The 72,089-nt window shown below is 35.4% G+C and overlaps 1 protein-coding gene across 2 annotated transcripts; it reads right to left on the bottom strand.

Moving 5' to 3' along the window:
• Positions 1-12,839: 12,839 nt before the first annotated feature.
• LOC145682998 (uncharacterized) lies at positions 12,840-71,384 on the bottom strand. Of its 2 annotated transcripts, none has more exons than XM_081754355.1 (8): positions 71,208-71,384; positions 63,150-63,275; positions 55,506-55,695; positions 46,558-46,962; positions 42,528-42,655; positions 32,436-32,544; positions 24,852-24,971; positions 12,840-21,324 (listed from the first exon to the last, which is right to left on the bottom strand). In XM_081754355.1, exons 1-8 carry the CDS (start codon positions 71,298-71,300, stop codon positions 20,120-20,122), a joined length of 2,376 nt encoding a protein of 791 aa, XP_081610481.1. In that variant the 5' UTR covers positions 71,301-71,384; the 3' UTR covers positions 12,840-20,119. The 2 variants fall into 2 exon arrangements, with proteins under 2 accessions (XP_081610481.1, XP_081610482.1); XM_081754356.1 differs by having other exon boundaries at positions 46,558-46,905.
• Between the last annotated feature and the right edge of the window lie 705 nt (positions 71,385-72,089).

The following is a 72,089-nucleotide window of genomic DNA, read 5'->3' as shown; positions in this document are numbered from 1 at the left end:
AGATTAAAAACATGAAATGGGTATACGCCATCCTGCCCATATCCCGCATCCGGTAAAATGTAGAAAATGAGTACTGTCGGTTTTCAGTTCTCAGTACTGTCGGTAGAGGGCAGAACTATTCTGATTTCCTTTTACGGGAGTTCTCCTCTGCTGCCATCTAGAGACAAAAGATTGAACTGGCTTCTGATCAAGACCTCTTTCTCATCAGCAAACTCAAGTAAATGGAAGTTACGAGTAATTATAGCTGCTATTTTGGGGGATATGTGCGAATTGTTTCGGACATCTTGATTGGTTAATAGTCTGTTTCAATTCTTCATTAGCCATTCTATTCTCGATTGGAGAATAAGTTGTCATTACTCGTACAAGTTTCATTTACTCTGCCCGGTACTCGTAAGAGATTAATGTCAATGCTTTCAAAATATTGGAAATAAAATAGTCACAATTCGTGAGCTGTGTTTCACCAGGAAAAATAAATAAATAATAATAGAAGCTTGCGTAAGTATATTTTCAAAATGATTATTTCAAAATAGCAGATACATGGCCGTCTAGTAATAATAATATCGATTTTAATGAAACATATATAGTTTCAAAATTATAAATGTTACAATATAGAGTTCCCAGTTATCATGCTAAAACTTCAAGAAAATCCACCCTGAAGAAAATCTTTAATCTCAGGCGGTTATGAATTTTAGAGTAAAAAAGATGAATTTTAGAGTAAAAAAGATGAATTTTAGAGTAAAAAAGATGAATTTTAGAGTAAAAAAGAAAGATGGAAGATTAATAAAAGTGTCATCATCATCTCATGTCGGTAATCTCGTGATTGGTTTCATGTAGCTTTCCACCCTTCCCTATCCTAGGCCAGACTTTTCATTTCTATGTAGTGTTTCTTCCCTCTATCCAAGAGCGCCCATGTTGTGGTTTCCAAGGGGAGGGGGGCAAGTATAAGCGACGTTTCAAATATAGTTTCAAATTTTGCTGTAACTAATGTAAAAATTCTATTGAGTTTTCGATATTCCCAAGTACAATTTCCTCTTAGGGGGGAGCGAGCGCCCCACCTTGCCCCCCCCTGATGGGCGCCCTTGCCTCTATCTCGTGTTATTTGTTCCGTATATTTCACATGCCTTACATCCATGCAGTGCTACACTCTACACATACCGAAAGACGGGGTTACTTTGCATAAGATTTAAGTCACTTTAAAGAAAATCGCATGTAACTTACAAACGTAATGATTTAGAACACTGTATTTTAAACATATAATAGTTAGATATATAAGGAAAACATTCGTGCTAAGATCATTAGTAAACATTCACTAGGACCATAGTTATTGAAATATAAACCTTGATGCAAAGTAATCCCTTACCTGGGGCTACTTTGCACAGCATACAAAAAAGTATGTTCAAGATACGAACATAACGTTTCTGTGCAATGTTTTCCCTTCAGTATTTATACATTTTACTTTCTACACAAAACTGCATGCAGTCTACAAATATTGATATCGGCACAGGAACCACATTCTAATAGTTTAGCATATGTTCCACAAAAATGCCAACTCAGGAACAGAAAAAAAAAAAAAAACCGTGAACTGATTTGCCTTGGTTATTCCTTATATCCAAGAATATCATCCCAACTGTAATTAGTGGAAGATTTACGGGATTTGGGACTTTCAGGTTGAAGCCCACCCAAATTGCATGATTTCTCTTTTTTAAATCTAATGTTAGTCATTCCTATGCATATAAGCTGCAAGTCCCCCCCCCACAAAAAAGTCTAGTGATTTCCAAAAAAGAAAAAAAAAACGGTTTGTAAGTGAAGCCTCTCTCAAAGTACTTTTCTGGATCCGCCACTGTTCATAATTTATTTTTGAACAAGAAATTCATTCCGACATCTACCTAAATAGGAAATTTACCTAAATTTAGAATGCAGGAGGTTCCAGTAGTAATAATTTCCTATCTAAGCAGTATTTTGGACCGTTCCAAAGTAACCCCGAGTAGAGGCTGAAACCGCTTTCTCTCACAAGTAAAGGTTCTTTCCCAAGAATAGGGGATCTGGAAACTGCGCATATATTTAGATAGAGGAGTGTCACGAAGGAATACTGGTGAAATATGCCGGGCCGACAGCAAAGGATAAATCCAATATATCCGCCCGAAGGTCATGCCAATCGACTTTTGTAAGCAACCTCTCACCCACTTTCCATGGGCAGACTGATATATGTATGAACACTACACATCTATTAGTTTGAAATTTCGCGGACGTTGACGTATTGAACCCAATATGGCCGATTGCCTTTAAGGCGTATTCGTTTTCTTCGGTCACACAACATTCCTGCCTCTTCTCTCCAGTTCGCGCAGCCACTGCTTAACCTGCTACGTATTTACGTCTTCCTTTATTTCGAATTTTTACTAATCTCGGTTACAACTTTTCGAATATCTAGATATCTATTTCTCTCCCCTTGTCTCTCTTTATACATATATCTTATTCTTGTCAACTGTTGTTGATTCACTACTGGATACAGGTCTCTCCAACACCTTTTAGCAACTATCTAGCTTGGGCATTCTGTTTCCACGTTATTCCACAATGCTCTTCATTTTGTCGCATGACCTCGTATTTGGATGTCTTCTAGCTCTCTTCTTGTCTATTCGTATCTAGTCATGGGTGGCTTTCGCCCACCTGCCATCATTTCTTCTTACAAACTGTCCCGCTCACTGTAATTTCAATCCTTCTCTTTTTGTCATTCTATCGGTCACTGCAATCATCTTCCGGATCCATGCATTTTCTTCCTATCCTTTGAGGGTTGCTACGACCATATCTAGTATGTATGCCTGATTTTTGGGTGAGTGGGTTCAAGTAAACCTTATACCTCATACTTCCGTAGTGCACATTAGACAGACGACCATCCGTAAATAATTTTTGCCTAAATCTAAATTATTTGTTGTTTTTATCTTATTTTCAATGCATATTTGGCGACAATTGGCTTCAAGGTGGAGACATTGTGAATATTTTGTCATGTGTTCATAACTTGCACCTTTACACCAAATTTCGTCTTTGCAGTACGAGCTGTTTGGTTCTGGATTTTGTTCGGCCATATTCGTTTTCAGATGGTGATATTTTGAACCGTTTGGATTTATCCTTTGCTGTCGGCCCGGCATATTTCACCACTATTCCTTCGTGGCCATCCTCTGTATAAATATATGCGCAGTTTCCGGATCCCCGATTCTAGGGAGAGAACCTTTACTTGTCAGTTTTACTTTTTTATGACTTGTAAACGTTTCACATTTCAATTTCAACTATTGCATCAAAGTCCCATTATACACAGTAGTATTCTACGAAACTGACTTAACTTTGACGGAAAATCTTGTACGCGATATCTTTCAAATTTTGCCGGCCTTGACAGTGACTGTTTTCCATACCTCTACAATAATGAACCTTCCCGGTAATTAGAACTGATGTTAACCGCCAACATTATAGCCAAAATACAGTTAGATATTCTATCTTACGGTGGCAGTTGAAACTTCCTCTTTTCTGCTCATGGTTGTGCCGACAGAGGACTGTGAAACTATTTTCATATTTTGTGCAAAGTAACCCCTGATGTGCAAAGCAACCAGTCTTACTGTACATTTACCACTCCTTCAGAGGTTGAGTCACTCTTATTGTCTCTCCCACACAAGAAAGCCTCAGGCGCTGACAATATAAGCTCGATCTTTCTGTGTTCCACAGCCTCTATTACTTCTTTTCCGCTCTCGCTCATTTTAACAGGTGTTTCATAGAAGGATATTTTCCCTCTTCTGCTGGAAAACGGCCCATATCTACCCCATTCTATAAATCCGGACCGAAAGATCACGTGTCATCCTATTGGCCTATTTCGCTTCTTTCAAACATATCCATCGTCTGCGAGAAAATGATCAGACTTCTCAAATTTACCTCTCCCTATATTAACACAGCCCAACATAGTTTCGTGTCCAATAGCTCGTGTCTTACTAACCTAACATGCTTAATCATGGCATAAATAGTATCTCCAACAATGCACAACTTGACACCGTCTATTTCGATTTATCTAAAGCCTTCGATTCCATTAACCATCCTTATCTAATTTACAAAATTTCCAATAGATTCGGTATTCATGGGCCACTCTTATCCTTTTTGACAGCCCTTATCTTTGTAGCTACCTACAAGGTCGCACTCAGAGAGTCGTCTTGACGGAATCGATTTCTAATCCGCTGCTTGTAACATCCGAAGTAGCATCCGGTAGTGTACTTGGTCCACTGTTATTCATATTATAGATGGATGACCTGGCTAATTACTTCAACTTAACCTCAAACAGAATCTTGTTATTTGCAGACGACTGTAAGATCTTCAGAGAAGCCAACAGTATGGAAGATTCCAACCTACTTCAAAACGACATAGATATTTTTTTCTTCTTGGTGTAAAACACGGCTCTTAAAAGTAAATTCCGATAAGAGTAGATTCATAACATTTTCCCTAAAGAAAAATATTGTACACACCTTATACAAAATAGATGGTTCACCCATAAGGAACCTCTTTCCTTAGCAACTTTCTACAAGACAATAATTTTTCCTAAATTGGAATATTGTTCACCTGTCTGGACAATGGTAGCTACTACAAATCTATCCCGGCTAAACTCAGTTCTAAACTTCTTCCTGGCAATAGTACATTTCAGAGTACCTCGAACACGTGCGATGACAAAACACCAACTGTTACGAACACTTAAACATTCAACTACCTCACACTCGTCATAAAATCAGTGATCTCAAATATCTTTACAAACTCACATATGGCCAATTCAGATCCGAAACGTTACTCTCAGAATTGTATTTCCGAATTCCATTCAAACTCGTAACACAGATCTTTTTCATTTAGTACGACCTAGACTGTAATTAGTTCAATATTCTCTGTTCTACCTGCAGGCTTCCTAAGTTATACAATGATAGGTCACAAACATCCGTAGATTTATTCAATTCTGAAGCTGCATATAACTCTGCACTACGACGTCATTTTAATGGATAAATTCCAGTCACCTATTGTCAACCTTTCCTGTTAATACTTAGATGTTATTTTATTATTATTATTATTATTATTATTATTATTATTATTATTATTATTATTATTATTATTATTATTATTATAAATATTATTATTAACTTACGTTATCATCTCTTACACGTGTTAGATTTGTTAGATATTCCAGTGTAAATTGGCGTTCAGTTGTATCTGAAATTATGTTCAGAGTTGTAGTCGAGAGTGCACTGTGGTACACGCCGTATACCTTCTGCTTAATCTTGGTCATTAGAGTGTACCTTCTGCTTCAAAACGTATAAACCCTTGAACACGTGGCTTCAAATCACAGTGCTGCAAATAACAGTAAATCAAGAGTTTGTGCAAAACACACTAGTGACAATTGTTGTGAAGATTCAAAAGATGCGCTTTCAAGTGTTTTTAAGTAAACCAATGGAAATAGCTCTAGAAGAAAACTGTAGTGTTGAAGATAAATAATATCTTTAAGGTACGGTAACGTTATTTTGTTCAAGCTTTTTAAAAATCTTTTACCAGTGTTATTTAATTATTAAAAGTTTTCGTGTGATACGTGTGGGGTAGGTTCGAGTTAAGAGAAGTGAATAGCAGAACGGGAGGAATTTATTATTCCCGAGGAAGTTAATGTGACTGTTCAAACTACTTTGTCAAGTTTTCTGTTTCGTGTAGTTATTAGTGATATTTAAAAAAAAAGTGTTCTAGTGACAAATGTTAGGACAATTAAAAGTTTTATTGAGCAAACAGACCCAACTAGCTTCCGGAGTAGATTTTATCAACGTTAATGTCACGTCTTATATTTTATCAAAAGTTTTCATTGTTACTGTTGTTACTAGCGACTAGTATTTGAATGTTATTATACAGGAAGGAATCAAAACATAGTAAGTGTTGGGATGAGGTGATAGATTGATGCAAAATAGCGCATTTTTGTTTTGAGAGGATATCCTAGTGTTTTGAAGATTGACGGCTGTGATACTCCAATTGCTTAAAACCTTGTTCTTTGCTGAAGAGAACCAAACTTGTTAGAATTAAACTAAAGTATGAATATTTTCAATATCACGCCAATGTTAATACGTAACTTTCAGCATTACAGAACGTATTAATTGCAGAAGAAATGTTTAAATGATTTTATCTAGCTAAATTAAGCTCTTTTTTCTTTTACTTCTGGCACACCGGGCGTGATATTTTCTGCTCCTCTTTGGAGTGAGTTAGTTTCTTCTTCATACCTATACCCGTTTTGTTATTAATGGTGTGATTTAAGTAGAGGTCATCAAGAAAATAGCATGAAATGCCTTCAGATTATAAAAGAGTAATGTATCCTTTACATTTTAATTAAATTAATTCATTCATGCGTTTTACATTATTCATTAAAAATGTCCTCTCTGTCTTTTATGACATTCATAGATGATCACAAACAGCGTATATCCTCTGAATACGACACTTAATTCCAAGTTTGGGTACGAACAAGCATGTCAGATGTATTAGGAATATAGCCTACAGATGCAACGCCAAAGGCATTACTCGCACGTCTATATATATTTGGATGTATGTCAGTCTTGGGAAGTAACGTAACGCAAGTAACGCGTTACTTTTTAAGTAACTTTTCCTAATAACGCGTTACGTTTTTTCCAAAGTAACTGTAACGGTAACGAGTTACAAAATTTTTAAGTAACGTACCTAGTTTGCGTTACTTTTTTCGCGTTACATTTCGGATGAGTAACTACAATATATGTGTCTTTTTTTCGGAAACAAATGTTTCTTTCCTGTAAGTGAATTTCTCAAAATGAAACAATGAATCATAAACTACGTATGTCGGTGAACGACAATCAGTCACTGAAACACAAAGAAACAAATAAGATTATAGTACCACTTGCTGTTTTTGGAAAATGAGGACAGCCTCAGGGAAATCACGTGTACTGATTGCAATCACCTGGAAGATTTTGTTGTAGACTTTGACAGCTCCAAATCAATACATTCAGTGAGTGAACTACGAGTGCAATGGCACAGGTAGTCTATTTTACTTGAATTGGTGTTGTTTTTGTAAAGATGGAGAAGAAAATATTTTATCGTTAGAACATTTGAAAACATACTTTTTCTTAAAATCTGAAGATGATGATGGACAGAATTTAAAAGTAAAGTGGTATCCCGGCTGGAAATATTTATCAACAACTAGGGTGCCATAATTAACGATATACAGTAAGGGGTTAATATGAATAAACTGTGTTCTGATGAGCAGGCCTACTTTATTGATGTAATGATGATGGTATGTAATATTAGAGTTCTTTTAGATCAGTTTGCGTATCCTAAAGTTCCGTTGATTATAGAGTTTGGAACAACTAGCTTTAAAAAGAATGTGTCGACATTAGAGTTACTGACAAAGTTTGATTCACCCTCAGTTCATGTGTTCTCATTTTTTAGTTGTAGTGTAATGCTTCTCTATACTTTGTATTTTAAATTTTACATAACAACATTGTTATTATTATATAATTAGTTTAGCAGAATAATAATAAGCAGACATTTTTTCTAACGGATAAGGACAAGTCGAGTTTCGAGTCGAGTCAAAGATAATATTCTCGAGTCGAGTTCTGAGCCGATTCACTGTTTTTGGCGTCGAGTTTCGAGTCAACTCGAATTTGATAAATGGCTCGCTCGTTCAGTTTGTTTTAACTCGTTTTGAAATCATGGCCTGATTACATTGGAAAGCGAAAACCATGAAAAATGTAAGCTAAGCAGTAATATGGAATACTTTTAGTGTTGCTTTTTCCTCATCATCGTCTCCTTTAGCATAACCGGCATAATCGTGGGCCGTAAAACTAAAGATATCATTTTTTTTTTTTAGTGTTGCTTACGAGAGGGGACACTGTTCGTATCTTGTCCCGTCTCGATAGCGAGAACACAAGAGATTTTTTATGACAAGCTTAGCTCGGCTCGGCTTAACTGAGCCGATGGCTCGAGCCGGCTCGCTTGGGGTGAACCATCGGCTCGAGCTCGCTTGGTTGGGATGAGCCATCTGCTCGGTTCGGCTCAACTGAGCCGAGGGCTCTAGCCGACTCGTTTGGGTGAGCTATTGGCTCGGCTCACTTCCCGGTTCGGGTCGATAGTGAATGAGCTGTGAGCCGAGCTGATCGAGTCGTTGACAATTCTAAACCCGGGCCGACCAGTTTTATTGGCCTATAACTTTTAACAATGTTTGGTTCGTGCCCGAATACTCAACCTAAACCCTCAACCCAAATTCAGAAGCTCGTGAACAATGTCCTTGACTCCTAGACTTCACGACTACCGAGGTTGACAATCAACTAGTTTTTTAGTATTCAAATACAAACCGCCTATCTTTCATGTTTATGCACAGTGTTGTTATAATTATTATTTTTTTAATAATAATATAAGTTGTAGTAGTAGTACTATCATTGATAATAATTATACTGTCTATGTAAGGTACTTGAAGAGAGTACTCGAAACTACACACCGGATTTGACTGGACTCGACTCGAAACTCGATCCGAATTCGAGTCGAGTTGGATAAAATTTTCGAGCCGAGTTTTCGGGTCGAGCTCAAAGATGTCTGCTTCTAGTTGAATAGAATTAAAAAAAAAAAAAAAAAAACTCGCTAGAACTTGCTCGTGCCCATCCCTACGAGTAACGCAGTATGACATTTTAGTCAATGTTGCATTATACGAAAATATTCATATACTGTAGCTGTCAAGTAAAAATTTGTCCTTGCATTTACATAATAATAATAATAATAATAATAATAATAATAATAATAATAATAATAATAATAATAGCGGTAGTAATAGTAGTACGGAAAATTGAAGTAATAAGACTTTTTTTTTTTACATATTCAAAGTTTCGAACCTAAAAGTAACGCGTTACTTTCGAAGTAAAGTAACAGTTACTTTTTTGGGGCAAGTAACGCGTTACATTTTAAGAGAAAGTAAAGTAACTTGTAACGCGTTACATTTTTACAAGTAACTTACCCAACACTGATGTATGTGTATGAATGAATGTATATTCCAGCATAACTCCGAAACTCTGGAGCAATTTTAAGCAAACATGGGAGACAAATGATCAATTTGGAAATAATACTGTGGAAATGAGACATTCCCACGGGAGGGAGTTGGAAGGAGTGACATGTAAAAATAATGCAGAATAACTGATATGTGTGGAATCCATAGTTTTCAGGGTTTTCTGAAATAAACAATGACGCTCTCAATGTCGTTTAAGTCCAAGTTCATCCCCATCGGCAGAGGCGGAGGAGTAAAGAAGTAAAGTAATGTCAAAAATGACTGATATTTGTCTAATTGATACTTTTCGGTATGGAAAAATGTCTGATCCGTTTAAAATGACTGTTAGAAGATAGATAGTACCCATTTCAAGCTTTCTTTTATTCATATCAATTTAATTTAAGGTGTATTCTGTGAAGGTAGAGTGTTTCAATATTTATTCCAAAAATAGAGCATCTTCTGTATTTTTATCATTACACTTTTAATGAAATAAATGTTTTAAAGTGGTGATACAAATATTTCCCATGAATCTATTATCCCCGTACGAAGAACGGGCATTTCAGATAGTTAATTTATACAATTTGTCCCGATCTTCCTGTTCCGCACTTCGTAAGCATTCTTGAAGTATCTCATCTACACTTGGAACTTTTCCATGCTTTAGGTCTCGTAATGCTTTGTTGTACTCGAATCTGGATTTGTATTCTTGCTGCCTCTTCTACTTCCTCCATGTTTTTTTAATTATTCTAATTGCTTGTCGCTTCCATACAGCCATTCTAAACATTTCTTCCATGTTTGAACTTTATCTCCAGCTTTAACCATGGATCTTGCTTCTTTATATTTTAGTGCATTGGTCTTTGGTCTCCATAGTTTGAAGCAGGGTACGAATTACCGGGGAGGATGAGGGGGATTTTCCCCCTCAATCACATTTTGTCCCCACCCCAAAGAAATCAACTGAAGTATCTCCACCGGGGATGCTCGCTTTTCCCTTCAAACCATGCTTAGTATAACGCCAAAGTTCACTGATTTTTGACATTTCTTGGAAGTTTAATCTGCTAGCCGTATTTCGAAATGAGCGATGTAAACTATTCAATTTTGATCATTTCTAATTTCCCCACTATTTTCACCGTTGCTTAGTTGAACTATATTATTATTATATATGAACTGATTATAGTTACTTGCAACGGTATTCTCAAACCCTTCAGTTCGTCGTCGTTGGTGAATTTGAATGTACTAATTGCGCATAACAAAGTAGCATATGGATTTATAAATGCTCTTATCGGCTGGCCAAGAAGTAAACAAATGGCTTCTTCCATCATACTCGGGCATGTCATATCTATCATCTACATTTGTATCGATTATCATCTTGTTTTAATTTTTGTTGTATTTCATTTTAGTTTGCAAGTTTGCATAATATTTGTAATATCCAATAAATAGAACAAGTGGACTTAATATAACATAAGTGGACTATTATTGCTTGAGCATCACTGCCTTTTACAGTTTACGGAAATGAACTTTTGAAACTGTACTCAAAATCTGAGTTATATATTCTCTCGTCGCTACATGTTAGCGTACATGCTGACGATACGTTACTAGTGAGCAGACACGTTAGTGAGTTTCAGTATTTGCTAATACGACTGATTTTCCATGTCATTCATTGCCGGTGTCTGTATAAGGCTTTTTAAAGTTAACCATTCACTTTCCATCTTTCTTTTCGCTGTACATTTTCCTGTCCACGCCAATAATGTCGCCTGGAAAACTTCAATGTAATGTTTTTACTTCATTTGATAACGTAGCACATAGTGAATGTGCATGCCAAATATACATAGTTATTGTCGGTATATTTATTGAATTAATAAACCCCTTATTTATTACAAATGTCATATCATATTTGTCATATTTATGTGTGTGTGTGGGGAGGGGGTAAGGCATTGTTGTTTTATTCTGAATTACTGTACCTTCAGATACTACAAGTTTGCCTAATTTTATCCCCCCCAATATAAATTGTCTAATTCGCACACTGGTTTGAAGTTTATCTTAACCTACTTATAAGCTGCATCTACTCTTCCAGTGTTCATATCTTTTTCTATTTCTTGGCATTATTATCTTATCCAGTCCTCCTTGACAAGTTGCATTTACGAATGATCTGATTTCTTATTCTTTTATACTGCGTCTTAGCTTCATTGTATTGATATTTTCCTATTTCCTTCTCTCATCCATTAAGTCCAGAATTTCCTTCGAGATCCCTTGGTATCTTTTCTTTTTTCCTCCCATGATTCATTACTTCCTTTGCAGTCCACTTTTATGAATTATAGATCATGGCCAGGGTGGTATAACTCCTTCCCTAGGGGGATTTTCATCATTATATTATTTATGTTCCTTAGGGTCTTTATAATATAAAAAATAGTTGTTAGTCAATATATAAGTGCAACACTTCGAGTTCTGGGGTCCTCAACCTTTTCGCACCCGTGTATTTTTACATACATTGATGGGTTCTCTTTAAATGCACGTAGATCAAATTCTCAGTGCAATACTGGAACAAGCTACCCCTCGATCAATTTGTACTAGTGCAGTTTTTCAGTTTACGTAATAAACGTGATATTTCTATGTACAAAGAATAATAATAGAGAGATATTTAAGAAAATGTCCGTTCTCGCGATTCTTTTCGTTATTACGTGGCAACAGTGGAAAATAGGTAAATAATAAAATCTATTTACGTGTCGTATTTTATTTTCAGCTTAAACTGAAAATTTTATCTTGATCCATCAAAAGCAGCAGGAAAAAAAAAAAAAAACATTTTATAGTTTTCACAGTGTTCACAATAATCGATTTTCACGGAAATAAGAGATCACTTTGTGTCATTATTCCATTTTATTTTTCTATAGAAAAGAATGATATAAATTACTCTAGTTGCTTTTTCTCGTTGGTGTATTACGACAGATTCCCAATCTCGAAATCCCCCAGAAAGGTTTTACGGTTTGTTGGTTCACGGTGTAATAGAACATATTTCGAAACAAAAATTTTAGTATTGTCCGGATACATTATATCCTTTCCAAAATACTTAGTGTTCTAGTGTTCTATAGAGTACTGACATCTGTTAATTCGTTACGTCATGAGAGTACGACATCTGTTGAGGTGTTAGTCATGAGAGTACCGATATGTTGAGGCGTTAAGTCACGAGAGTACCGACATCTGTTGAGGTATTAAATCATGAGAGTACGACATGTGTTGAGGTGTTACAGTCACGAGAGTGCCAACATATGTTGAGGCGTTACGTCATGAGTACAACACCTGTTGTGTCAGTAATGAGAGTACCGATATATGTTAAGGCGTTAAGTCATGAGTACCATCTGTTGAGATGTTAAATCATGAGAGTACGACGTGTGTTGAGGTGTTAGGCATGAGAGTACCGACATCTATTGAGGCGTTGAGTCACGAGAGTACCGACATCTGTTGACATGTTAAATCATGAAAGTACAGACATTTGCTGAGATGTTAATCATGAGAGTACAGACATCTGTTGAGCTGTTAAGTCAAAAAGAGTACCGACATCTGTTGAGGTGTTAAATCATGAGAGTACGACATGTGTTGAGGTATTACAGTCAGGAGAGTACCAACATCTGTTGAGGAAACACCACACTATACACTGTTATGACATGCATGCACTACGTATTGTAATTCATTCAACTTCTGAAACTATACGCAGGTAACATATATTGAATTAAATACACATTTTTCTGACGGACTTTGTACCATAAAAAGAAAGAATATGATTATTTTATAAATAACAAGAGTTACATCAAAAACACTATATTTTATTGATTAATGCTTGAACCATACATGAACATTGTTTCCTTCCAATCAACTAAGAAGATATTTCTTGTTTCAATATTCTACACAAATGTTTTAAATACAAAGGACCGTTTATTCAGAAACAAATTTAGGTCTTCCATTCAGTCGTTTTCCTAAGTAAATAGACAATGAACAACATTAACAGAACGGCCATCACCTCTGTCTGAAAAAGGCATCTCTTGGGAACATATTGACTTTGAAGCTCCTGCGAGGATCTTCTCCGATCCGCTGGGATTTGAACACAGGAACACCCAAATTTAAAAGTTATGGGTTGCTTACTTAACATTACTTGTACACGTATTTTTATTTGTCTGCAAGTAAAAAACAAATGGAAAACAATCTACACGTGCCTTTTTATCTTTAAAAACTTTCTTTAAAAATATTTCTAACTAATTATCACTGCTCTTGCTTTTAATTAAAAAACAACCTAAGACATGAAAGTACAAAAAAAGAAGATTGTCTTTTTTGATCACCGATTAATTATCAGACCCCTGAATGCTATTGTCAATTATAATGAACTCCACTTAATTACGGAAGGAAGGAAGGAATGGTACACAACCCACAAAGCTCTACATAGAACTAAAGGGGTCAAAACTAGATATATATATATATTTTAAAAAAAAAAGGACCTTTTGACGAGAAACAATGCTACAGAATTGCTATTCCGTTTCGATATGTGTATTTACATAAATGACAAGCATATATTCATTTGTATAATTATTTATACATATATATTTATGTATACAGGGTGCAACAAACTGATTCTATGAGCTTGGCAACACTTTATTCCTTGGTCGAATTTACGTTAAACGTACACAAAGCCTTCGACGAACGCTTGAGAGAAAATAAGAATTGTGGACGACAATACAATTGTAATGATTCAAGATACGGAAATTAAGAATATTTCATCGTCAACAAATCCGAATTTGATATGCCAATTCAGTAGAGATGCAATATTTTTTTAAAAGGTTGTGAGAGGGATGAGTCATGAATATTCTTAAGAAATATTACAGTTTTGTCTTACAATTTGAAAATAACTGAAAACTTACTACTATATCAAGTTCTGTAAGAAAGAAAGAAAGGAAAAAAAGCATCACGACCTAACTACGAACTACTATGAATTAACTGATCAATATTTCTGTCATATTATTTATTGCCACGCAATTTAATAACATGTTTTCTGATGCTTATTCGGCTGTTAGCAAACTGACACGGAGGCTACGAGGGAGGAAGGGGGGACTGTGTGACTTGTTTGATTTTTTGGTATTTGCTTTTAATTATTCATCCACCGAACTAAGTAAACGAGCACTAAGAATGTAAAGGCTTAAAACGTAAATATCCATATCTATATGCTATACAAAATTCTCCATTTTGTTTATGTGTGATCAAGAAGTTATGCAACCCGAAATAAAATAATAAATAACTGGTTGCATAAATGTCTCAAGCATATGTTTAATTATTCATATTTATGTTTCCTTTTTCAATTAAAAACTTGAATATTTAAAAACACATAGACAATTCCATGTCTGAACTCAAACCAAACAAACCCGTGCAAAACTTACAATTTCGGATAGTGCTACAAAATGAGGGTAAGGTTTTCAACGATAATATAGCTCCTCAAAAATACGCCAGTTTTTATTGTAAACACCATTGCAAATTAATGACTCATATTTTTCTACTATAAACAGTCTCTTTCTCATTTTGTAGTTGTCTTGCTATCTTCTCGCAAAAGCTTAAAAAGCCTTAGTGAGTGATATAGAAAATTGACCTATTAGCTTTCTCCTCCCACTACATGGTAATGAAACAGATATTTTCTCCGAAATCCGGTATTGCCAAGAAATTCGAATTGTTTGATAGTTCTCGGCCAAAATAGGGGTACCGGTAAGTAAAAGTTGATTTTCTCTGTCATTTGAGAAAGGAATGCAATGTTTTAAATGTTTTGGCGAAGAAAAAAAAAATAGCCTGGAAACTCGAATGGTTTGTGTTGTTTTGCTATTTGATAGCAGAAAATCTTTCTTCTTCCGTTGAGAAGGAATATACTATATGCAAGCAGTTAGTTGGTAAGTGTGTTCATTTTCGGAGCATCTACCTTTTGTCGGCAAGGGAGAAAAAGAGAGGAAAAAACAAAGTGGCCTCCCAAACTCACACGTGTAAGTCATTAATCACTGGTAAGAGGATACAACTGTTCGGCTTACCCACTGAGAGCCATCTTGTTGCGAGAACTGCATTTGTTTCATCCTCATTTAAAAACATAGTCATACAATAAATAACAAAATACAGGAATTATCATTACTATTGCAAAGCTTAAAATAAATAAATAAAATGGTTTAAATTTTCTTCCTTAGCTTTCCAATTTTCTTTATAACAGCTTACAAACTTTTGCTCGTTATCCTTTTCCCGTTCGAGATCTAAAGCTTTCTGTAGCCGGCCGTTACAAATAGAAATGGAAACTGCCTTTGGAATTCTAGACTAAATTACCAAAAATGTAGCTTTGGTTCAAGAACATTTTTTTTTTAAGAGATACTTTCGATCATGGAATGAGATGTTGACAAGCTTATGAAATCGTTGGCTAACGCTCTGTATATATAACTATATATATTCGCAACCATACAGAACAATGCACACATACACACGCGCGCACAAATTGTTGGTAGAAACCCACATACACATGGTAAAACCTTTTTAAGAGGCTCCTTCCCGATGATGCTACCTGGTAGCCTGTTCCTCACACATCACACACACACACTCTCTCTCCCTGTTATTCATACAATTGGCAGGAAATAGAATAACCAGTCACAGTGGATATCTGTACAATTACACATACAATCTCTACAAAAAAAATCTTCAAAGATTTTTTATTATTATTATTATGCTGTACATTTTTTTTTCTATTTTACGTCTTCTAAAAGAATGAGATTTTAAAGATGAAATGCTACCTGTCTTAGAATGTGAACACCTTCCGAAGTTGACAAGAACAACTACAAAAAGAAATATTTTCAACTATTGACTTATTTTTTTACATATTTCTGGGGAAACTCTTTACTACAAATTCGGACATTTTCGAAAAATAAATTTTGATTTTCTTTGCGGAAAAAAAAGTGTACATACATCTGAATTTATCTATGTCTTAAATATGTACGACTTTAATATTATACGCTTTCACCAAATCATGGTTTCCGAACACTTGTTTCTGTGTTTACTGGAACTACAGACCATGTTTTGTTGACAGATTCTTTACTATTTTTATTTCCTTAATGTTTAAGAGCCAGAAAAATTATTTTTCCTCACAGATTTATTCTTGTAAGCATATAAATAACTTTCAAGTCTTAAATTTCTGAAAAAGTATTCTTCTAATAAACCAATCAAACTATCGTCAGCATATTTCTTAAAACATTATTACTAAATGGACGTTCCTACTCCTCATACTATTTTTTTTTTTTTTTTTTTAATACCAAAACAAAATTTCTCAAAGCACACACGGAGTGTTACATTGCTTAAATGATTCTCAAGAATACATTTTAACTTTCAAAGTTGTACACTCTTTCCGTAGCCAAAATCAGAGCGTTATGGACTATTCTCAAAAACCATACAATACTTTCTTTCTTTACAGACCCATAACAAGAACAAAAGCTTTGAAAACAAGTAAAATCTTACACACAGTTTATTAATCACTTACTTTTCATTCATTTTTTTTAATATTATATTGCGTTGTTTTTCATCAAATATATGAAACTATTAACATGCCTCTGCAAATTGTTAAGATTAATATTACAGATGTGTAGTGCTGATCTTGGTGGAAACAAAACATAGAATTTGAGATTACAAAGTACAAAACAAAAATGAGATTTTCTCTTTTAATATGCTGAAGTAATTCAGACCCTGTTTTGCTCACACATATACATTCTATTCTGCAACCTCTGCGACGCATCAGAAATATTTCTTTTACAAGGACTAGATATGTTAAATCAGGTGAAACCATACTTTTATTTTATTTTATTTATTTTTTTTTTTTTAAGTTAGTTTCTAAGGTCACTTGGAACTGTGATGAGAATTCCACTGTCTATGATAACTTTTGAACATGACTATATATATACACACATTATTAATTTACTTTCGACAATTTTCGAACGAATTTACTAATAGCAGTAGTTGTTTTCTTATACATACATAAATGAGGGAATGGGTTATTCATCTTTTATGATAGCCAGTACAATCTGCCGTGCCCGTATCTTGGTATGAATTGACGAGCCGTGATCTTAACCATCAATTTATTCACAACGGTTGACCAATACTCAACTACGTGGTTGGTGCATCGGATTTCAGGTCCAATATTACCAGTTTTCTACACTGGACTTCGGTATATGTTAATTCATGTGTCGCCTTCAATTTATTAACGATCATTGGTTATCTCAATAATTCTGACTTGGCACGATGCAAAGCTAACAAGGGAAGTTCGGGAGAAAGCACTCGCCTGCAGAGAAACTAAGCATGCCTTTGAAGGACCAATTCATACTGATTACAAGCTAATAAAATTCCTGTACGGTTGAGAACTGTAGTTGAATCTTTCGAACAGTTCTCAACCGTACAGGAATTTTATTGGCTTGTAATCAGTATGAATTGGTCCTTCAAATGAAGTGCTTAGTTTCTCTGCAGGTGAGGGCTTTCTCCGAAACTTTGCTTGTAAGTGAATCGAAGGCATGAAATAATAAGAGTCACTGAGGAAGAGAGTATGGTCTTCTATCAGCTGTGATGATTTTTTTTTAATCAATTCATATTTTGTCAATAAAGTTGTGCTCGGCTCGGACAATATCAAGTACACGGAAGACATCATTTCTAGTTTTTTATATTGGAACCCCCTACCTGTTAATTCAACTTCCTAATGAAGATGGGTCCTCGAAGGTTCTGAGCCCGCAAACCCCAATTGGATTGAAGTACATTTGACCCAACACAACAGACTATCTCGTGCTTGAATCTGCATCCGCTTAAATATTTCACCGTCACCTGATACATACAATATTATTCTTGTTTCACGAATACTTATACTACACTCCCTAAACGAGGATCAGAAAATATTTTTGACGCGTCACGAGGATCTAATACTTTCTCTTTATCATCAAGAAAACAAGATCTGTCTCAACAACTGATACAACAAACTTGTATGTGTGTCATCAGCACGTGACACCACCAAACGGAAAAAAGAAATAGAAAGAACTTGAAAATACAAATAAAATAAACTGAACATTCATACTCATCGTTTTGTAGATAGAACTCAGATAAATATAGGAAATATTTCATCTTTAGTATTTACAAACATAAACTGTTTGATACAAAACAAAACAAAAAATTTACAGCACACTGCCATAGCATTGATTAAATATTTTTTAATACACTGGATCACAATGAACACATGGTTGTGTGTAACTTCTTCATTTCTTTTAAATATATATTTATATATGTATAACTTTTTATTATTATTATTATTTTGCACAAGTGCTTAAGAATATCTGATGCAAGTGCACACGACTGAAATCCCACCATTTCCACACTTCGTACGTCTTGTCCACACTTCCTTCCAGCAGACACAGAACGGGAAAATGACTAAGATAAAAGGAGAAACTCATCTCTTGGTTTCACTTATTTTCATTTACGAAAAGATAAGTTTCACTTTCCGATATTTAACTTTCTCTCGCACTCGCTTCACTATTGTTTCTTCACTGACTTTACGCGCTATAAAGATACAGAATTATATATATGTACACACAGAAGATATCTGTACGTTGGATTATAAATGAAGATTTCAATACCTTTAAACAGAAATCACGTCCCTCTTGCAGCATTAATTGAGTGACTGACGTGTTAAAAGTTAGAAATACAATAATAATAATAATAATGACAAAAGAGGGTGTAAAGTAAAATATTGTACCATATTTATGAAAAGTTAATACCTGCTTACAGTTCCTTTTCTTAAAAAACTCGCGAGTGAATGGCAAATTCAAGTATACCGTTACTGTAACTTGGAGAAAACCATGACCTCTTTTAAGTTACAGAAGTTAACATTTAAATACGTGTCTCAGTTTTAAAATTGTTGACGAAAAAAAAATATATACATATATCTAAAGCTAGGTTGCCATGCTACAGAATCTTGTAGTTGCCATTAAAAAAAAATCTTGCAACTCTATTTTTCTATTTACTTGTTTACACAGTACAACTTTCTGAAAGCAAGAAAGATATCTCCACCCATGCAGAACTGCACTCATGCACTGCACAGGACAAATAGTGAACCTCCTCATTTGAAAGGTGTATTTTGGTGCATTTCCCCTCCCTGTCCAAAAGAATCCGTCGTTTCGGAAGAGCGACTTTTTTTAATTTTTTTTTTTTTTTTTTTTTTTTTTTTTTTTTATGTCAGTGGGAAGGCGATAGCAGACAGCAAGCAAGACGACCTAGAAAGTTGCAAATGGTTTGACTCTTTGCAAGATGAAAAAAAATTATTGGATGTCCCTTTTGAAGACTACGTTTACATGAAGAAATAATGTAGGGTTGTAAGATTTTTTTGACAGCTACAAGATTCTAGCAGCATGGCAACCTAGCTTAAGCGTGCATCGACTGTTTTTACAACTGATTGTATTTTATATTCAGACAATAAAAGTAAGACAACAAAGTCTTCCGTTCTTGATACTAAATGAAAATATTTCTGGTGCTGAATATGTGAAAGGACTATTATTAAAGGCACAATTATATCTGACTTAGAAGAAACGAAACAACAAATTACTTAAATTTATATTTACAAGAGGGACCACTGCCGAATAATGTCAAATATATGAATAAGGGAGGTAATAGTCATTAATCTTTCTATAACGGTATGTTATTTGTTTACAATATTTTCTAATTTTCCCATTATATATATATAAAAAAATGTTAAATTTTCATCTACGCTATACTTTTTACAAGTTTCATGGACAAGTTTAACTCAACCCTCTTTTGATTCTTAGAACTCATTAACGAATAGATGTTTTCGAACACTTCATTTATAACCCGTACAGAATGCGCTGCTGCCTACACGGAATCAGTAAAACCCACGGCCAGCCTTCGAAGGACGCTGGGACTCGAAGGGAGACTCCAGAAAGGGTACGCATCAAACTTCCGCACTTCTCGAGGGCTGCTGGGTTCACTAATGGTTTCACGTGCACCGAGACGCTCGTATTTGGCCACAAAATAACAAACGCTTAGTCAGTGTATTCGAGGTGCCGAGCGATCATTGACTGCTCGCGTTTTCCGAAGTGAAGTTCCTCGCTTAATCTGGTCCATTAACGACTCATGGCACACGGTAGGGTCTGGAATCGTCCGGCTGGCGATCCACTGCCGGACTTTCATCGCAGTGTTACAGGTTTGTCCGCCTTGAGACTGCTGCTGCTGGGCGAGTTTTGCGTTCAGGGTGTCTAAGAAGCTCTGTTTGGGTGAAAGTCCATGTCGCAGCTTCGGAGAGCCTTGCTTCGATCCTCGCCCACTTTCGCTGTCTCCCTGTTTTTGCGAGAACTTGGCGTTGAGGCTCTGCAGGAGAGTTTGATGCTGAGGAGAAGAGCCATACCACGAATCTTCCGCTTGCTCGGATGCTCGACGCCCGTGCTGCAGAGTCTGGAAATGTATTGTTTGGCGGAAATTCTGTTCGGTGCTGTGAGTCAGCGTCGATGTCTGTTGTTGCTGTTGGAATGCTTTCTGAGCTGTCTTCAAGTGCTGCAGAGGACTCTGCCTGAAGAACTCCTCTGAATGCCTTCGAGTGTGCTTGGGACTAAGCGTGGCCGAGCCATGTTTCCCTGGAGATCCTGGTTGGTGGCCTAACTTCGCACTAAGCGCTTGGATGAGACTGGCTCTGCTAGTGGCCATAGATTCTTCGACCACTTCGCCACGCATTGGCTTTCGCTCTGCACTTTGAGACCTTATGATATTTGTCTCCCCCACCCTCAGAGAATGCGTTCGACGTACCATGTTGGGACTCGCTGGCTGATGATTTAACTCGGTCAGAGTTCGAACGGTATCTGCGACACTAATGCTTCTCTTTGACAGAACAGGGTCTGCGTTCTTCTGCGCTTCAGCAGTTTTATTACCATCCACACTACTTCCATCCTGCGAGTTTTCTAGCAAGAAGGGCGGTGGAGGAGGTAGACTTTCCATGCTTCCACGAGGGGTACTGGTATTGCTACTATGAAGAGACGATGTTTCGGAGTTGGCCTGGACGTTGCTTGGAGGCTGAGATGCGTTGGCGTTTACCTGCTGCATGGCCTGGATGGCCAACTGCTGAGCCTGCCGTATGGAGGCCATTGTGGTGGCGTTGGGGTTGGAGATAGAGGAAGTCCTTCGAATGGGTGGCAACGGCTTCTGTCCCTGATTTGAACCTCTTCGCAAAAGTGTGTTCCTCATGTTTCCACTCGGGTACCCTGGAAATACAATTTTAGTTTCATGTTAATACAATTTTAGCTTATCATTCAAGATATAAACGATTCAATAAATGAGCTCTCCTCACATTTCAGACAAATGAAATTAATAATCTCTTACAGCTATGTATTAGTTTTAGAGATGAAACGATATGTTGTTGGAAACTCTTTTAATTTGAATTTGAATATAGTAATTTGTAGTAATCACGATGTCTGTTTTATTTTCCCTTGCGTTTAGGAATATGTTTGGCAATATCTTATACGTAGGAGTCCACAATTAACCTTCGGTTACTGCATAACTAAATAGAAATATAAGATGCCGTTTATGCTCAAATCGATTTATCAAATAATATTCTCATTTGGTAAACTATCCTGTTATTCTCATTTATTAAATCATCCTTCCATTATCATTTATTATATTATCCGATGCCCATTGCTGCGCTCTGAAAACAAACTAGCACCAGTTGCAAGAAAGAAAAAGAAACATAATAAAGTGATGATAAGTCAGAGTGTGCAACTGGTGTAATGTGTTAAATTGAACCAAGGAGTGCTTACCCTACTGCTTCTTATGTCTAATGTATGCTAAAACAGTTTCGGTGGACGTTACTACTCTGATAACGTATCAACAATGACTATTGAAGATAATACCGTCCATCATAACAATCTTGACAGAGAATAACAATGACACAGTAGGCTAATTACTGTATTGAAACTATTATTTGATATTTTAGCGTTATCATAATTTGCAGTATTAAGATCCCGACGAACTTCTATGTATATATAGTTTTCTGTGCATTTACTTCTAAACCAATCCCTGCAAGCGTTTAATAGGACTTCTGCATTTCTTTCTATTGTTCTCTTATAATCTCCAATCAGATTTACGTTATCAACATATGCTATAACTTGGTGAATACCATTCAGCTCTAGGCGCTGGTTGCTATCTTTGATTTTCCCTATAGAGTACTCCAAGACAAAGCTGAAAAATAATGGAAACAACGCACCTTCTTGTTTCAGGCCATTCTCGACGTGAAAGATCGTAGACAAGTATTTCCCTAGCCGGACTTTACTTTGAGATTCATTTAAACACATCTTAATTAATCTAACTAGATTTGTGTCGGAATTTCAAATTCTGTAAGAATGTTGTACAATGTTTCTCTCTAGCCGATTCGTAAGCCTTTCTAAAATCATAATTAATTGATGTACCGGGGTATTGTATTCCCATTTCTTTTCGAGTATTTGTCGAATGGGAAATATTTGGTCGATAGTTGATTGATTTCGTCTAAGCCCGCACTGATAATCTCCATTAATTTCATCTACATATAGGGTCAATCTTGCTAATACAATGTTTGAGAGGATTTTATGCGATGTTGAGAGAAGTAAATGCCTCGATAATTATTACAATCAGTTTTGTCGCCTTTGTTGTGAAGTGGAACAATGACTGATTCTTTCTATTCTTGTGCTAATTCCTCCTTATTCCAGATAAGAAGAATGAGTTCGTATATTTTGTTCCACAATTTTCCCCCTCCAATTAAAATTTACTCAGCCGGAATTTCGTCTTCACCCGGAGATCTGTATTTCTTTAATTTCTTTACAGTAGTTTCTATTTCTGTTCGGTAAGGCTCTGGAATAAACGGTTCTGCTGTCTCCATTTGTCTTTTTCCACGAATATTAGTGTTTGGCTGCGTGTTACGAAAACCATTAAACAAATACTTCCATCTATTCAAGGTTCTATCTGTGTTAGTGAGAATTGTTCAGCGGTTTCCTTTAATATATGGCTTCATGGTTGACAGCCTTTCTTAAATTTGTTGATGCTCTTATACCGTACATGTCCCGAATGTTTTTGCTTTTACTATTTTGTTCAAGTTTATTAATTAAAGTTGAAGTTCGTGGACCCATAGTTTAAGGTGGAATCTGGACCACCGTAATGCGTTCGGATTTCAATGTTCTTTTACTGGGAATCGAATCCGGAACTCTGTACCGAAGGCACTAATACAGAGGTATTAGGCCAACGAAAACAGTGTTCACATGTTTGCCTTCCTCTCACTGACCTTTCCGTTCAAGCACAGCGACCACAATTAACAGCCTATAAGAGGAAACAACACTAACACCTTTCCTTCCTATTTTTGTCTTTTTTCTTTCTTTCTTTCTTCTCTCTCTCTTTATTTTTTTAAAATTAAATGAAGGGTGTAGCGATTGCATGCTGCACAGACATATCAAGTAAGACAGAATCGGTCGGTATAGTTGTATCAATAGTGACATTAATAAATCGCGTTCTTAAAAGATTCCTGTATCATTTATTTCGTGTGAACTAATGTTTTAAACAATCAATTTCAGTCCCTGGAAAATACTTTCTACTAACATACCACATATACTAACATAACACATACAAAGAGTCATTAGAGAAAAGAAGAAACATAATCCTTAGTATAATTTTTATCAATCTCTAAAAATTTTGACGATTAACAGATACGCAGGTTGAGTTCTATGTTACGACAAAATATTACAAACATATAAACGAAATATATAACTCTTACCACCTTGAATACTGCCAATTTCCTACCTGCCTAATACACTTTACTTGCCTACATAACACGGGACAAATTGATCAATCTGGGTGCCTTTTCTTTGAAGCAACAAGAAATTTTATATCCGTTTCTTTATTGCAGTTGATTGAGCTGCTTCATTTGTTTCAAAGTTATTTACAAAAGAACTTGTGCGTGATAGTATTTTTTTTTCTAATAACCATATAGTCAATACTTTATTATAAAAAGACAAGTTATTTTTGTTAACTTATTGGAGGTTACAATACTTTATCAATATACTTATGCTCACCCTGACACTCAACTTTATCAATATATATAATGCTATGTATATTTTTCTTATGTACCTAAGGAGATTTGCTGAAATGTTGGTTAGAACAGTGATTCTCAACCTTTTTTGACTGACGACAACTTTACGGTATACCTACAACATTGCGACACACTTGTTTGATATACTAAAATTATATAAATGTCACGTCAGTGGAATACGCAGAGTTTCATCAGGGGGATGTCAAATATTCAATCTCATTTCCTTTCAGGACATGCAGGATTCCCGTATATCTTAATATAGTAAATGTTTCTTTTCCCACCATATCTTAACGGGGTTAAAATCCCGAAACCCTCCTTGTAGTGTACGCCACTAATAATAATGTAAAACTATAAGTTTCTAAAAAGTAATGACTCTATATAGTATTGAGCATTGTTACTGCCATTGAAGGCGCTGACTGTTACAGTTTGACTAAATTGATTGTGACTAATTGGCTCACTAAATTCCCAAATTTCACGCCACATTTTGCGACTCATCAGTGTGTCGCGACGCAACGGTTGAGAACCACTGGATTAGAAAACCTGAAACGAACACAGTGTGGTTACAGCACCTCCATATACATGCAACATCGTCTGCTAATTTTAATTTTTGAAGCCCCTGAAATCCCTGCACAATTTCTAATTGAACTAATTCCCTTTCCCTTCAACCATTCAATTGTTTACCTGAGGTGGACAGAGGACGCCGTGGTATAGTTGCTACAGGCCATGGTGGAAGAGGCGGTTCAGCCATGCGAGGAAGAGTGCAATACTTGCTTTCATCATTATATGCACTGAATGAATAATCTAAACAAAGCACAACAAAAATAAACAAACACAATTCAAAACAAACAAAACAAAACAAAATAAATAAATAAATAAAAAGAAATCATGCAAGCATGCTTTTCATAACGAGACACTGTCACTCAATGGTATTCTGAGCTCATTTCCTTCAATACGTGAACATAAAGAAAAAAGAAGCTTAGAAAAGAAGAAGAGAAAAATGAAAAATCATATAATTATTACTCACAATCTGACTATTAAACATGCAACTAAATATTAATGCACATTGGAAAATATACAAAAATCCTTTAATTCTTATATATATTTATCAGAAAATAGTAAAGGCATTGTCACACAAAACTAAAAACGACATCTACACCGTCCGTTAAGTAATGAGACTGGTTTTATTGTTACCAACCAAACAAAGATAATGTAATAATACCTATTTATTATTCAAAGTACATCCCTCTTGCGTCAATACAGCGAGTGCCACGATGATGCAAGAACGACCTCTGCAACTCAGTTTGTGGTATGTCCTGTAATACAGTTGTCACAGCTTCTTGGATGTCTTCAACATCGCCAAAAAGTCGTGCTTTTAATGGTCCTTTAATGGAGGGAATGATGCAGCACACACACATTTATTTTTGGGCCAAATATTCGTGAACAAGTACTGTCCGGTGAGCGCTTGCATTGTCGTGAATTAAGGAACCAGCTACCTGCGGCTGAGTATTCAGACCGAACACGACGAATTCTCTTCATGAAACGTTCCAAAACACTTATATAAACCTGAGCGTTCACTGTGTGACTTTCTGATACAAATTCATGATGAATGATACTTTTACTGCCGTAGAAACACAGGAGCATTGTCTTCACTTTGGACTTCTGAAGACGTAGTTTCTCTGTATCTCTACATCCCTATACGCTCACCGCATCAAATCGACAGTCTCTGATCACTTTTATCCAGTTTAACACAGAATTTGATATTCGGTCTCTGCTCCATGCTGCTAGCGTGACGAGGGCTTCTCAGTATCTGATGGTATCGGCGTCGTATTTCCCGTCAGGTTTTGCGTGTGACAATGCGGTGTTGTCACATGCCAGATTGTAGAGGAGGGATTACTCTTTCGAATGCATATACTGGTTTACGGATTGCATTCACTGTTTCGTCAGTATAAAATCAGTTTCATTACTTAATTGTCGGACGGTGTACAAGCGTTTCCACTAAATGCTTCATGAGACAGGGAAGAGAAGTTGGAAGGAAAGACAAACCAAGGGAGAGAAAAGTACATGTGTAGTGTCCATATTGAAATTCAGACTCTCCCCCTTTCCCATCTGATAAGGCATTTAGTGAAAGAGCTTACAGTGAACTTTTTCAGTCTGTGTGATATCTTCATCACTATACAGGGTCTTGAGAAAGAACGATAAAGCTTCGTTGAACAGCACTTTGGTCGTTGATTGATACACCATTTTGTTTGGCAATTCAAACAGTTTATTCAGAGCGAGAGCAAACGTAGTACTTGCAGAAGTGTCTGTACTGTCACCAAAAAGAAAGTAAAAAAGTTAAAATGCGTTTGCATGTCAGCATGTTTCTATGTGTATATTATTCACAGCGTGACACGTCAGATAGAAACACCTGCCTTTAAAATTATCTTCCATCATGATGGGACATCCCCTCACTACGTTTGTATTAATTCCGTGTTTTAGATCTTCACTTTGAAATTCAATGGAGCAGATATCAAGGTCCCATTTCTTGGCCCCTAATAAGCCTCGATCTCACAAGATTTGATTTGTTCTTGTGGAGATTTACCAAAGACATTATGTACCGTGTTAAAATCAATAATGTGAACCATCTGAAATTATACCACACATGCTTGATAGAGTTTGATGTAAAACTGATTATCGACTGGATGTGTATCGTGTTGTGAATGCTGCACTCGTGGCAACATACAGACATAAAAATGAAGTTTAACGTGTTTTTAGCCATAGTAGAGTGGGCTCTGGTTGCACTGCATTTGTGTTTGCGTTAGATAATTGCCAAACAAAACGGTGTAGCATTCAACCATACAAATGCCATCACTTCTGCACACCATTCTTTCTTCAATACCCTGACAAGTAATTTCTTTTCTATGCCTACTTCGAGATTTCTTTATTCATACTAATATATACAGGGTGGGCACAAAGTCGCTTTCACCAATATTTGAAGAAATACTTGTTTTGGGAAAGCACTTTGTGCCCATCCTGATAGGCTGAACAAGTTCGATCTCCGATTTCCCGCTTACCGAAGCTATTGTTCTTATCAATTGAGCTACCAGTGACACAGCGTGGATTTCTGTGTTCTGGCGTTTTATTTCTTTAACCTCTACAGACCAACCATCTACACAAATATCCAATACAATGGCTATTTCAATTGAAGAAATATGTTTTCTCAACTGAAATAACCACAAATATTTCTTCTGAAAATTCTCAGCACGTAGTTGGTCTGCAGGAATTGAAAAAATACAGCGCAAAAGAAGACAGAAATGTCGTTAGCAGCTCAATGGATTAGAGCATCAGTTCCGCAAACAGCTGAAAATTCACATCACAAACGGCGATCGGGATTCAAGTCTCCGCCAGATTTTTCTGTTGTTTTTCCGTAACTTCATTAATAAAATGAAACCTTTAGTATAAAGGCTCATGGTTACGTCTTTAGGCTGAAGAAGACAGATAAGTAACGCAAGTAATTAAAATCAAAATAAGGAAGAACCCTGAGTGAACTCAAGAAAACACGATACGACAAGCTTGGATACGAGAGCTGAGCGCTTTATCACTAAGCCATCATCCCACTGTCTCCTAAAAAGCATTCAAACAACCGAATAATTCCTCCTCTCTAAATTAGATACTTTTCCTGGCAAACTACAGGATCACGAGTTTTGGTGTAGGCAAGAGAGAGGGACTAGCTATAAAATTCGAATATCTCATAACCTAAAGTATACATATTTACGCACTTTTATGAAACTGAATAATAAAATTATTGTTTGCTTGGAATGAGTAGTTTTATTTATGTAGCACAATTTATTTCGTCCTCTCATTGTTTCGCGAATATCACCAAACAAATTTCTCAGAATATCACCGAACTATTTCCAAGGCGGTACTTCCCAATTTTTGGCGACCACCCTGCGTCGTGAGGAAAACTAGGGAGTGACGTGAAAACAAGACGTGATGGCCACTACGTCTAGAAAGCTCCTAATGCGCCTGTTAGGGACAATGCATCGCAGTGCGCTCATCACGTGCTCGCCGGTAGGCTAGACGTAGTTCAGTTGGTCGCTAACAGATGGCGCTGGAGCAGGCTGTTACGTCAAGTAGTTGAGTTTATTACTTATTTTACATCCTTCTTATTTCTTCTTAATTTACAGAAAATATAATTCTATTTCTGAAACACAATCCGTAATCGTAAACGTGTAAGGTATCAAAATAGAAGCAGTAAAGAAATCAGCCAATAGTGACTGCCACTTGTACTTCAAACTAGTATCCAATGTTGCCATAACTAGTTTATTTATTTGTTCCTGGAGTATTATTAAACGTGATTTTTACGGATACATGTGTGCCAAACTATATTTCAGGAAATTTTTTTTTATCAAAGCTTTTGATTTTGATTTTTTTAAATGTATTCATACTTCATGTCTCAAATTTTACACTTATAGCTTCACTACAATATTCATATTCTAACATACAAGTATACATTTCTGTAAATTAAGTAGAAATAGTTCAGCGATATTCTAAGAAAACTGCCTGATGATAGCGGCGCAATAGTGAGGATGAAATATATACGAGGAGAAGTCAAAAAATTCTCAGAATGCTGTTCTAGTTTTAGCACTTGCGATGTAATCACAATGACTCTTGTACAGCACAGTCCTTAGATTGTCTAATTATGAAATTGACAAGTGTGAACAGGTCATAACAGGCAGTGTATAAGTAATGTAGCTGAACGGAGGAATTTATAATGATCAGTCAGAGCAATTTCACAGATCGAGGAACCCGTAAACATCAAGTTCATGTACAAACTGAGGAAAATTTGATTCAAAAAGTTTAATAGCCTTAAAAATAGTAGCACCATCGGATGTTTGGCTCTTACCAAAGCTAAGAATGGACCTCTTCCGTTTCGCCAAGGTAGAAGAGATTAAAACTAACACGACGATTCAACTTCCGAAGATACCAAAAGAGGACTTCCGTCGATTTTTTAAGGTTGGTTTAAAGGGACAAGTTTTGCCGATATATGGCACTACAGTCTTCGTATCTTTCCCATGTATTTTTTAAGTTTCACGAAAATTTACAATTTCTCTTACAAATTTCAAAATAGAGACTTCAAATTTTTAGAGAAGGAACTTCATAACCTATTAAAGGGAACAATCCGTGCCGACTTTTTATTTAGAATTTTCTTCATTGTTGAAATGCTTTGATTGTTGAAATGGATACCCAAACTTTTAATAAGGAACTGTTTTAACTGTGAAGAAAATTCTGAATAAAAAATCGGCACGGATTGTTCCCTTTAATGGGTTATGAAGTTCCTTCTCTAAAAATTTGAAGTCTCTAGGTTGAAATTTGTAAGAGAAATTGTAAATTTTCGTGAAAGGTAAAAAAATACATGGGAAAGATACGAAGACTGTAGTGCCAGCTATCGGTTAAACTTGTCCCTTTACACTAACCTTAAGCAACAGTGGAGTAAGTGTGTGTGTTCCGAAGGTGCCTACTTTGAATATGATTAAGTAAATGCGTACTTATATTGTGGTAATAAAGAACTACAACAGAATTCCGGGAACATTTTGATTGCCCCTCGTATACCAGCATTTCATAAAATTACGCATTTCAAGTACTTAACAATTTTGTTATGCAAACCTTAGAACGGCCTTGTTCCAAGTCCACGCTAGCACAATGCGACATGCAGCAAGACAAAAAATACATGCATACTAAAATACAATGCATTTACAGTTTCCTGGAAAATACATATAAAAAAAATCGTAAATAAAAATCGTAGTTACTTTCGATCCTGCATAGAGCATTATTAGGGAATTAAAAAAAGTTTCCTCTTCCCCTTTTTTCATTGGGAATGATCTATACATGATCGAAAGCCAGTTCTTCTTTCTCTCTGTAGCCCTTATAATATATTTTTGTTTTCTACCTTTTTTTAAGGGGACGGGAGAGGGAGGGAGCAATCTGCTGCATTGACCCAACCGTTGCAAACCATCGTTTACAAAACCGTGAAAGTCAAATGCTGGGAAACTGAAATAACACCAAATTTACTTGGTAATACTTGATTTTACGTATACTTATTTCTTTACACAATAGTGCCATTTTTCTTTTTCTTTCTTTTTTTTTTCTCTTTTAAACGCAAGGAAATTGACACTCCCATTGAGCTGAAATATTTAGAGCCATTTTGTAATGAAAAAGAAGAATAAATTTACTGTTCTTGCTACTGCTTTTTAATCACAAGTCAAATAATTTTAATCCATACATTTATGTAGTTAGAATGAATGACATAGGAACATAGTTTTTATATGTATTTCTTCGTTTGATTCGTAGAGTAATAGGAGTTCTAGATTCCTCTTCAGTAGCCAGGTTATGAGACAAGAACCTGAAGTTTAATGTCGGACTCCCATGAGGGTACGCAATTGGGTCTCCCTTACCAAAAGCGAGAACATTTACCATTTTACTACGAGAAAGCATTCCCTTCTCGAAGCCTTTAATTTACGGGCAAACAAATGGATGAATTTGATGAAACGGCGTGAGCTGTCTTCTGTGATTAGCAGACAATGTGGCTACCAAACGACTAAATACAACTCTACGAGGTCATCTCCTTATTTTACGGGGATAAGGATATAAGTGGAGAACTTGAGGATTATGAGAATGAAAGAAGCAGCGACAGAAAAAATAGAGACAGATCGTTAAGGACACCAGAGCCCATATCGGGCTGTAGCGTCGGAGAATAACTAAGTAAGTAACAAATATATTCTCCCGAACACTTGAGACGTACAGGCTAAAAGACTGCAACGTTGGATGAAATTACAACAGTGAAGCAACGGAATCCGCTTCGTAATTCTATACATTGTGTCAAATATAAATGCCGTGAACTCTGAATTATGATGAGACGAAAGAAGTAATTGATATATGTCAACAATTAATAAAACTGTTCTGGTTTAACGAGATTACCATACTAATTTAAAAAGAGGTAAGAAGATGTGTGAACAGTGGACATATAAATAGTGCAGTAGACTCCCGAGTATCCGGTCTAATGTGGCGGAAGGGCAGGCCGCATAACAACAGAAGTCGGATAGGCTGGAGTTCTATGAACTTATTTCTTTGCCCCCTCCCCCTCCGCCAATACCAGAAGACAAAGTTTTAATACCAAAACTCACTGTTATAATAAAGTACGTATTTTCTCACTTCATATTTGGCTCTGTGCTGGTAGTTTATAAATGTTTATGTACTGCACTGTACGTTTCAAGAATTTATTAGAGAAAAAAGCGAGTTAAAGAATACGTACTAACTCCTAACTCCGAAACTATATTTTTTGCTGTTACACCAGTCTAGTCGCTGTATAGCGCCTAATTTCTCCTCCATAGTCACCACAACTTTTTTTTTTTTTTTCGTTTATCACCCATTTTCAAATCTTCACTGTAGTACAGTACAATTAAAAAATCATTAAGCATACCCCAAGAACAATTTACAAATACAGAACTGTACGTACTGTACAGTTATAATCAGGAACAGCGGCAAGCGTACTGTATTGAGGTTCGTTACACACTTGACGAAACAATGAACAAGGAGCAGAACGCTGCTCTTTTCCTGTCACAACTTGTATTTTGCACACGACACGTAGGAGGATCGCAGCAGACGCCCGTTTCCAATGCAACTCCTTGTCTTTCTCATTTAATTACGGTAAAGGAAAACTAGGCCAGATAGTCGCGAGCTGGATACTCGAGGGTCTACTGTAATTGAATCTACTCCGAAGGCGGGAGATCCTGTAAAACTGTCACGGATGATGCTTATATGCAATAAAAATCACGATTTTAGCAGTAATATTATATGAAAATGTATAGTGCTGCTTGTGTTATTTTTCTGGTTCTTTTGGTCACAGAATTATAGGACTAATAGAAAAGAGGGGAAGCTACCTAAAATGAAATGAATCAGAAAAAAAAAAAAAAACAACTTTAATGTAACATAAATGTACATAATTATGCTCACCTGCGAACACACAATGACAGAAAAATTTTGAATAAAGAGAGATACAGGGAGAAAAAGAGATTATGAGAACAGCCATAGATACCACGTGAACCTTCTGACCAAATATGAATGCTCCAGTAGCCGTGAACAGTGAACAACCGCATCTCGACTCCGAAAAAAAAAGGATAAAAATATTTTAGTTGTAGCTAACTTTCTAATTTTCCGTAAATTCATTTTTAAGTAGGCATCTTGCTTCAAAAGGAAAAGTGCAACTCAAATGGAAAATAAAATTACCTTCATTATGACAGCCGTCATCTACAGGGATTGTAGTTTGACTTCCGTAGCCACTAGAGGACTCTAGTGAGCTCTCGCTGGTACTTCCATCTTTCTCCACTGTCTCAGCCTGAAACACAAAAGAACATTTATTACCACACAACGGGAGACATTACCACAAAGAAATATGAAACATGTTTATATATGTTTGAAAGAACTGCTTCTCGCGTACTTTTCTTTTTATTAAGAAGTAATTTAGCATTATAGTATTTCATTACTCAGCCTTACATGGATAATCATAGAAAAAATAATCACAAACGTCATCAGTTTTACAATGTTCAGGAAAGAAGGGATAAAACCTATAAAAGTTAATATACACACAATTTAATTTAACACACATACCACTCACCTTCAAATATTCTATCGAAAGGAGGATTTAACAAGGTTCAACTCTTTTCAATATTTCGTTCTCATTCGTATTCGTAGGAATTCTAGGAGGAAACAAACTACGTTTAAACTTCTTCTTCTTCTAAGCCATTTCCTAGTTAGCTGGAGTCGGCTTTTTGGATTGCTATCCTCCAGCTGTTTCTATTTTGTGTTGTATCCGCTGTGACACCACACTGCACCTTATCGTTTTTAATACAATCTGCCCCTTCTTCTTCTTTGGCCTACCTCAGGTTCGTTTCCCACTCATTTCTATAGCAACTACTCGGTGAGCTACATATGTCAAATCATCTTCTTATATGCCCAAACCATTTCAATCTACTTTCTTGCAGTTTTTCTAGTACTGATCTCACTTTTACTGTTCCCCGGATCACTTCATTCTTAATTTTGTTCTTCCGTATCATTCCATACATCCACCACAGCATCTTCATCTCCGTCACATGCAACTTCTGTTCCTCTCTCCTTTTCGTCGTCCAACATTCCGCTTCGTATAATAAGACAGGTCTCACTGCTGTTTTGTAAACTTTTCCTTTAAGACGTATTGATACCCTATGGTCACACAATACTCCTGCTGCTTCTCTCCATTTCGTCCAATCGCTGCTAATTCTAAGGTTTAAACTTAAATATCCTAACAATAAATGGCAAACGTTTGTTTGTAAATCACGTTAAAATCCTAATAGTTAACAATTACGCTACTAGATGTCACTATCTGCGCTTATCGCTTGGCTGTAGGACGGAGTCCTTGAATAGTTTATAAGCATGATATGGAGTTTGGGATGGTTGTCGTACAAACAAAACAAACAAACAAACAAAAAAATCTATATTGTAGAGCGGGCTGTAAGTTCGAGCGGGACAACTATTGTTCTGATCAAATTAAAAATAGAGAAAATCAAGATGAAAATATGGTAAAGGCTCATTTACGACGTTATCTTTCGAATTGTTTAAGAGACAGCAATACATGAGCGAAGAATGAAGCTGAAAGGACCAATCTTTAACATGAACAATTATTCAAAGAATATTTCCACACAATGCTACAACAGATAAGATATATATAGTCGACTACATACATTAAGGTATAAAGATACATCACCCATCTGGGAGAGACCACTGGTGAAATGGACGATGTGAAGCTAAAGCTGCACAGTCCCATAAACTCAGAACAGAGAGGAGATGATGTAATCTGTTCCCTTCTCTCCTCCCTCCAAACACCCATTTGTCAGAAACTGGATGAACTCAAGGAGCATTTGGACGAGAAAAGAACGATAATAAATCCTGTTTCCAACGGGATTTGAACCAGGACAGTCCAGGTAGACTATACAACCACCTTTCACACTCTTTTACATTCTCTTCCTCTAATTCTGCACACAATTTCGTTAATATCTCGTACGAATTTACTCAAAAAACAAACAAATAAATAAATAAATAAATAAAAATGTAAACAAACATAAAACTTTCAAAATTTCAGGTAAACAAATTGCCTTTTACAAATTACTTTACATCATAACGTAATGAATATACATACAGCTATTCTATCACTTTGTACAGAATGTTCTGTGTTATATTGCTTCGTTCAATTCATTCCGTTGAGAACAGCTGAAGGAACTAAAATTCTAACTGCGACTAAATTTGGACCTGCCTGTGTCATTGTTTCCCTCGTAGGATACAGTTGGGGAAGACAAACATAGAAAGAATTACAAATAATATAGCAATAGCGCAACAATTAAAAATTTGAGCAGAGTGGATGACCTAATGGTTTTCTCTTACAACGTTGGTGCAAGTTCTATGGAAATTAAGATCAATTGGAAGTGACCAGACGCAATAATGAGAAATTAAGTGCATCGCAATGTAATGTGATGAACACTTTGATCAATAATTATTTCAACTTGTGGACAATTGATAATCAAAATAAAATCAAAATTTCGACCTAAGTCTAGCTATGTTCGAAAATCCATTTCAAATGGTTCTGCCATTTTGTCGTGAAAAGTCAATACACAACATCTATTTCGTTTTTATACACAGAAATTCAACTTGGTGTTAAAAACTGTCCTTTTTCTGCTGAATCCTCTCCGAAGTACTTCGAATTTTTATAGATAAAAGGCTGTGTTTTCTTTCAAGCTAATAATGTATATTCGCTCTCTTTGAAAAATCCTTGTTTATGTTTTACCACTTAACAGTCATTCGCTAATTTTATATTTGTTTATTTAACTGAACTAGTGGCACTATTAAATTTGGAGATCAGTACCATACAACACAGGATACACTATGAAATAGATGCTGTATATTTTCATATAAAAATTGTCATGGTAACTATGTGAGGTCATAAAATTATTGATAAAACCGTAATTGTACTCTTCTTTCATATAGATATGAAACTTGGTCGCTGATACTATATATAAAAAATAAAAATCTGAGAAATATATTTTGTCACGAAGGACAGATGAAGAAAAACCGAAGGTATTAGAAAGCTACATAACGCTGACTTTCACACATAAGATCACGTTACCGAAGAACACACACATACGTTAAAGTTGAAACGTCTAAAGATAAATTAAGGTATGTTGTTCGCTGGGTGCATGGAACTCTTGATCGAGAATCGTAGGAGAAAGAGACCTTTAGAGACGAAGAAGGTGGGAAGCGCTAGCGGAAGACTCAGGTTCGATTCTCGATGGGAGCTCATGTTCGAATCCTACGTCATAGCCTCCTTCTAAATGGGAATTAAACTAAAATCAAACCCGAACGAAGAAGATGGAAGAACAATATGAAGCAGGATTTTGGAGAAGTGAGTAATAACTATAGAATTCATGAATAAGTTTTGTTTCTGCAGTAATGAACTTTTCGATTTCTTACTCCATAGAATTATAGTTTATATATATATACACGAATTTTATTCGTATTCATTGAATGTTTTACACTCTAAGATAGGATACGAGAGAAAGAAGGACACAGCTGCTCTTACAAGGAACCCTAGGTATCTATCAGAGCCCGATTTTCATGAAACTTTGTATATAGAGAGAGTACCTTGGGAAACTAGCACAGCCAAAATTGTAGCTGCAGAGTCCAAGACGTTGGGACACTAGGGCCCGAGAAAGATCAAAAGTGGAACGTCAGTACATTAAGGACATGGTGAGAAAATGCACGTTTTTCTTTAAAACTAATCATTGTAGCGACACGAAATGAGCATACATGGATACGAGATGGTCGATATGGTCAGTTAAAAGTTATGAAAAGAATATCCGCCATCTTGAAAGAGGCCATGTTGAAACTGGTGCGATTGGTGTAAATGAGAAGAGGGTCATTCGATGCATTAATTTGAACGTAAATAGCAACAAAAAGCTGTTGGTGAAGTCTGTTGTGGGATTACATTATTCATGTGCTTCTGGTAGAGTGGTTTAGGTACAAGATGAGTAAAGTGTATCTCATGACACTCGAGCAGATGCAGAGTATGGAGCGCTATAGGTGGACCAATATGACGTTTTGATTTCTGTTCGAATTAATTTAAGTCTAATAAAAAGTTAAAAGTTAATGTCAACCATGACATTATTATGAAGATTGAACCCATTATATCAGCATATCCACAACAATTACATGTTGACTGTGACACAAATGTTGTAGTGCTAAAATTATATTTCGCTCGGTTTTCTAGTTCCACTGATCCCACTCATAGCGCTCCATAATCTGCATCTGCTCGAGTGTCATGAGATACACTTTGCTCATCTTGTATAGTTTTCTTGTTTTTATGTGTGTGTTTTTATGATAAATAGTGTGAGGGTAAGACGGGGGAGGGGGGTATGTAAGGGAGCATATTCGTGTGTAGGGATATTTATGTGTTGTAACATTTCTCCAAAGAAAAAAAAAAAGACTTTAGTCTGGACACTGAAACAGCTGATTAGTTACTTCCGCATACAGTTAGCAACTATGATCTATGTTAGTAGGTCAGGTTCAATGAACATTGTGCTTCGTTTGTTCATCGAGAGTTTACAGCGCCACCTATGAACTGTGGTTGAAATGTCAACCCGCGATTAGCGTCAGAACAGAAGAAAAGGTATTCGTCGACGGATCTAAAATTACTCTTTGGAAATAAGAATACAAATTAGAAATCGTAATGGGTTTGTTAAATGGAATTAGAAGAAAATTTTGTGAATAGTGTTGGAAATTAATTTAAGATCCGCTTGTGAAGTGGTGTGAAAGTAAAGCCTGAAATGTGAATAATTATATAATCATATTGTAAGTGTGTTTGATTGGCATGTTCAACGGAACCGTAAGTATGTTCTAAATTCTATCCTTTTTATTTTTGCGCCATTTTGGACCGATTAATACTTCGATTCCGGGGGATATGTTCATCGAATCACACGTAACTATTTCTTTAGTTATATTGAAATTAACCTATAAATTACTTGAAATATTTTTGGATTTAATATTGAAAGCTTTAAAATATTATTTGGACAGAAATAATTCATGGGCGTTAAATTGTGGAATTGTTCACACCGCTATCAAAAGAATTGAAAGGGGAAGATTTCAATTTAAGTGTTGTTTGTTAAGTGTTAAAAATATATATTTAGTTGTTGCTATTATTCTAGTTGTTACATATATTGGAAATAAATTGTTAATTATATTGAAATTTGCTGAATACTTTTTGCTCACTAAATCATTTGCCTTCAGTTCCGCATCAAAGGAGATTACATTAAACCCTTTCGAGAATAGCAGTGTACCCGTTATGGCGCATTACTGCTACATATAAATTAAAAGTTACCTTTTCTTCTGTTCTCGGTAACTAACTTTGATGCGTGAGGGAATCGAATCTGACTGTATTGAAGGCAAACAACTTGATTTAGTAGGAAATATATGCTGGATAATATTCTTTGTGTTTGGTTTAGGCAGATAACTAGGAAAAAAAAAGAAAATGAGTATTTATAATGCGCAGAGAGGGTTACGAGTTAACCAATTACGGCGTGCGACAGCACCTTACGTTCCGGTGGCAGACCCACCCCTTATAGTTTTTGATAACGAAAATCATGAGGAGGGGAGAGAAAGACAGCCAGTTGCGGCTAACATAGAGAGACATTGGAATCAACCAGTGTTGCGAGCTCCCATAGTTTGTAATTTCCAGAAGCAATTTTCTCAAAGTATTTTTCGCTCTTTAGAAAAACAAATTAGTGAAGTACCGGAAATAGATGGAACGGATGGGTTACTGGTTTGTCATTTCCTATTAAAGCTTGACATGTTAATTGTTAAGGAAATAGCTCCTGTAGAAGCTATCTTGGTTTCAAGTCTTCAGAAATGTAGAAAACAAGCTTACGAGGAATTACAACGTTTATTAACTATCACTACAGATTGGGAACATATTTGCCATTCGTTATTGGTTAAGTTTGTAACTCCTTTGGTAAATACTGAATTTATGAAATCGGTTTTATATAGAGTTATGCGGGAAGATGAGAATTTATTGAATTTCATTCAAGAGAAGTTTAGTACTTTGAATATTTTGGAAATGGAAATGTGTGAGGAGGAAATATGTAAAATGATTAGTAATTTAGTAACTCCGGAAATTAGAAATTTGTTATTAATTGTAAGTGTTCCGAAAACTATACATGAGTATGTAGATTTCGCTGAGAGTTTTGAAATTAATGAAAAGTATAGTCAAGATTATAAAAGGGTTATGAGGAAGGACCATATGCCTCCCCCGAGATTTAAAGCCCCTCTAAGGAGTATGAACACTCGCCAAACATTAGAGAATAGAATATTTAAGTTCCCTCAGTTCCATTTGTCTGGGGAAAGGAGGAGGATGAACTTTTAGAGAAAATTAAGGAAGCTATCATAAATCACGTGATTCTTAGAGTTCCAGATATGGATGCTCCCTTTGTAATTCATGTCGATGCTTCGACTAAAAATTATGGGGCCATATTAAGTCAATATGATGGAGAAGGTAAATTAAGACCTGTTTATTTTCTTAGTAAACGTATACCCCCATCAGACTGGTCCAAGAGCATTTTTGAACTAGAATTGAGAAGTTTAGTTCACGCTCTTGATAAATTCGATATGTATTTACATAAAAGGTTCACGGTCTATTGTGACAATTCAGCTTTGACGTGGATTTTGCGAAATCATAAGCGTCAAAAGAAATATGGTTCCCTTATAGAAAAAGTTAGTAAATATCAGTTTGATATAGTTTATTTGCGTAGTGGACACAATAATTTAGCGGATTATATTTCTCGCATGAATAATTATATCGATTTTACCCCTCCTTCGAAGGACATTATGGAAATTGAGAAAGTAGATGGGAAGGATGTACATTTAAATTTTGTAAATTTTTGGAGAAATCCATTTTTCCATAGACCTTTGAGTGAGCATCAGCGAGAGGATCCATCTTTGGGTACTATTATCCAAGAAATTGAGAGTGGTAAGAATAAACATCCTTATTTGATTAAAGATGGTGTATTGTTAAAGAAAACTAAGGGAAAACAATATGGTGGCTTAAGAGCTGTTATTCCTGAATCACTTAAATATAGCATTATTAAATATCATCACGAAGACCCTGTGGGTGGTGGCCACAGTGGTTCGCAACGTACGATTGCTAAGATAGCTAGTAGATATACTTGTAAAGATTTATTTCCAAGTATTCGAGAGTTTATACAAAAATGTCAAATTTGTCAATTTTGTAAAGACAGGAATACCACTCAATATGGTACTTACTACTCACATAAAGAAAGATATCCGAACAACTCCGTATATTTAGATGTAATGGGTCCCTGGCCTGTTAGTAATGGTTTTAAATATGTTTTGGTATTAACAGATGGTTATTCACGATTTGTAATTATCGAACCTCTTAGAAATTTAAATGCAAAATCTATCTGTTTAAAATTAGATAAGATATTCTACTCTTACGGATATCCAAATAAAATTATATGTGACAATGCAAGTTATTTTCAAAGCGAATATTTCAAGAGTTACTTATTTAGTCTAGGCATTAAACGTATTCATACGTCTCCTTACTCCATGTCCAGTAATTTGACGGAGCGTCAAAATAAAAACATAAAACAAATAATAAAATGTTATGTACATAAAAACCAAACTCAATGGTCAAAGTATATATATCAGGTGCAATATACTTTAAACACTAGTGAGAATAGTGAAACGAGGAAGACAGCGAGTGAATTATTTTTAGGACGCAAAATGTTTAATCCTTTGGACATTAATTGGATTTTAGACTTAGGAATTCTTGAAACTTCGCAAAATAAAGAAGAATTAAATGAAATTATTGTAGAAAACATTGAAAAGGCCTGGAAAAGAAAAGAGAAGATTTATTCAAAGAAACATAGGGACATAGATTTGCCAGTAGGGGAGAAAGTACTTGTAAAGAGAATAATGAAGGCTTCTCTTGAAAAGAGGTTTCAACCAAAGTTAAGCAGTCAGTACCATGGCCCATTTGAAATCCTTTCTTACCCAACAAGGAACACCGTCTGGTTACAGTTAGTAGCGGATAAGAATATTAAGATCAAAAGGCATGTTAGTTTCATTAAGAAATATTATCCTAGCAATACTAATAACTCTAACATTTCTTGCAATTTTAGTAATATTAACTATCGAAGACAGCTTGATAATTTTGGTTCTGAAAATTGTAACGCTAATAATAGCTGTGAAATAAATAGTAACAACAATAATAGTAATCACTCTGACTTTGTAACATGAAAATTTTAAAGAAAGAATTTGTCATAAATATTGTGTTAAATTTATAAATGTAATCTCGTTGTGTTTGTTGTATACTGTGCTTGTTGTTCAATTCTGCAGGTTCAGAATTGGCAAGGTCATGCCATGGCTGTGAACGTCCTTGTGTACGTCGAGACCCTCGTCATGTCAAACCCTTTCATTCCTGTCTGACGCCCAACCTGAGCCATAAGGTGGATGGAAAAGCTCTGTATGCGCAACATACTGGTTATTTGTCATCTCTTCAGTAATGGATGGACACTTGTCATCTGAATTCATCAAATGGAAAATGGAGCTCCTGTTGACATCTACTAGTGAAAGACATTGGTGAATTTCGTGGTGAGTTTGTTCCAATTCTTCTGCATGCTGTGATTAAGATAAACAATATTTTTTTTCTTTTCGAAATTTCTATAACCAGTTTATAAAAAAAAAAATTTGACCGTGGGGGAATTTTATATGTAACATTTCTCCAAAGAAAAAAAAAAAGACTTTAGTCTGGACACTGAAACAGCTGATTAGTTACTTCCGCATACAGTTAGCAACTATGATCTATGTTAGTAGGTCAGGTTCAATGAACATTGTGCTTCGTTTGTTCATCGAGAGTTAACAGCGCCACCTATGAACTGTGGTTGAAATGTCAACCCGCGATTAGCGTCAGAACAGAAGAAAAGGTATTCGTCGACGGATCTAAAATTACTCTTTGGAAATAAGAATACAAATTAGAAATCGTAATGGGTTTGTTAAATGGAATTAGAAGAAAATTTTGTGAATAGTGTTGGAAATTAATTTAAGATCCGCTTGTGAAGTGGTGTGAAAGTAAAGCCTGAAATGTGAATAATTATATAATCATATTGTAAGTGTGTTTGATTGGCATGTTCAACGGAACCGTAAGTATGTTCTAAATTCTATCCTTTTTATTTTTGCGCCATTTTGGACCGATTAATACTTCGATTCCGGGGGATATGTTCATCGAATCACACGTAACTATTTCTTTAGTTATATTGAAATTAACCTATAAATTACTTGAAATATTTTTGGATTTAATATTGAAAGCTTTAAAATATTATTTGGACAGAAATAATTCATGGGCGTTAAATTGTGGAATTGTTCACACCGCTATCAAAAGAATTGAAAGGGGAAGATTTCAATTTAAGTGTTGTTTGTTAAGTGTTAAAAATATATATTTAGTTGTTGCTATTATTCTAGTTGTTACATATATTGGAAATAAATTGTTAATTATATTGAAATTTGCTGAATACTTTTTGCTCACTAAATCATTTGCCTTCAGTTCCGCATCAAAGGAGATTACATTAAACCCTTTCGAGAATAGCAGTGTACCCGTTATGGCGCATTACTGCTACAGTGTGTATGTGCATATGCATTAATGTAGCAATTGTAATTTTTATGGATTTGACGTCAATGGTAGTACGTATATCTTGTATACATTTGAGTTGGTTGAGTGTAAGAAAAGGCAAACATAGCCTTAACTCTGCCGTTAAATAAATAAATAAATAAACCACTCTACCAGAAGCACAGGAATAATGTAATCCCACAACAGACTTCACCAACAGCTTTTTGTGGCTATTTAGTTCAAATTAATGCATCGCATGAACCTCTTCTCATTTACACCAATCGCACCAGTTTCAACATGACCTCTTTCAAGATGGCGGATATTCTTTTCGTAACTTTCAACTGACCATATCAACCTCTCGTATTCATGTATGCTCATTTCGTGTCGCTACAATGATTAGTTTTAAAGAAAAACGTGCATTTTCTCACCATGTCCTTAATGTACTGACGTTCCACTTTTGATCTTTCTCGGGCCCTAGTGTCCCAACGTCTTGGACTCTGCAGCTACAATTTTGGCTGTGCTAGTTTCCCGAGGTACTCTCTCTATATACAAAGTTTCGTGAAAATCGGGCTCTGATAGATACCTAGGGTTCCTTGTTAGAGTGAATGTAATTTTCTTACCTTATCTGGTTTATCCGGTGGCACAGCTCCAAGGTCAGGGGGCGGAGGAGGAAAGCTAGCTTCTTGGGCTTTACTGGCAGCCATACTTGCAAGTTCATGCATATTTACATACACTGGTTGTGGGGATTCTGAAGAGATAAATACAATACATTAATAATGTCAACTGACCGAGCTTAACTTAATCACTTTCAGCTATAATATATCAATACCAGACATATATTCATTCATTCTTCATCTGCTATCAATGATACTTTATACCAAATTTGATATTCATTTACAATGATTCGCTTGGCGAGTGTTATGACAGATTATTATAACACATTAATACCTGTGGTCTATCGAAAGAGATCACTATTATGATAATAGATTCAACGGACCATTTCGATCCAGCACTGTCACAGTTAAGTCTTTCTTCGTATCAGATGTGTTATCGTAGCTTATGTGCCAGTTGATCTGAATGTCTTTCTATCTTATTCTCAATCATCCAATTGGAAAAAAATAAATGAAATCTTTAAGTTTTACTCGTACGTCTCAGGGTTATGCCGACTAGGCTAAATGAGGCGGTAATGATAAGAAATGAATGAAATGGTGGAATGAAGAAAGTGAGAACCCCGAGAAAACCCATGCACATGGTATTTGTCCACCACAAAATTCACTTGGTGAGAGTTGGGATCGAACCAAGGACCTCATGCACCAGAAGTGATCGCTCTACCACTGAGCCACCGTAGCCCCTATCATCTAATTCGACTCTTATTTCGTTCCTAAAAATTTTCTTTATGAAGTGATTAATGTTCTTCATAACAATCTATACATTTACTGCGAAGATATGCTAATGTATTGGGTTTGCTTTGCTCTAAAGTTCCTGGAGGTCTGTATTGTGTTTATTATGTTTTCGGACTATATACTGGTCCGTATATTTTCCACAATACTCTTTTGTGGAATGATACAAATTTGTTTTCATTCCCTCTAGTTGGTACCTATGTCTCACATTCATATGTTAGGATGGTTTTATGTAGCTTAAACGTAATGCTTACCTCGCCTTTCTGGACAAAACGTTAGGCTGCACGAATTTGATGGTGGAAAATCACATTTGCTTGCTCCACTAGTCTACCATTTATTTCTTTTTTGGATTGTTATTGTTATTTATGTTTATTCCCATATATTTACTTATTTTCGATGATAACATAAGCTAGGATAGGGAACTGTGGTGGCTCAGTGGTAGTGGAGGAATTTTCCCTCTTTAAAACGTTTGATGCCTTGAAAATCCAATGTATATATAGATCGACAGCTCGGCAATGAATAGCTCACTTCCACACTATTTTTAGTGAAATGAAATTTCAAGTTACTTCACAGTTAAATTTTAAGCTCCGTTCAATGAAAAATTCTTCAAATATTATGTGCACATGGATGATACTTTATTTATAAACTGGATAGTGAATTGCAATGTTCAATTACCATACCAAATAAAATATCAACAATCAAAGATATCTTCGGAAAAACGAAATAATCCACTTTACATTTCGTATATTTTCAATTTACGACATAAAAATTGTTAACGCACAACTTTATACGAAAGAAACTTCAGAAAATAATACATTCAAGCAAGCTCGGTACAATGTGCTGAAGATCAAGGTCAATGTGTGGAAAAGAAACTGGTAGGGTCTATAAATACTGTTAAAATAATGTGGACCTTGAGCAAGGAACTTGATTTTTATATAGAATACATTGATTAAATGGATATTACTTTACAGAAATGGCAAATGCAAGTTACAGAGTCCTTGAAAAAAAAATACAAGAAAAAAAGAACAGAAAATGTACATTGGGATAGAACAGAAAATGTACGTATAACCACATTACCAATACACAAAATATATTTAAAAGAGGTAAGCTTAAACGTTACAGCTGTTGGGACCAAACATGCAGAGCATTTTACAGTTAAACTTTAATTCATGGAACGCACATCATCTGTTTGCTAGGTAGCTGTGAATGTAAACAATTGTACATTGGGTTGACAACAGAAATATTAATACCAGAATAAAGGAACACATTTTAAATTGGAAGTTGAAGAAATTACTATTACATCTTTCAAAATATTTTACAAGACTCAAAGCATCAAATTACCACGATTAGGATTATAACAAGAACATATTCAGAAACTGAAAGTCAATATTTGAATGATCCTTTATGAAGCATAAAAATATTAAATTGAATCTTGATTTAGAAAGTTAGCTTTCACTAGTTTAAAATTGAGAAGAAGAAGAAGAAGAAGAAGATCAGCATGAGTATCGCAACAGACTGCATGTTATTATATGTGATAATTCCAAAAAGATCCTCACTATTGGGAGGCTTTACAGGTTTCCCTATATTATACCATTCGGGGTATGTACATTCTTTCTGCATCTTGTGCTTTTAAGTTTTATTTATTTTATTTTTTCCCTGAAGATGGGATCAAAGGCGCTACGAAAACTAGAAAACTAAAAGTTGTTGAACAGAAAGCTTGTAAAGCAGGTAAAGACATGATTTCTATACAGTGATGCTTTCTAGGGCGAATGGGATTCGATCAATAATAATAATAATAATAATAATAATAATAATAATAATAATAATAATAATAATAATAATAATAATAATAATAATAATAATAATAATAATAATAATAATAAATATAAATATAAAGAAATTATTATTAAGTATAAAATACAATAATATTAAAAATTTCATCTTATGTGCTAAAATAGAAATAATTTCAAACATATCATACAACTCATTCAAAATATATTTACAACACTACGAAGCACATGTCTTCGGCAGATGACAAAAATACAAGCGAAATGAAAGGGAAAAAACTCTGATCGTTGATCTCCCTTTTTGATCAGCCAATCAGCGTTCAGAACCATTTTCTGTGAATCTGTTATATTTGATGCAACTCTCTCTTGTTCTTACAGTGGCTGATGAAGCCAATATGTTCGGTTAGTTGGCGACTTCTGAGACAGTGTCAGATGAAGCCAACATGTTCAGTTAGTTGGCGATTTCTGAGACAGTGTCTGATGAAGCCAATATGTTCAGTTAGTTGGCAATTTCTGAGACAGTGTCTGATGAAACCAATATGTTCAGTTAGTTGGCGATTTCTAAGACAGTGTCTGATGAAGCCAATATGTTCAGTTAGTTGGCGATTTCTGAGACAGTGTCTGATGAAGCCAATATGTTCAGTTAGTTGGCGAAACTGTCATACATTTATTATTTTTAAAATAAACGTTGCTTTGCTCAGTGATTTATATTTTTAGTGTAAGTTTTTAAAATCATGTTTCGTTAACTAGAGATTAAGATGAGACTTGCAACAGTGTTTCTGAACATACTTGTGCAGTAGTCTTCGTATCTTTCTCATGTATTTTTTACCTTTCACGAAAATACACGATTCCTCTTACAAATTTCAACCTACAGATTTCAAATTTTTAGAGAAGGAACTTCATAACATGTTAAAGGCAACAATCCGTGCCAATTTTTTATTTAGAATTTTCTTCATTGTTAAAATGGCTTCATTGTTGAGTTGGATGTCCAAACCTTTCACAGTGGAACTGTTTCAACAATGAAGAAAATTTTAAATGAAAAATTGGCACGGATTGTTGCCTTCGATAGATTATGAAGTTCCTTCTCTAAAAATTTGAGTCTCTTGGTTGAAATTTGTAAGAGAAATTGTAAATTTTCGTAAAAGGTAAAAAATACATGAGAGAGATACTAAGACCGTAGTGACATCTATCGGCAAAACTTGTCTCTTTACACCAACCTTAAAGTCATATCTCATGACATATGAACTGGTCAATTTAACTGAATAAGTTCCTATCTTTCTGAATTCCTACATACCTTAGAAAATTATCTAGATGACTTTAGAAATAATGTAAAAGATATAAAGGTGATAAATTGTGGGAGGAAATATGCATTTTTGGACCTAACAGTACACAAAATCCCTTTCAATCAGGGAGAAAAGTATATACATAATAGAGAAAAAAAGAAAAAGAAGTGATCTACTTACCAGTGCGTGCAGGAGGGGGAGCGAAACTGGAGATGGCTGGGGTGGTACCTTTTTCAGTCTTTGGCTCTGCTTTCCCCTGAACAACCACAGTCTTCTGCTGATGGGCAATCATTGAGGCGGTTTTGGCAGGAACGTTCGGTCTCTCCAGCGAGGAGCACCGCTGAGGGATTGGAGGCCTCGCGTAAATCGGTTGCTCGTGGCCACCAGCATTCGCTCCTTGTTGCAATGGCTTATGGGTCGTCGTCGTTTGTTGTTGCTGCTGCTGATTGCTGCCTCCAGTATTGCCAGATCCTTCACTTCCGGTGATAGGACTGACTGGCTGGGACGAGGACTGCGGGTGGGCAGCATCTGGTGGTTGGAAAGTGTATACTGTCAGGGGAGGCCTCTGGTGACCGCGTTCATAAGCTACAAGGAAAAATTCACCAGTGAAGCTTATTTCAAGGCCATCCAACATGACCTTGGGTTATAAAACCTTCCTAGACCCAGCGTCAAAAGCGTGAATGTCACTAACATTCCGAGAACACGAACTGTCCACTATCTTCGTCTGTAAGCAAACCTAAAGAAGCTACCTGTGTGTTCATGATTTAAGCAAGATAATACAATACCGATAGCGGAACGTAGTTTAATACCTTAGACTCCTGAACTTTTAATAGGTGGTAGTGTTACAGCTATCTCATTCTTGGCACATACACCAAAAAATCGTCATAATATGAATCACAGAGTTCTATACATTAAAAGATTGGTATTTATTTCATTTGAACGTACCACAAACTCGAATTTAATAAATATAACCGACGCGAAACTAAGCTTCACTGGATAGTTTTAAGGTACGAATCTATGTTAAGTAATATATTAAAGCATAAAAAATCTTTTAAAAAAAGTTGTAGCTGCCAATATTTAGTGTTAGTTAATAGTTTAAGGTACAGTGTTAGCAACAATTTTCAACAAAGGGGAATATTTATACATGGACTTAAGCTACGTAGGTCTTTGCAGTTAAATAGAAACTAAATATAATATGATGGAATAAAACTCAAAGAAAATGTTTTCGATATAAGTAAAATAGAACAAAAAGATGTCTATTTAATTTTATATATAGTAAAACATATAACAATAATTTGAATTTCATGCTGGAGTTTTGAATAACTTAATCCTGTGTTGAATTCATGTGTACATACTTGTGATCAATTAAATTTGCTGAAAAATTATATTTACAGAAAACATTCGTGCTTTTGTTGTGAGGTACATATTTGGTGCTAGGAAGGTTTTTAACATATGACAAAGGAAAAAACTCAGTACATCATACTTACATCATCTATACACACACACATACAAACTACACAACAATCAAATATAAAAACACAGTAACTGAAACAAAACTGACTTTCAGCAAATAATAATGAGAAAATGGAACTTGGTAAAGACATGAATGAACAATCAGTGCTTAAAGTATGTTGGCATGAGCCGGTATCCGTATGTATATTAGAAATAACACTGTTTAACAAGTTCTCACTTTTTGTTTTTTACAGAAACGAAAATAGCCGTTCTTTATTGATTTTTGGTCGCTAAATACGAAAATCATACTTAAAATTCTCTTTAGGTTCACTGAAACACTATGGGTCATTATAAGTACATGATTTGAAATGATCGTGTTACACGGTACGAGTCCCATTCCTGACAAGTGTTCGCTGTCTATTAGACTTCGCAACGTTGAACGTTATCAACAACCAGTAAAACAGTGTCATGGGTGACGTTAGGCGATTGTCGCAAGGGTTCCCATTTAATGTCTCGAATTGTATCCGTGGCAGTACTGCAGGCAGTAGTTTGTAGATTTCTTACTGTTGTACCAGCAGTAAGTGAGGGCATTAGTGCCGTTTCACATTTCTGTGTTGTTAATTGCGAAATATTTTTGCTGTTCACGGAAAGGGAGCAATGCTCTGCGTCTGTAAAAGGTTTCCGGACAACTTGTGCTTCATAAGGCAAACGTGATTTGCGGTTCCAGAAAGCGGCCGTTGACTGATGCAGTGCGAAAGGCACATTTACTAATTTCAGTGCAACATGTCATTCAAAATGCACTTCCTCCATTCTCACCTGGATGTCTTTTCAGTGAATTGTGGATCTTTCAGTGACGAAGAAGGAGAGTGATTCCACTAGGACATTTCTACCATGAAACAATACTAAAAAGGGAACTGGTCCGTTTCCATGTTAGCGGATTTTTGTTGGATGATTCTGAGAGGTGCTTCAGACATTCCTCACAAGCGGCAGGCAAAGAGACGGTGTGTCTAAGACAGGTATTTTTACGTCAACAAGTCTCTTTCTGCAGCGTTATATGCAAAATGCTGAAGGTGCAATTACTACAAAATTTGTGCCAGGAGCACACTGATATCATGGTATTCGTGTCCAGCGTTCAAAAATATATAGGGGAGGGCCAATTTTATTTCTGTAATATTTCAATGATTGGTAACTTGTAGCTGTTGTAGTGTTATATGCAAAATGTAAAACGTTAATGTACTCAGAAACCTGAGCCAGGAGAGAATTTAACAGTGATTTTTCGTGTTCAGCGGTCAAAAATCAATAAAGAGAGTTATTCCGTTTCTGTAAAAATTCCACTGTTGAACAGTATTATCCATCATGACACATTAGTCAAAATGCTTCTGAAGTTCGAATTTCGCTCCATTTAGCATATTGTTTCCAGTATTAATGCAATCAAAACGCAACAAAGAGGAAGAAAGATCATACGAAACATTAAACTACCAAGCGTTCTATCTGACAGTAAGACGTAATTAATTCGTTCATATTAAAAGGGCACGAAAGGATAATCATTATGTTTACACAGAAAACAACATCCAATGATCCTGAATCACTTTTTTAATACATATCGATCGTTTCCGGCACAATACGAAGTAAATTAGCTAACATATCATTGTATAAACAACGGTTGCAATGTTCTCTATGGTTATGGGTTCTTGTATACAGTCACGTATTCATGTGTTGTAGAGCATCGTTCTATATAATGATGAGTTAATTGATGTAGATGAGGATGTGTATTTAGTAAGGTTGAAAAAATAACTCTTGTGATGTGCTTCAAACGTATTAAGTGTATTAAAAATTGATTTAGCATCTAATTTGTTGTACGTTCTACGTAGAAACACATAAAAGCTTTAATTATTGCCTTCAGTGAGCAAGGTCTAGGTTCGATTCCTGTGGGAGTTCATGTAATTAGGATCCTCGTTAAGCAAGAGGTCCACGTTTTATATAGCGTCGATGTTGAAAACAGAATTAAACTTCAAATTTAACCAACTAACTTTCATTATACAGGGTGTTACAAAAAAAATGTATCACAATATTTTGGGAACAGCTTTTTCACATCAAAATTAAAAAAAAAAAAAAAAAAAGTTCATATGGACCTGTGCTCAATACTGGATAGTTTCGGAATTATAGGGTGCCGAAAACGTGAAACAAGTGAACTTTAAAGATTCATTAGCTGAACCTACGCTCTTTACACACCGCAACATTCATATATAAGCACAAATCTCCTTGTCATTCCTCACCTCATCCATATTCATATTTATTTGCCTGTTCATAGCTTACAAATGAGGACAATCCTCAATTAAGCATTACAGTTGTCAGATATGATTTACATTCTCTATATATTATCAGTAAGATAAGTTTCCACAGAGTAATAGCTTTTTTCCAACAATAATTCTAACAGAGTATTTCTGAATATCCTTTTTTCGTTAATGTCCTTATACTTTGTTGGTAATTTGTTATATAATTTTATACAATTCATATACACAGTTTTGCTAAAATTTGCATAATTCTGTTGGATAATATACATATTACAATTCTGCCTAGTATTGTATGAGTGAATCGTATTAGCTAAAGTAAATAAATCCTTGTGCTCGATTACATACATAATTGTGCGGTATATATATATAAACTAGGTAATGTCAATAATTTATATTTTTTAAAAATATTTTTACATGAGGATCGTTCACGCATACTAAACATTATTCTAATAATTTTTTTCTGTATTCGGAATGTACCTTTATGTCCCTTTACAAACACAAGTGAAAGATGTCTTGATAAAAATTGGCAATGGGTACTATAAAGGAGGTACTTTTTCAATATCTCGCATCATTTGCAAGATTTGAGCCTACTTCCGGTTGGAGTTTCTAATTCATGTGGGATCAGTTTTCTTTCTTCTTGCATGCAGTATGTCATAAGCAAATACATTACACACACAATTAATTATAATGTCACTGATATATGATGTTCATTGGGCAAAACACTCCAAACAATAAAGATTCTCTTAGTCTGGAGAAATGGTTATCCTTCGTTTTTCATTATCATTTGGCCATAAAACAAACGCCTTAAAGATATTCAACACCCGTATGTTGTGTTGGAATGTATAAATCATAGGATATGATGCTTTACTTTTTTAAATTTCAACACTTCCAGTATACTCCTTTAAAAAAAATGTAATAAAGAAATGTCGGCCATGTTTTTCAAATAATCAATTAGAACTGGACAATCTACACAAAATTTGGAATCTACCAGCGAAAACGGCACGTTTCTAACACTAGCTGTTTTCGAGATCTCACTGTTGAAAGGATTGGAGACAAACATATAAACCTTTCTTTGGAGACAAACATATAAAGCTAGTATTTTAATATACAGATAGTTCCACTACTATGGGACCTATCGTAGCGAGTCAAGACATCACAAAGGAACTGATATGTGAATTATCCAAATATCCATGTTTAATAATGCTCCAGTACTTACACACTAATTTTTCGAGACCTCTATAAAATGATTGTACAAGTACCGGAGGTTTTGAAAGATGGATATTTAAATAGTTAACATTCTAGTTCCTCAGTGATGTCTTGATCAGACTACAATCGGTCCTATAGTAGTGGAACTATGGACCTTTAAACAGTGCTGTAGTCCTAAAATTTTCAGAGGGTATACGCTGATTTGTGATCATCTTTCGTTGTCATAAGAGACATTGAAGGCATTTTTCATGAACAATGTAAATCGTATGTATTAATTAATTCAATATAAAGAATACATTACTGTTTTATAGTCTAAAAGTATTTCATGCTATTTTCTTGATGACACTCCTTACATAAATCACAGCATAATAACATAAATGGGTGTAAGTATGGAGAAGGAGCCAACTCATCCCGAGAAGGAACAGAAAAAATCCAGCCGATTTTTTTTTTCATGACTCATATATTTTAACATCTGCTAAGAATATAAGAGGAAACTGGTGGTATAGTCACTTGGAGTATCATTGGAGTCATGGCCCGATTAAACAAATAAATATAAACGAAACTATACACTTTGAAGCAGAAGGTACAGTCTCGTGACTAAGATTAAGCAGAGGGTATACAGCGTATACCGCCGTGTACAGCCCTGCCTTTAAAGTTCACTTATTTCACATTTTCGGCATCCTATAAGTACGAAACTATGCATTTCCGACCACAGGTCTATACGGATTTTTTTCTTATTTTGATGTGAGGAAGCTATTTCCAAAACATTGTGACAAATTTTTGTAACACTCTGTATTAAGGTACACAATTTTTGTAACACCCTGTATTAAGGTACACAATTTTTGTAACACCCTGTATTAAGGTACACAATTTTGTGTACTAATGCGTTATAAGTCTGTTTGCTATAGCAATTTTCATAAGGTTTATAAACAGAAACACATTGATACTGTCTATTAGCTTGATCCATACCGGCCTTTTTTTTTAACTCACTTTAAGCACTAACTTTAATTCGAAAGTGAGGTTCAGAAAATGTCATTGGACGAGACAGTGTGTTAAAGGTGCGGAAAGACAATCATAAAAAGCACAAGCTGCTCATCATTTTTGTTTTTTATCTGTTTTGAGTTACATACAATGAAACGTGCTTCTTACGCTAGCCACCGTGGTTCCACAGAAAGTGTCAAAATTTTCTAACACACAAGTGGCAAACTTACGTAGTAAAAAATAAAAAATAAAAAATAAAAAAAGTTTTGGGATTTCCATTGTTCTACAGACTGTATTAAATAGGTGGTAATCTCAACAGGTTTCATTGTATAAGTATTTCAAAACCTTCTTTCTAATAAGAGAATAGACACAAGAAGGTATTTTAAAGTTAGAAGTGGTATGCTAAAGCATAAAGGTGTTACAAGACGAAAGTAATGACATTTTGAAGGGCACAATATCGATCTTTGTGAGTTTAAAGAAATAAATAAAAGTAAAACAAATTGGTATCTAGTTCTCATTACATTTGAGATACTAAAGTTCAACGCCACATTAAACATGTATTACCAAAAGCTGTACTTGAATTTGTTTACTGGGACGTACAGAGGCTCAGTGGTAGAGTGCTTATCTCTCATGCGTGGGTTCCTGGTTCGATCCCAGCTAAGTAAATCTGTGGTGGACAACATCGTGTCTGTGAGTTTTCTCGGGGTACTTCCGTTTCCTCCCACTTTTTCATTCGACCAATTCTTCCATCATCATTCACCTGCTTTAATCACCGTGTCTCTTAGCATGATGTGTGGGACGTTAAACTGAAATATTCCTTTTTTGTTCTTGTTCTTGTTGTTGTTGCTTTCAAGATGGAAAATATAAGTGAAAAAAAAACTGAAAGAGCAAATAAAAAGAATTACATCATCGGTTGGGAACCATAAAGACTATCTGAATTTTTCTATGTTTCTCTAGAGATAAGTTACTACATGCAAGAAATAGCGAAATTAATATTAGTCTATTTCTATTACTATTGCATTTCAAGCTACGACACAACTTCAATATGTCTTTTCATTAATTTTATTTATTAAAATTGGCTAGTTAGCAATATAGATTCATACTAAGGTTATCCAATCCGGTGCCATGTTGTATGGGAAAATATTGGAGATTTTAATGGTTTCAATTGTTTCTTAAATGACTACTTAAGTCTGTAAACGTAAGCAGTAATGACGTCAGAAATTTAATATTGTAAACGTAAGATGACGTCAGAAATTTAATGAAACATTTTCCCCGCCTCATGTACTAAATTTGGTGCCTTTATACTCAGCGATTTCAAAGAAAAGTATTGATGAAATGGTGGAATGAATAGTGGGAGGAAACGGGAGAATCCCGAGAAAACCCACGAACACGGTGTTTGTTCACCACAAAGCTCACTTGGCGAAAGCTGGGATCGAACCATGGACTCTACGTTCTTCCAGCGAACCATCATATCCTCTAAAACCACACAAGTATGTTATTGACTGGTAGCTTATACAAGAATCTATAATAACAGAAGCATACCTGTTCCCAAATAACAGATTAATCTAAAGGGCATAATAGTAGGACGATAAACTAATACACAATTATTTGTCCATACGTAAGGGCATTACTGAAGTGGGGACTGATTCGTCGCCAAATGTACAGACTTCTATGAAATCAGTATTGAGAGCGATTGTTCAATAAGCGAGAGAAAACAGAGCGGCAATTTGAAATCGAGACTGATTTGTTTCTCAACATGTGAGACAGTTGTGCGAGATGTGGTGCAAACAAAAGAGGAACGTTTCATGAGCAACATACCAAGTGCATTGATCCTGACTGATATTACGTGTGTAGGCGTGGTGAGTGTAAACAGATGTTGCTAAGCTACGTCGTGAGTTCAACATGGAACAAAGAATGAACATGAAGTTTTGTGCGCGTCTGAGTAAGGATGCTACAGAAACTTATTAAATTTTGTAACAAGTATATGGGGCACTTGTTTATCCTCTGCGCGGGTATCCAGTTGAAGCAAGAACATGAAAACACAGGAATTGGTGGAGAAAGTGAGGACAGTGATCAAAGACCGAAATGTGACACTGCGAATCCTTTTTGAAGAGTTGGACGTAAATAAAGAAATTGAGCGACGAATAATAACCGACGATCTTAACAAGAGGAAGGTCTATGCCCGTTTTGTTCCTCATTCCTTAACAAATGACCAAAAAGGGGACAGGATTGATCACTGCATAGAACTGATTGCTACCTTCAATAGGGTTCCTAATTTTCTCCTGAATCGTTACTGGGCTTGAAACACTGGTTTCTTCAACATGATCTGCCGACAAAACGTCAGAGAGCAGGGTGGAACTCTCCATAAGCCAGAAAACTATGCTTGTCAAAATCCAAAATCAAGTTTTTGCTCATTGCTTATTATGACAGTAAGGGCATTGTACATAAGGAATTTGTACCTACAGAACAGACAGTTCTTGAAGTATTGAAGCTGTAATTGCATCGTAACACACATGTGAGGCCCGAGTATTCGGATGATGTTTAGTGGGGTTTGCTCAATGGCAATGTTTAAAGTCACAAGGCAGTGGTTGTACAAAACTTTCTGAAAAAAAAAAAGTGTTCCACCCTCCCAATTCACCAGATTTGGCCCTGTGTCATTATTTTCTATTTTCTAAAATCAAGTCTGTACTTAAAGGTTCGTACTTTGATGATGTAACAGCTATCAGGGCTAGGACAAGGGTTTTCAACAGCATTTCACAAAAGGACTTCCAGTATTTCTTCTACGCACTGCCAGGGCTCAGCAGTGTATGGCTACAAGATGGTCGTAGATCTTAAAAAGTAAGAAACGTTCTATGTTCACTCCCTTTTTGTCTACAGTTTCAGTTTCGATTTCAAATCGCCGCACTGTGCATGTGACCATACGACATGAATACGTAAAACAGTTCCACTTGTAAAATAAATAAAAATAAAAATAGATCTAAAAACACAATTAAAGATTCGAAACTGTAACTCGACTGAATCTTTTTTGGGGGAAAAAATCACGGATATTAGTTAAAATTTTTATCTACTTTCGTTAATTCTGCCATGAAAAATGGAAAATAATTCAAAATGTTTGGTTTCGTTTATCTTAGATTAGATTACGATAGATTACCAGAAGTTGATTATTTTTACAGGAACACGAAACGAATACTTTACCTGATGATATAGTATGAGGCCGATCATTCATTATAGCCGTTGCAGCTCGTTCGAATTGAAGAGTTTCTTGAAGATTAGGCCACGTGGCGGTCGTGTTTGGGAGGCCTCCACCTCCTGCTGGGTACGGCGTCGACGGAGTACTCGAGTTACTGCTATTACTAGTACTACTCTGCTCAGACATATTGGACACCTTCAAACAAAATCACAGGTTAATACACAGCCGTATACACAACTAGTTACCAAACTGTTAACGTCTCTGACGGTTAACAACTTTCAAACTATTCGTGAATTGCAACAGAATTATTTTACATAGAAACAATTATATACATTTTATTAAATAATATAGAGATTTAAAGTTAAGCGTCTACTTAATTATCTACTGATTGAAGCTATAGAAAATTCGACTTAACTGGCATCTCCATTTTCTTACTTTAATTAAAATTTTCAATCCGGGAGGGGACTCTTCTTCAGCAATGGCTTGTGTTGCGTCACCGGACCCTTTTCTTTACATTTCCAATTGTGGTTAAAGCTTGCATATAAAATACAAATTTTACACGGAAGTGTTAAAAAAAGGTCCTGCGACGCAGCAAGAGCCATTGCTATAGAAGATCACCGCAAGAACTACAAAATTTCAATTAAAGGAAGAAAACAAGAGGTATAAGGTAAGTCACATTTCTTATGACAACTCAGTGACGCCGGAAACATGAAACTTGTATTCTACCAATGATATGTTTTGTTCAGACGAGTGAGCTTTGGATGAACATAGATTTGTTCAACTTATTAACAATAATACAGAAATTACAATTTTTCTTTTGTTTGTTTATTCATAAGTGAAAGGAGACAATGAAATGCATATGCTACTTACTACAATCATAGATAATGTTATTCTACAACAGAAAATATGAATCTGAAGAATTTTCAATATTGCCATCCATAGAAATTACAGTGTTGTCAGAGTAATATTTTCTCAAAATCTACGTTAAGGCAGCGACTAGAGGAACGAACTCACCTGCATTTTATTACGTATCAAGTTAGCCTGTGAACTACTTTTAAATAACATTATTATTTAATTTTAAGAACTGTATGTTAAAACTATTTTGTTTATTACAAACTAAATACAACAATTATTTAAAAAGTAGTTCACAGGATTCCAAGACAAAATGATACGTAATCAAATGCTGTTGAGTTCGCTCTTCTAGTCACTGCCTTAACTTAGATTTTGGGGGAAAAGTTATTCTGGCAACACTGAAAATTCTTCACGTTTACATTTTCTGTTGTAGAACAACATCTATGATTGTGGTTAAGTTGCATTTCATTATCTCCTTTAACATAAGCAAAAGAAAAATGGTACATTTTATATTATTTTAGTAAGGCAGGGTCTTAAAGCAGAACTTTAGTTTGTGTATACGTATACTTATATAAACTTTAGTATATGTATATATTAAGGGATACAAAATAGAAACTGGATCCACTAGTCTAAGGATAGAAGTCAGTGAAGGGCTTTTGTGAACGCGGCATTGAACCTTCGGGTTCCATAGTCCATACAGTTAGTTAGTTAAACTTACATGAAATTCACATACACCGTAGTTATAAAAACTTTATGTAGGACATACGCCAATGTAAACTTAACACGGAATTTGATTTATACGAAGTTTATGTACCCTTAGGTACATTCAAAGGGACCAAGCGATCTGAATGAAGTTTTTTTCGTAGAATGAAAGTTCCATGTCTACAATCACTGAATTACTTCTAACTACTTCCTATAGTGACTTATTTAATTACGCAGGATATCTTCAAAATACAGTGCTGTATTGACATCAATTTTCGCAAATACATTATCTAGAAAGGAATGTACTATGTTCCATTACAGTTAATCAAAATTAGCTTTAACAATTAGAGTCACTTAATTAATATATTACCTGTATATTATAAATTCATTATTACACTCACTATCATACTTCCTCAACAAAAAAAGCAGCTCAAATACTTACCATTTTACTCCACAGATTCCCATATTTGTTTTTTGGAGCAAACAAAGATTTACAAACACTTTAGGATATATTTATATACAAAATCTGACCAGGTACATATGTTAATAAATAACATTGTCTTCAATAATAAATCACATTTAAAAGAATTTGATTTTTGTAAAAGGAAAGATTTATTTTTCTCTTGTAAGCAACTTAACTAAACAATTAGTACTGGGATCATTATTTCGATTATTTGATATTTTTATTCTTCTTAGTTTTTACTTTTTGGTTCGTTCAAAACACTGAACCATGATTTGTGAACAATTACCTTTGGTTGTTGGAAAGTAAAGCTCGTATTGACTGTCACAATTTCTCTATTTTGTCTTCCCGGAAAACATGTATTTTAAGCTAGATTGCCATGTTGCAAGAATCTTGTAGTTGTCATTAAAAAATCTTGCAACCCCATCTTTCTATTTACTGTTTACACATTACAACTTTCTGAAAGCAAGAAAGATATCTCCACTCATGCAGCACTGCACTCTAGTGGACAAATAGTGAACCTCCTCATTAAAAACGTGCATTTTGGCGCGCTTCACCTCTCCGCCCACAAGAATCCGTTGTTTCGAAAGTGGCGAAACTTTTTTTTTTTTTTTAATGTCAGTGGGAAGGAGATAGCAGGAAGGAAGCAAGACGATCCAGAAAGTTGCACATAGTTTGACTCCTTGCAAGATGGAAAAATTGTTGCGTGTCCCTTTCAAGATTATGTTTACACGGAGAAATATTGTAGGGTTGCAAGATTTTTTTAATGACAGCTACAAGATTATTGCAGAATGGCAACCTAGCTTAAAATACATGTTTAACTTCCAACCTTTTAGCCAGTTGAGTCGAAACTTTTACACTATTAACTAGTTAAAAAGATATTTAAGAGTCCTCATCCCGGCGAAATTAAAATGCCGCTAATTTTAGAGTAATTGTGTGATAGCTTCAAATAGATAAAAGATAATCGAAGTGTGGAACAAGAGCGCCCTAGACAGTTATCATGTCTCACTTATCTGCTTTCGATTTCGAGCCATTTTGAAAATCGGCATTTATTTTCGCGTTTCTAAACGGCTGAAAACTGAAAGCCACTAGGTGACTTGTGATAACGGTACCTCACGCAATATAATACTGTCTAGGGTGCTCTTGTTCCACATTTCAATTATTTCTTATCTATTTGAAGATATCACATAATTACTGTAAAATTAGCGGTATTTTAATTTCGCCGGGATGAAGCCTTTTAAGGACGAAATTATGAACATGCTAGCAGAATTATTAAAAGTCAGTATGACAGAAGAATTATTAAAAGTCTGAACATTTATAATAATTATCTTATTCTACATGAAATGTAATCTGGGACGTTGAATGAAAACATATATTGTGAGATAACTGAAAGAAAACAATTAATAATAAGCCTGTAACATATTTTCTACTCATTAAATTTGACTGTTACCATAAACGAGAAATTTGACCATGATATTGATGATAACTGAGTGAGAACTTTTATGATCTACCTTTATAAATCTTAGCTGTTAGAAAAAGTTTTAGTTCGTCCCAGACGTAACAAGGTAGGAAGTTTGCAAAACTAAGTGCATTTCCTATTGAATACTTACTAGTATAATACGGGGTATTTCAAAACAACACCTACAGCGTTTGGGAGGTGATTTCTGACACCAAGATATGACAAAAAAGTATAGACCAACCTGGGTGCGAAATTCGTCATTTCAGAATTACAGGGTGTCGAAAACATGAAGAAAAAAAAAAAAAAAAAAAACTTTAAAGGTCCATAGCTCTAAAAGTACGATACCTACCGTAGGCGGGTCAAGACTTCACTTAGGAACTATTATGTGCCCTATCCAAATATCCATGTTTCAGAATCCTGCGGTACTTTTGCAACAATTTTTGGGGTCAGTACTTCAACTTATACGTCCGTAGCCAAACTCCCTCTATAAAATAATGTTGTGTACGGCAGGAGTACGGCAGTGAGTACGGCAGGATTCTAAAACATGTGTTTTTTGATAGGGCACATATTAGTTCCTAAGTGAAGTCTTGACCCCATAACGGTTTGTCCCATAGTATTAGAGTTATGGACTTTTAAAGTTCATATTTTCAAGTTTTCGGCAGCCTATAACTCCGAAATGAATATCCAACGGATTCCTGCGCAGGTTGATCTATATTTTTTGTCTTATCTTGGTGTCAGGAATCCAAACGTTGTCGGCGTTGTTTTGAAACACCCTGTATAAATTTATTATTTGTAAATGAATGGAAAAAGTGAATATTAAAGAATACGGGATAAAAATTATAAACGAAGAGAAACGTGGTAAGCGCACAGCAAAGGAAAACAGGAATTGCTGCCACACGAATATAAAAAATGAAAACGCTATTAACACAGCAGGGGATTGGGTTCATAAATTTTGCGACTTGCTGGGTATGAGGATCTCTTTTAAAATCTGACGTAACACAAAATAAGATAATTCATTGACACTAACTTCGTACCAAAGGGAAATAAAATCTAGTGTGTGAACCTCTTTAATAATGAAATAGTCCTACTTCAATATTCTCCATCTTACGCCCTTCAGCATATCTAATATTTCGATTCCTGGCTGCAGTTTTCACAGAGACGAAAGTTACGTTGAAGTACAACCGTAGTTGGTAAAAATACACGAGCTTAAAAGTAATAGCGCGGATCTTCATCCTGAAAATTCATCAGGTTCTATTTCTAATTGCAAGCGTTCGATTAAGAGGTAGTGGAAAAGTTAGTCATTTGTGAGTCATCCTACGCTGTAAGCACCTACACGCCCTCTAACGGATGTAATTTTCTACTTAAAAATAATATACAGGGTGAACCTGAAAGATGTGCACAAACTCCGGGAGGTGATTCATGATATCAAAAAGTCCTCTTGCATATTGTCGAATTCTGCGTTGTGTAAGAGTGACAGGGCTGCCACCTTGGAATCGAAAATCAAATCGTGACAATCGAAATGCACCATGCAAGAGAACGTTTTGTCTTCTTTTGATGTGTTGAATCACCTCTCGAAGTATGTGCACATCTTTCTGTTCCGTTGCAATCGTCGCGATTCGATTTTCGATTGCAAGTTGGCAACCCTGTCACTCTTACACGACGCGAAATTCGACAATATGCAAAAGGATTTTTTGTCTTTTTGATGTCACGAATCACTTCCCGAAGTTTGTGCACATCTTTCAGATTAATCCTGTATTGTACTCTTCATTAGAAAACTACATCCTTCCACGTAGCGCAGTTGCTAACGCTCTCGCCTTTGGTGCGAGCGGTCCCGGGTAGTCTCCATGGGGGCACTCGGTCAAAAAAGTGTAAAATGCCTTTTCAGGCCAGCCACGCTAAATGAGGTTTTCTTCATTCAGACCACGCAAATGCCGGGGTGATACCGAACATATAGGTCCCAGGCCGCTTTCGTCTTCCTTTCTTCCTTCCCTTTCCCGGGTGGTATGCTCGCCGAGGGACGTCATTCCTCAAGCGTGACGGGCTAAAAGGCCACGGCTGCCGAGAGCCCAGAAATCTAAATTCTAAATCCCTAAACCCCTAAGAATTGCATTAAACATACGATTGGAGAAGACATAGATGGTAGCATGAGCAATCGGCAGCAGAATCAATGGAGGTTGTACGCGTAATGCCAAGCCACTCTAACACCAGAACGGAACGGCTAGTGAGGAACGCTGAAATAGACGATTAGCTAATCAAAATATCTGAAACAACTCTGTTACCCCCAAAATGGCTGCTATGTCTTTACTCGTATAGCTTCCATTTACTCTGATCAACATTTGGTGTCTACCTCTACTGACACGCTTCTTTCTACTCGAAATTCTGCAGTGGCTGCGCGTAGCGTAGTCTTTGATGCGAGTGATCCCGGATTCGATTCCCGGTGACGACACTCGGTCGAAAAAATTTTAATGCTTTTCAGCCCAGCCATCCTGAATGAGGTTTTCCTCATTCACACAAGGCAAACACTGGGATGGTACCTCACTTAATGGTCCCAGGCCAGGCCACTTCCTTCCTTCCTCATTTCTTTCCTTTCTCCTAATTCTCCTGCCAGTGTGCTCGCCAAAGGACGTCATCTCCCATACGTGATGGGCTAATATGGCCATAAACACCGAAAGCCCAGAAATCTAAATTCTAATCGTAATCGACATTTGCAATCAGAGATAAAAAATGAGGAAGGAAGAAGATCCGTCTATTGTATTACACTTTTCAAAATGTTGCGAAAAGCAAAGAATAATCCTACAATTAATCTTAGAAAACACTGTTAGTGAATACACTGTGCTGTCTATATACAGCATGTCCATAAAAATACTACCATATTTTAAAGTGGTATTACGTCACTTTGGATGATCGTATTTAAATGAAATTGGTCACATTTGAAAGAAAAACCCAAATATTTTTGTGCATGTCAACAATGGACAGCAATGTGAATAATGGACGGGATTAAACACAGATAAAGTAAATTCACTCATATTTACTTTGTGATTAGTCGATATGGATCCAATTTATCTTGACATGCTCACTAATTGGTTATTTCTACAAATAAAGGAGGAAGAAGGCAATAAATTTATTTTCCAACAAGATGGAGCACCTCTTCACTGGCATTTACATGTTCGGGAATATCTGAATGGGTGGTTTCCAGGAAGATTGATTGGACGTGCCGGAAATGATGATAATGTCTTCTACAAATGAGCGCCGAAGTCGACTGACTGAAAGGTATGTGATTTCTTTTTATGGGGTTACGTAAAGGATTGTGTGTATGTACCCCTATTGCCTCAAAACCTGCAAGAAGTGTAAGTTCGTGTCAGTGCTGCCATCCAGACCATTTCATCAGATATGTTGGAGCGTGTGTGGCATGAATGGAAATATCGTCTCGATATCTGCATCGCCACTCGTGGGGCCCACATTCAATGTCTACAAGATATAGTAAAAAATATTTTAAGTTTTTCTTTCAAATGCCATCAATTTCATTTGAATACGATTATCCAAAGCGACATAATACCACTTTGAAGTACTATAGTACTTTTATGGACACACTGTATTTCTCACTGTCGAAAAACACGTTTCTACATCTGTCATAACGTAGTGGGTTCAGCCGACGAATTGGGCATGATCTAAGATCATCTGACAACACTAACTTCCTAGAAAATTAGCCAGAGAAATTTTAATGAATTCTTTGATTTATGAAATATTTTGAAAAAAAAGTTAAAAACTGGTGACAAGCACGTTTTAACTTTTTCTCTCTCAAAAAAAAAAAAAAAAAAAAATCGTCTTGATAAATTATAGACCAAAATATTAAACATGTTGAAGGAAGTTGCAGCCGACAGAGACATTGAAGTAAGACCTTTCACGATTTTATATCCTCAGTGTGTCATCTCTAATATAATTTATCTCTAGTTTAACTCAAAGTATTTGTTGTCGCCAGCGCCTATTCAACAAAAAACATCGAAGCATTAAATATAATTCATGCGAAGGCAAGAAGGTATCATGCTTATATACTAAGAAGACAAGTAATGTAGCTAATAACAAAATAAACCATCCAAGTGACTTTCTGCATCATCCGTTGCGCAAAACGTTTGGGCAGACACAGAAAAAGGTTGCAGTGAAGAGATTTCACACTACCTGTCCATTGTGCAGAGCAGGAGAGGGAGTTGGCGGGCGAAGGAACAGCATGTCCTGGGAAGTGAAGCCAGAATCTTGAGAGGAAACGCTGGACAGGCGAAGCGCGCCCCCCGCAGGGTTAGGTTGCTATGAAACAGAACATAAGAAAAGAAAAACAAAACTAATTTTAATTGCGTTCGTCTCTAACATCTACAAAGAAAATCAACAAAAATAAGTTGTTTTTTTTTAAAAAAATAATAATAATAATTCGTGGTATGCAAATTCCTTGTATTTTATCCATTACATATGAATAACATTCTCGATTCAAATTAAAGTTAAAAAGTAGCTTCATAGATAATTTAATAGGTGAGTACTATAGTTTTACTATTATCTTGCGTAGAGTAATATTTAATTTTTACTGAATATAGAATGTTCTAGTGGACTGAGAAAAAGATATTTGTTATAATTTCCTTTTATATCTTGCAGCTTATCTCTACCAAAATTTTTTCTAAACGTTGTTAGGGCAGGAGGACTTTGAAAAGTTACAAAGAAGAGTATATTATAATAAACATTCCATTTTGAAAACTGAAACCTTGAAGTTTTACGTCCCACGGCTATGCCGGCTAGGCTAAAGAAGACGGTGATGATGAGAAATGAATGAAATTCTGGAATGAAGAAAGTAGGAGGAAACGGGAGAACCCCGAGAAAACCTAGGCACGTGCTGTTTGTCCACCACAAAGTTCACTTGGCGCGAGCTGGGATCGAACCAAGGATCCCATGCATTACAAGTGAACGCTCTACCACTGAGCCACCGCGGACTCATCATCAAAGATTAGTTGCTTAGTTCCACTTTTTATGGAAATTGTACTACATTTATTATATTCTGATGTCAGCCATCTTACACACATACGAATGGACGAGAAAAGTCGTAGCAGTTTCATGATACTCAATTAAAGCTATCAATAGTGTTATTTCATTTGAAGTCATTTTAGTATTTAAAAGTCACACAATATTAATATGATGCACAGTGTTGTTTCGCGGAGTGGAGCAAACTGAAATGTATTTATTCACTTATAAAATTTCCTTGTAAGTACATACACGCTCCAAATGAAGAGGCCGACGGAATTATGTGGTTTATAAGACAGAAATGGACGAAGAACATAAGTTTACTTTCATTTTCACATCAAACCGTTACCAGAAAATAACCAATTTAGATCACACGAGTTAAGGACTCTTTCCTCCTAATTTTACATGAAAATACTACAAGAAAAACCAGTTGAGAATGTTCCAAGAGCATTGCCAAAACGAGCTTAAAACGAATTAATTTTTCTTATTAACTTCAACAGACTTTATACCAATTGTTCTATGTACTTCATCATTACACTCATTAAACAATTCTTGTAATATATCTATCGATTCACAATTCTCTTGAGTATTATTTTTTTCTTTCACATGTTTTGTTTAAGATTTCTGTTAAAACGTTCTACGATATGTTATTTCAAGAAGATACATGCTCAGAATGGAGGGCTCAAAATTGAAAAATTTGCAAAATATCATTTATCTATGACTTACGGCTCCCGAGATATGGCTCCTTAAATCTCCCGAAATCGGAACTTTTTTTTGGCTAATATCTGGGGAACGGTGGCCAGTTGGCCAGTGGCCACCGGTTACTATTTGGTACCAAAATGTTCATCATCCTCTTAGGTATTGATCTACACCAATATGATCTTCCTATGACTTGCAGTTCCCGAGATATGGTTCCATAAAAATCTCCCGAAATCGGAACCTTTTTGGCCAATATCTGGGGAAAGGTGGCCAGTGCTTACTATTTGATACCAAGATGTTCACTATCTTCTTAAGTATTGATCAGCACTAATATGATCTCTCTATGATTTACGGTCCCCGAGACATGGCTCCTTAAATCTTCTGAAATCGGAAGTTTTTGGCCACTGTCTCGAAAACGGTAAGAGTGACGCGAAAAATTCCATCACTTCTTTCAAATAGTTTTTAATGCCCTATCGAATAGAGTGCTCAAAATTGAAAAAAAAATCGCAAATAACAGACACACACACACATTCACAGACAGAGAGACGTAAAGAAAATGAAAAATGAAATGAAATCTTTTAAGTTTTACGTCCCACAGTTATGCCGGTTAGGCTACAGGAGACGGTGATAATGAGAGATGAGCGAAATGAAGAAAGTGGGAGGAAACGGGAAAACCCCGAGAAAACCCACGAGCACGGTGTTTGTCCACCAGAAAGTCCACACGGCGCGAGCTGGGATCGAACCATGGACCCCAAGCACCGGAGGTGAACGCTCTACCACTGAGCCACCGCGCCTCCAGAGACGTAAAGAATTCAGTAAGAAACTTTTTAACTTCCTTTATAACAAAATTAGGGGATACTGAGACAATTTGTGTAATGGGAATTTTGCATACCACGATGTTTAACACAAACAAAATTAAACTTAAAAGAAAGTCGTAACGTAAACATAAAAAAATTAATCCAAACAGAAAAGGTTTTGTAGAGGCTTTAGAAAGTAACCTGAGAGGGGATGGAAATAACAGTTGTCATAATGAAAAGAGCGCTTCTGAATTTTTTTCACTCAATCAACAAACAAACTGAAATTTAAAGAAATACTAACAGGCACCAGAAATAGTAAAACATAAGCAACACATTTACAATAAAAATTAGAAAATACTACATGCATTATTTTGACGTATAATGTACTCTTTTTCTACGAACAAAGTCTTTAAATTTTACAATAAACTTTTAATAAACTACATGCTTTCTTTTCTTTTCGTGTGCACAGAGAAAAAAAGAAGTCAATGCAAGAATATCTACTCTGTATGCTACGTTACTCTTCCATCTTTTCAGTGCCTTTCCTCTCTCTTTTGCAACATACAAACTACTTAATATTTTGTACCATTTTACTATTATATTGAATGTTAATAAGTTAACTACATAAATTATTCCATACAAACGCTTAGCCGAAAATGAATAATAAACCTGAAAAAATTAAGGAAATGAAATGAAAATCCTTTGGTAAATTCCTTACGGGCCTGTAACTTAACTTCTCATTTTTCGATCAAAAGATCCAATATATTTCAATCAGAAGGTTTCTTCTACGTCTTATATTTGGAGAACCACATATAACGTAGCTAAAACCCCGAATTATCAGTTAACTCAGTATAATGTGCTTATCCCTAGAAAATACGAAAACTCGATTTAGGGGCCGTTCAAAAATTTTGTGGCCCCTGATCCAAAAACTTAATTATTGGCTAAGGTCGCAATCTTTTGATGCATTTTTTTGATCACTCCTAAAATTCTTGTTTGTCAATATTACCACTTCAATTATTTAATTTCTTTCTTCATAATTTTATGAATAAATCTGATCATTATTTCAATACAATAAGCAGTTTCTAAAATAATTTGATTTGAAGAACAACAATCCTAATTTTCCAATTCTCATCAGGGAGAGCAGCGGAATTCAAGCAAAGATGTTTGCCAGATCTGAGCGAGGCGAAGAGAGCAGCGTAGTTTTGAAAAATTTGTAACCTGAAAAAATTAGCCATTCTCTTTGTCAGGTTTCTAGCTTTTGTGTTTTCAGCTGTTGTATTGTATAGTTTCTCCATGTAAATATTTTTTAAAGAAATGTAGATTTATTAAAATAATAAAAAAATAATATTATTATTTTAATTGTTGTAAGTAAAAGAAATATTAAGTTTTAAGATCTTTTTATTTATTTCAAAGAAATAATTACATTTTCATATTTACACGACAATTTTAGATACTACAAGCAGCGCTTTAGTAATTCTACGCGGTTGGCGCGCCGTCCCGAGTTCAATTTCCTGTGCAGCTTACTTTGTATTCCTATAATCGCGATACTTTTCATACAGTACCTTTTCCCTCAGAGAGCAATCTTAGGAAGTAAACGAAACATGATTGAAATGGTCGGGTAAAGTCGATGGGAACGAATCCATAGTGCATCACAGATTCTGAAAATTCTATTCTGGAATCTTAAGCCTGAAACATAAGGGAAGTTCTGGTTGTCGTTCTCCTGTTGACAAACTGAAGGCCAAAATAGAAGCTGAACCAAGGAAAACGACACTAGGGATTGGGAGGAGAAAAATCCATCATGACCAAAAAATATTGTGAGATATTTGACAAAATGCACCGAAACTACAAGTTCTGTGTATGACACTCGTAAAATGGAAAGTTGAATCATGATACATAGTTCAATAACGTGCACAACGTCACTGCGAAATTTATACGCGTTGAGATACGAAACTCAGCCTTATCTATGATGCTTTCAGGATATCTACGTTCCGATTCTTCTTTTTTTTTTCATTGAACTTTTTTTTTTTTTTTTTAATTGAACAAATTCTCACAGCGATACTTATTCAATTTAGGGCAGTACTTACTCACTGTCTACTCCAGCATCACAGATTTCTGTTTTATTTGGTTTAATAAACTTGTTTGTGGTTGGCAGAATACGTTATTGCTGTTTTTTTTTTCTATATTTATTTATTTCTAATAAACCAGTTCAACTTAAAGTAGGTTATAAGAGAAAATTACGCATTAATCTTGCAAAAACCTAAATTTGGAAAGAGATAAAACTCCTCACAAGGGGTTTGTAATCTATTATTCCATCCTTTAACAAGGTTTTAATGACATTTTGTTACACCATCAAGAGCTAGTGACATAAGTAGCACATTCTAAATTGAAGAAATGATAGTTTTCTTAGTACTAGTGTGTTTAATATGTGAAGTCCACTGCAATCTTCATTGAGATTTTGCCTTAAAATTTGTTATTTTATTTTGAGTTAGAATTTACACAATTGTCATAATAATGTCAACAGAATTGTCATTTACATCAACAACATACTTAGTGGTTGATGAATTTAAATTGGTAAAAAACATACCTGGTTTCATCAGCATTTAATACTAATAGATGACCATTAAGCCAGGAATTTGTTTATTCATTTCTAATTCAGTTTTCATCACTAATTAATTGTGATTTTTAAGCTAGATATATCATTTTTATAAATTAAAAACAACAGTGGACCTAACACAATTCCTTATGGGACTCCATATTTTGTTTCTTTAAAATTATTTAAGAAATAGCTACTTGGATAGCTTTTGTCTAAATAATTATTAAACCAAGACAATGCTATATCAAGTATTCCATAAGAAACTTAACCAAAAGGATTTCAGACAATATTTTAATCAAATGATTTCAAAACATTTTCGGCCAAACGACAACTATAATCAAAATATGTATATTTTATGAAGTAATTACGCAGAACAAAGGCAAGAAAACCTTTCTTTTTCAATCACGTTTTAAGCTCCAGGTTATACCTTTGATTTCAAAAAACAGTACAATTAGAACCCATCAAAAAATATAACAAGAAAATTGAATAAAACAAGCATTAACTTTTGACTCTATTTGCCCAATTTATTTATTAGCATTTTAAACGTAGTTTTTCTTGTCTTTATTCCTTTAATTTTCCACATAAATATCTTTTCAATTTTCTTGTCCTATTCTTCTAATTAAATAATTTTTTGTTTTTATTAACTGCATACGAGAAAGGCTACAAGAATTAAAGCAACTTACGTGGCAAATTGTAACATGAATTCATTTTAATTTTTATTTTTATTTGCTTTCATCATTTAGATAAATCTATGTGAAAAGCATCTACATCAAGACAATATTTACCACATACAATGTCTACTGCAATTTTGTGATTAAACAGTTCTACTTATTACAAGAGATAATGCATAACTTGAACCATACATTAATTTTCACCACGTTCATTAGAGTGATCACCATCTCACAATTTAGGGAACAGTCCTGTGTCCCGAAAATACAAATCTTGCTTCGAAAGTTTTCTTCGGTTTCACAAGGAGAATACCGGAATGGTACGTTCAGACGTAGGTCTTGATCGACTTCTTTCCAATTCTTTTCCCCGAGCCCTACATGTATACTGATATACTGGGAAGGTATTGAAAATAATGTTATTAACTAACAGAAAAATCATATTTCCATTATCAGAATACTCTCCAGCCTAATGGAAATGTATACAATTAGGTGTCCTCCCCTCCCGCCAAACAGTGCCTTGCCGTAGAAAATCAGCGCTCGGGGCGAGAGTATACAACGGCGCAACCATACATATGAGTGAGGTCGACAGACCAGCCGCGAATCGACACTATGGTTGGCGCGAAGCGAAAGAAAATTTTCGAAAATAAACCTTCCTTTTCTTGATTTTGAGCAGTTTTTATTACTTTTTTTCCTTCCATTTTATATATATGTGCACATGCATTTTCCTCCCGTACTTTTGCGCCACCTTATTTCGACACCCCGCTCCCCCCTCCGCCCCCAAGCCACGGCACTGCCGCTAAATGAACGAATCTGATGAAATCGATGTTCAGGAGATGGTAGCCAAGGTTTTTCTGACCTACAGCTAGTTCGGAATGTTAGGTATTTTCTGTAGAGCATCATTCCATGTCCCGACGAGGCTGAAACGAAGGTGTTCGCCCTAATGCTCAATGGTGAAAATATTTGACCATTTGGTAAATTATCAGAAAGTGAAAAGGATAGAAAGTGAAGTCCTAGAAATAATTACTACATAACTACTAATACGATGTATAAATTGTCTACGTGCACAATCGAAAAAAAAAAAAAATCTCTAAGCATTTCTTTACAAGCTTAATTGTAATATGCAGATGCCTTTACTTTGATAAAACTAAATGTGTTCCTGTAAATTTGAGTAATACAAGTGAAACACATTATGCTTTGGCTCAAATAAAAAAATACTACTAAGGATTACCTGCGTTATAAACTTGTCTCTTAAAATAATTTATTATTTGAATGAATTCATAATAATGATCTACTCATAGTAAGGAGTTATAGAGGTGCAAATTTATGAAAATGTCTTACATTTCAAAATAACTATTATGAAAACATACAGAAAGAAGTCTCGAAGAAACTTAGATTATTTTCCGTAAAATCTTACATCCACGAATCTGATTAATTCTTGGAGTTAATTGTACTTTATACACTAAACGAATATTTTATTATATTTTATGCAATGCTAAATTCAATTCTAAATGGACGAAGTGCACTCATTTTTCAGATATATGGAATATATGAGATGAAAATGAATGCCAAAAAGACTAAAGCTATGGGGATTAAAAAGAAGGGAACGGTATCAACACTAGAACTAGGAGGGTGGAAAGAATATGTGACTAGTTTTAGAAACTGCGTAATATTTCAGTGAAGATATGCATCGGTAAGAACAGTGAAAGACGATCTTTGGAAGAATTGTCAAGTGTTGAGTACGAGTATTGGAAAAGACGTATCAAATTTTTCGTGTGGAATAGTGGATAAAGGATGAGGCAGAAAACTTGGGCACTACGAGAGACCGACAAGAAAGTATAAGAAGGGAGATTATCGGAGAATCGTAGTGTACGGAAAACCCAAGCTTGCAGCAAGTGACCTACAAGTGACGGCGGATGATAATGCTGAAATGGAGAGGGGAAAGATTTTTAGTAACATTATCCATTGAAACCAGAGTTTGCATTAGGGGGAACAGATTTTTAGTAATATTATACATTGAAGATTTTTACTAGCACTAAGCATTGAAATCAAAGTTTCCATTAGGGGAAACAGACTTTTAATAATATTACACATTAAATCAGAAACTGCATCAGGAGTGATAGACTTTTGGTAATATTATGTACTGAAACCAGAGTCTGCATCCGAGGGATGGAGTTTTAATAATATTATGCATTGAAATCAGAATCAACATCAAAAGACATTAATAAATTCGCTATCTAAATAAGTTCGTTTCTAACAGTGGAATTGTGGAGGAAATGTATTTTTATGTAATATTTCAGTATCATAAGAAATCTACGAAATTAGATCAGAGTTAAGACAATATAATCAAACTTTTCCACTCATGAAGCTTCAGATAAACATCGTACTTTAAAAAAAAAAAATCCTTGAAGAAGGTGTGAACAAAGACCTGAAACGTCTCTTGTGATTAGTTGGCCTTACCCAGCAACGAGGGAAGACTCACCTGGGACAACGACCGGTGCCAATAATGATGACTTGGGGAGTGAGACTTTGTGCTGCCACTCGAGGAGCTGTTGAGGGAACTGATGCTACACATACTGGACTTTCGGGAGCCCAAGGAGCTAGGGCTGCTTGGCGGCGTCTGGAATGACCAACTGCTCTCCGAACCCTTCAAATCGGCTATCACCTAACAAGCAAAGTAACGATTAGTCATTCATTATTTGGTTATCTATGTATTTAATAATAATACACAGATAAATTTAACGATATTTTAATACTAAAAACAGGTAAAATCTTTTATAGCATTATATACAAACATATAAACATGATTTGAAACAAAATAACATGAATAAAAGATGCAAATGACAAAGTGCATGGGAGTAGGATAAATTTTTATTAGATAATATACATAATAAATAAATAAATAAATAAATACAGATAGCGCATACGTGCCACATACATATAAGATTCCCTGTCAAAATGTATAATTAGCAAAACTAAGGTGTGATATGGCTACGTTTAGAACATTAATTGATAAGCGATTTTATTTATCTTGATGTGTATTATACATAATCATTTTGTCATATTTTAAACTATAATAACAAACAGCACAGATATACACATAAGGTACAAACAGTAAACTCCGATTAGGTGGAGCAGTATCCACTGATAAGTGAATCCCACGGATAATCCATAAAACGGCCGCACAAAGGACACAAATCAACAGGAAAATGTTTCTGAACCACTTTTATTTACTGTAGGAAGCTATACATACAATTATGACTTAATAAGCAATATTTTCGTGTAGTATATAAAGGATGATGGACCAAGACTCGAACCCGGGATCTTTGGCGCTACTCTGCCCGCTTTCTACGATAGCCACACA

This window comes from Thermobia domestica, chromosome 1 (assembly GCF_964235325.1).
Source record: "Thermobia domestica chromosome 1, izTheDome1.hap1.1, whole genome shotgun sequence".
In the NCBI taxonomy this organism is placed as follows: Eukaryota; Metazoa; Arthropoda; class Insecta; order Zygentoma; family Lepismatidae; genus Thermobia; species Thermobia domestica.
Note: the sequence above shows the minus strand (reverse complement) of the source record. Positions and strands in the feature narration are given on the sequence as shown.

Coding starts and splice junctions, on each gene's coding strand:
- LOC145682998 (XM_081754355.1), bottom strand. CDS start 71,300: ATGTGTAGCATCAGTTCCCTCAACAGCTCCTCGAGTGGCAGCACAAAG. Junction 55,696..63,149: donor CTGCTCTGCACAATGGACAG/GTAGTGTGAAAT, acceptor TTTTGTTTGAAG/GTGTCCAATATGTCTGAGCA. Junction 21,325..24,851: donor GCGTCCTCTGTCCACCTCAG/GTAAACAATTGA, acceptor TTGTATTTCCAG/GGTACCCGAGTGGAAACATG.